The following is a 72,089-nucleotide window of genomic DNA, read 5'->3' as shown; positions in this document are numbered from 1 at the left end:
TTCTGAGTTGGTATCATGGTCTGCTTTCACACTGCAGCTGCAAACTCAAGAATCAGTCTGATACTTTAAATCACCTATTAGTTAAACCAAACCCCAATCAGCAATATTACAATATTACAGAACAGGCCATTCCATTTAGTTAACAGTCGGTCCATTTGTGATTTGCAGCTTGTTAATTTCTGGGATTCAATACTACACAAAATTATTTTGTCTGTCTACCAAACTTTCACAACTGGAAAGACAATAATTTCAGTTTTCAAAATCTTCCAGATTATTGATTTTTGATTCATGTTTTATGAAGTGGTAGTTAAGTTACTATTTGAATGACATTGGATCATGGAAAGACTTGTGTCTAACTGGCGCTGCTCCTTTATAAAGCTGCAGCTGTGTATATAATATATACATACTTGTATATGTGTACATATATACTCACTTAAGCTGAAGGGAGACATATTGGCAGGTAGCGGGATTTAAGGAAGAGAGTGGGGGTAGATATGACTAATATGCATTGTATGCATCTATTCAAGTTTTTAAAGAATAAAAGTTTTTAAAGAATGAAAGAATAGATTACACATCAGATGAGTAAGAGCTCATGAAAAGCAGCTTCTCCATTAAGTACATCCTGGCTGTCTAACGCCAAGGCTTGTTCTTGAGCCAACATCATAGAATGCTGACATTCATGGGTTATTAGTTTCCTTAAGTGAAGTCTCTACTATTAACCTTTCCCAAAAGCTGGCTGGGGAAATCAGATGTTGAGAGGGAGTGACAGATAAGTAAAGTGGCCACATTGAAGCATCCTTAAACTTGAGCATTAAGCAAATCATTGGATATCACATTCGTGGATTTTATTATATGCACCACCCTTGTTTTAGTTTCATTTATAAATTTTAATCTTCCATCTTTGTCTTTCAACACATAATGATATCTGGAAGTCCTTTAAGACAGGACTTTTAAAATGACTTGAAAACATGTCTATGTGGATGCTCCTATTTTCCAATCCAGGTATCATGTGGCAAAGCCTTCCTGTGTAGATGAGTAGCTAGTCATCTCTCTATGAAACTATGCTGATATTAAACTCGATTCTATAAAATCATTTCCTTCTCTCTCAGGAAGTTAAGTATTTAAACAAATTTCAAGATTGCCTTAAACTTTTTGTATTTTTTTAATATTTCCCTATTTCTTTTTTAAAAAAGATTTATTTATTTATTATGTATACAGTGTTGTATCTGCACATATGCCTGCAGGGCAGAAGAGGGCACCAGATCTCATTACAGATGATTGTGAGCCACCATGTGGTTGCTGGGAATTGAACTCAGAACCTTTGGAAGAGCAAGCAGTGCTCTTAACCTCTGAGCCATCTCTCCAGCCCTGTTTCCCTATTTCTTGATTTTCTATTTTTGTGTTTATGCTATTTATTGATTCAGTTGTTAAATTTAGTAATTTATACTTTTAATGGTATTTATTATTCCTTATTTCAACAAATGCTTCTTGAGGCCCTAGGCCTACTCTGTTCTAGACACAGGGCTAGGTTTAGTGAGTGGTGGTGCTTAGAGGATAGAACAAGGTGTCCCTGTGTTTCAGATATGTAGATTTGCAATTGTCTGTTGTGAGTTGTCTCAAAATCTTCTGTTAGGGATTAAAATGTAAGTCTGTACCCACTTTATCTGCTATTACATCACTTCTACTGCTGTAGACATTCCCTTGCTGTATCTCAGAGTCTATAAAGCACATGCAATCCCAGCTGATGTGAGACTTCAGGATGTTTTCTCTGTTGTTTGTCAGAAGTCATTTTGTCTGCCTTCTCTCCATCGGTCAGCTCATCAAAAAGTATGATGATGTTTCCTGTCACAGTTACTGAAGCCATAGAACAGAATTAATGTGAATGGTTTAGTAAGAGAGCATAATTATCTTTCTAAAGCCCTTATTTATTTATTTATTTATTTATTTATTTATTTATTTATTTATTTAGATCAAGTCTTAAAGATACTCATAATTAACTAGTCAAAGTGCTGAGTCTTGTATGTTCAGTCCTAAACAGGCCATCCATATTACTCCCTTCAAGGGTCAGGGAACGTTTCTGTGGAATGATGTATTAATTTTCTATACCTGTGATAAAACACCATGGCCAAAGCAACTTATAGAATAAGTGTTTACCTGGAATCCTGATTCCAGAGGATTAGAGTCCATGTTGGTGGACACATGGCTGCAGAATGTCTCATGTAAGCAACGGCTGAGAACTCACATCTCTAAACACAAGCAGGAGGCAGAGGAACACTGGGGATGGTGGAAGGCTTTTAACATCCCCCCCCACCCAATGATGTGACACCCCTTAATAAGGTCACACCTTTTAATCCTTCCAAAAAATTCTATTATCTGGGGACCACATATTCAAACCTGTAAGCCTATGGGACCATTCTCATTCAAACAACCAGAAGTGGGTAGAAATTCTGTAAGAACTAAGAGATAAGTAGGATTTTTGTAAAATGCTAACCTTTGGACATGATGAAGCTGTTGAGTTTATGAAATCACAGTGGTTATATGCCCAAGACTTTCATAAGATTGGGTCCATCAACATTCCATCATAATGGAGGCCCCACTCCTCCTTTGTAGAGGGCAAAAAGGCCTTGTGAACCCAGATAAGTACTGGACAAGCCAGCAAAGTTAAACTCATAGCTTGCCTGTCCTGTTCCGTGGAATGAGGTGTTTACCTGCTCTTCCTGGAATGCTAGGATTGATCCAGTTTTACAACCTGGTCTGAGGAGACAGGTTCTGCCCATATCTTCCATTATTTACTTATCTCAGACCCTTTCCTTCTAAATCATGAGCATTGCTTTTAGGCTATAAAACTCATCCTTATGAGGGACATCATTTGTACTTTACTATAGTCTAAGTGACTTTTGTGTTATCTTAGGGCCAGGCCATTCCTGACTCCCACAGGCATTATGTTGACCTCAGTCATTCTCCCTGGACCCTTACCTTGAGCATTGTTTCTCAGCTCATAAGAATCCATCTTACAGATGAAGCCACATGTCCTCTGTAAAGAACTTCAACATACATATGTCTTAAATTGCGAGTTAATTGTTACCTGGAACAGGTTTGTCCAAAATTGTGCTGTGCTTAAATACGGCTAAAGTAAAATGATCTGGGCCAGACTCTAGAAGTCCTGGCCCAGTGCTGGTTACAATAAAATCGAGCTGGACTGAGTTTTATTCTTACCTCACCCTGATCGTTTATCCCTGCCTGCTCTAAAGCCTGCAGGGGAATCATCACACTCCTTGAGGAGCTATTGGCAATTAATGGTTTCCAGAGAAGAGGAAGTCAGGTTTTTTTTTTTTTTAAGTGGTGTAGCTGATGGCTAGTTGTTTATGTTCCAGGGAAGAACTTTCTACCCATATCCATGTCAGGAAACTTAGCTAAACATACATACAAAAAAGACATGGAAGTAGAAGAGGAACCTACAGAGAAGTGGTTTAGTGGAAGTGGGAGAGTGGGTAAGGAAAAACAATAGGAAATGAATAGGATCAAAATACATTATATACACACCTCAAGTGTCAAAATAAACGCCAAATTAAAAAGTTTGGAAGCATTATTCCCTCCCTACGTTTTGAAAAATAATTATTGTTTTAAAAATTTAGTTTTTATTCATGAGTTGTTTTTTGCTGAATCTCTGTTATGCTTTCTGGTAATTATCACGACAGCATAAGAAAAGGTATTTAATATGCTCTGCTTCCAATACATGGTCAATAACACGATTAATTACTTGCGCTGATTGAGAAGACTGGTCATGTTAGCATTTTAGTGCAGGGAATTGAGCATTACACCAGGGAAAGGGAGAAAAAAAAATCAGCCAGCATAAGCAATGATGGGAAGGAAGCTGTTTTACAGGAGACAGAAGCATTTCCAACCACTTTTTGGTTATCTTTTTGGTCATTCACTTGGCGCTCCTTTGAGACTTTCTGGAAGCATTCCGCTGAATTATTCATTAATATAATGTCAGAGGTACAACTAGGTTTTGAGTTTTGTAGCCAGATCAGAGTACTATGCTGACAGTTTAGAAGAGAAATAGATTTAGAAGTGTCTGAGATGGGGGATAAATTACCATGAAATATATTTAAGAAATGATTTAGTACAGCATGTAGCTGTCCTCTCCAGAATTCTCAAAGACAGCCTGTATTTGGAAACACGGTGAGGGGTGGGGAAACTTTTCTAAGTCAGGGAAGTAGGGTTATATCCAGTTCATTAGATAAGAAATTTCTTGATAGAAAAGTGAGTGTAGGTAGCAGTTGGGGGATGGAAATTGAATGACTATAGCAGAGGATTGGGGTGGAATTACTGGGCAGTCTGACTTAAGTGTCAAAGTCTCAGGGAGTTTGGCTAAGATGAACACATCCACAGTGGACTGTGAAGGCACAGCTGAGGTAATGGGCCACAGGAATCAGCTGTTCTGTGTAAATACTGACTCACCGAGCCAAACTCCACATAGTCCCAGAGCCAATGACTGAGCAGACAAACTAAGTGTAGAGTAGGGACAGTTGAAACCTGGTGTGCTGACAGGATCTGACTAAAAAGACATTTGAAAACAATACCACTGCTTCACACATACCTTCCAATCATGTATAACCCCGCCCCCTTTGTCAAATATTAACTCAAATATATACACAGGTCTGAGCTCTGGGGAGTGCAGTTCAACGCTTACCCAAGTGGACACAGTAAGGTCCAACAAATCATTTCAGTTCTGAAAGATGTACTCAGGGAGGCTGCACCCAAGGATCATGAGTTTGAGTCAGCCTGGGCTAAGCTACAGTGTGGTTCATGAATTTAAGGTTAACCGGAGCTGTCAAAAAATAAATTTTAAAAGAAAGATAAGCTACTACCTGTCCTCAGAGAGGATGGAGAGTGATGGAAAGGATTTCAGAATCTTTTCTCACTGTAATGGTCACAAGGCCATGACCACATATACTTATTTTTATAGTTGCAATACGCATAATGAACAATTATCCTAGTGCCTATCTTAAGAGTTACTAGATAAACATATGTCAAATAAAAATTGAGTAATTTTTTTAAAAAAAGGTTTATTTTTAATTATGTGTATGTGTGTGTATCTCTGTGCCTGCCACATGTGTGGAGGCAGAAGAGGGTGTGAGATCTCCTGAGGTGGAGTGTCAGGTAGTTATGAGCCACCTATTCTGGTGCTGGCACTGGAACCAGGCCCTCTGGAGCAGCACCAAGTTCTCTTAACCACGGAGCCATCTCCCCAGCCCCATATCGAACAATGTAGAAGTTTACATTTGGCTCTGTGTCTATGCTGGTAGCCACCTCAGCTCTCGGTGTCATTCTTACCCCATGTATCTTCTGTTTTGCATATGGTAGAAAATCCGAAAACCACATTTTTTTTTTTTTTTTTTTTTTTTTTTGGTTTTTCGAGACAGGGTTTCTCTGTGTAGCTTTGCGCCTTTCCGGGGACTCACTTGGTAGCCCAGGCTGGCCTCGAACTCACAGAGATCCGCCTGGCTCTGCCTCCCAAGTGCTGGGATTAAAGGCGTGCGCCACCACTGCCCGGCTTCGAAAACCACATTTTTAAGGGTCCCTTTACTCTGTCAATGGGAGGAGATGCATAAGAGCAAAAGATGGGAACTAAGGAAAAATGTTGCTGAATATTGCTTTACAATGTATAGAGATGTGTCACTGTGATTGGTTTAGTAAAGAGCTGAATGGCCAGTAACTAGGCAGGGAGAGGTTACGTTAGGCAGGACTTCCAGGCAGAGAGAAAAGAAGAGGAGATGAATCTAGGCATGGGAGAGACTCCAGCCAGGGGACACGGAGAGGAAACAGGAAGTGCAAGATGGAAGAGAGGTAAAAAGTCGTGAGGCAAAATGTAGATTAATATGAATGGGTTAAATTAAGTTATAAGAGCTAGTGGGACAAGCCTAAGCTATAGGCCAAACTTTCATATTTAATAATAAGTGTAATAAGTCTCTGTGTTGAAATCTGTCAACAGAAAAACTGTTATTTTCTTCTCTCTTCAGCAGCTACAGGAGCAAATGAGTGTGGGTGCCAGAGATGAAAGAAACTAGAAACAAAATGAGCTTTCACTCTTTTTTTTTTTTTTTTTTTTTTTTTTTTTTGCTTCTTTGAGATTTTTTTTTCCTTAATGGAAAATAGATTCCTTTTTCATACAATACATCCCAATCACAGTGTCCCTTCCCTCCACTCTTCCCAGTCCTCCCCACCTCCCCAAGATCCACTCCCTGTCTGTTTCCTTTCAGAAAGGAACCAGCCTCCAAGAGACAACAACCAAACATGACAAAACAAGATACAATAGGACAAAGCAAAAGCCTTCATATCAAGGCTGGATGAGGTAACCCCCTAGGAGGAAAAGAGTCATAAGAGCAGGCAAAAGAGTCAGAGACACATCTCCCACTGTTAGGAGTCCCACAGAAGCACTGAGCTAACACCACAACATATACACAGCACCCTTGCTGACTCTGGTTTGCTATCAGGAGGTGTGTGGCCCCTCACTTTCCCTCTTAGTATACAGGTCTCATTGGTTCTGCATGACACCATGTTCTTTTCTCTTTCCCCAGCTCTGGGGATGGTAGTGGTTTCTTGTCATTTCTGACCATCTTTTCCCTTTTCTCCAAAAGTGTTCTTAATCTTTTCATAACCCAGTCTTTGTGTTAAATAACCTTCAGTGAAATAATGAGTATCCATGTTATTTCTTTAGCTGGATCCATATTAACACAACCTTCTGCTAGCTTTGGAACATAGAACATCTGGATGAACTTACTTCAACTAGAAAATTGTGATCTCCCACTATTGTAAAGGTGCCCTGAACACTGAAATATTTTACATGTACAAATTATTATTAGATAGCATATAATTTTTCTATAGAGAGGATAGTAAAATCTTTAGTGTGCTTGTCTTATCTGGGTTTATATTCACTTCAGTTATTGACTAGCTGAGAGGTTGGGTAGATTACACATTTCTTGGAGTTCAAGTTTCCTTATATGTAAATAGGGTTATAATAGTATTTATCTCATGAGATAGGAATATTAGGTGAAACATGATGTATAAAGTAATAAAGCTTAGTGTCTGGCATAATGCAATTATTCTGTGCAAGTAAGAAAAGGTATGGGTGGTGAACCATGTGGAGAGTGGGACACAAGTACTATTAGTGAATATGAATGAATGATGTAAATTATACTAGCACACAAATAACTACTTTTGTGATCTAATACATAACACGAGGGAACATAATTACATAGTCTTGAGAAAAGATAAAGGACAAATGACATCTCCAGATCCTGGATTATCAAAACTTTGATTTCTGTTTGCCTTAAAAATATTTATAATCAATTCAACTTTAAAAATGTGTAAGTTAAGGATTATTCTGGTTTAGTAAAGTGGTAGCCATAGTTTCTTCTCCAAGATCTATGATTTCACCAGCTTTAGGTAGTTGGTTAGGTTTCCACTACCAGGTGCGATTTTCATCTTGTTGGTTGGGTCTTATATCCAATTAGGGAGCTGTTGGTTATCACTGAAGCTTGTGGGCTACAATTTCACCCTTAGGGTTATTGTGCCATGCCAATTGTTGATATGGTTCATAAGCATCATAGCTGTGTAGGACTATGGGTTGCTTCCCTCCTTTGGAAGCTTGCATGGTGCCTTCTATACCATGAAAACAAGTCATTGGTCAGGAGATGTTCAGTTAGTTCTATCTCAGGGACCTCCAAGCCCTCTATTTGAAGTGTACGGTGTCTTCAGCAAGAAGGAGTTACCTTCTATCTCTGAGAAGCAACCAAGGACAATAGCAATAGTATGCAAAATTTGGGAGTCTCTTTGACTCTTAAACTAACAATCCAAAAGAGAGCTTCTCATTCACTGTCTTGGGGTTTTTGTTAGTTTTTAAATCCCTAACTATATTCTAAATATTTGTTCTTATACCCACAGATAAATGTAGTCCTCACCCCTCATCAAGGAAACTTGTCTTTGCAACAGACAGAAACCATTACAGAAAATCACAACCAACCAAAATGCAGAGTTGTGGAACCCAGTCTTTATATATCTACAGGACAACTCTTGTACCCAAGGCACAGGGAACATTGCAGAAGACAGGATGAAAAGATTCTAAGATCTAGAGAATTAGGGGGTTTTCTGTGAGACCATGTCTCCTAGTAATTGCAGAAGCTACATCCACAAAGTGTCACCAGCATGACTGCCTAAACATAAACTAAACAAAGAGAACAATGATAGACATGCCAAAGTAGACAAAGGAAAGACCACAAGGCCTCAACTCTGCACAGAGGATTGCAGACAATGAAGGACGACTGAGAGTGTGGCAAATAGTCTTTCTAGGAAGAGTACACCAACTGGTTTTCCAATAACAAATGGTCAGCCCTGAAAACATACATACAAGTAGCATTGTTCAGAGTTAGCAGGGTATATTAAGGAATATTTATGTATCTACATCTACATATATGCATGTAGCAGTGGAAACCAGGTGGAGGTATTGCTACTTTTGTTTCATTGAGTGAGTTTGCATTCTTTGTGTTTCCTGTCTGGACCTACATGCCATTGAGACTACCAGATGGAAAGTGCCTCAGTGTCTGGATCAACATAGGAGGAGAGTTTTTGGGAAATAACAACATAATGCACTAAACTTGCATTAGTGAGAAATATATTTATTTTGTGTTAATACACTGATATTGACATTCTCTTAATCATATATCCAAGTCTACATTGCTTGTCCATTCTTCCTTCCATTCATGACTCTTTTACACAAGTGGATCTTTGTATTTCCTTTATAAATATTCTTTGAGATTTCTATACACATATACGATGAAATATGATCATCTCCATTCCCCCCCATTTTATGTCTTTTTCTTCTTTTTAAATAACTCATTAAGCCCAATTAGTGATGCCTACATGTGCATGGCTGTGGGGGCCTTCCACTGGAGCATGGGCAACCCACCCCCATCCCCAGAGTCTATGAACTGTGAATAGTTCTTCATTTAGGTGTGATACCTTGAGAGTTTCTCCGCCATCTGGGTTTGAATTATGGCTGGGCTTCATCTCGTAAAAGTGACTTCAGCTGCCATGAGTTTGTGAGTGCAATGGCCTTATCACACCCAGAAGACAGCATTTCATAGCACTCCCACCCATCCTTTCACTCTTGCATTCCGTCTGTCTCTTCTTCCCTAAGCCTTGGTGGGAGAAGGGTGGGAGGGACATTCTTCCTGAAATAGATCAAATGTCTCATTGAGGGCTGATTACTCAATCTCTTATTCTCAGCATATTTAGCTCTTATGAGTTTCTGAGTTAACTGTTGCCTAATGCAAAAAGAAGCTTCTTTGATCAAAGTTGAGACCAGGAGAGGTCTACGGGGATTAACATAAACATTTAGAGCTGTTAGAAAAAAAAAATGACCACTTAGCAAAATAACAACAGTAGGTTCTACTCTAGAGCCTGTTAACTTCCCAGGATAATAGGACCAGGAATGAATTACCTCCTGTGGAGCAGTCCTTAGATCCAATCAGAAAGCTCTTGGTTACCCCACAACAGTCATGCCAGGATTGCAGCAGTGTGTGCTTCTTGCCTAGTAGTTCAGTCTTACGGCATGCAGGGTCGATCCAGTACTGGGTAAAGAACATTGATGTCTTTTTTTCCTTTAGCAGTACGCATAGCACTTTCTGGCATTATGAAAGCGAACCATAAAGGAGGAAGCGTCCCAATCCTTCTGAGATCGGTTACGCTAGATCCTGCAGCCAAAGTGTGTAGCATCTTCAGCAATAGGCTATTATTACATTGTTATGGTGGGTAACTGCTTCTCTTTATTAGTTCTTAATCCATAGTTCTTAATGCACAATGCCATGTCCCTAGACAGCACTGAATTAAAGTTAATTAAAAGTAAGTGTGATTCTTGGCCTAAGCTTGAAATGTGTTTATAAACTTTCAAGATAGTATATAGAAAATTAAAAGATTCTTATGGTATAGTGTAAACTGAGTAGAAGAAAATTTTATTATGACTAGAAAAAAGCAATTATAAATTAAGCAAATTTCTATTTCTAGAGGCACCTAAAAGCAGAAAATTGAAAAAGGTGACATTTTTGCTGGGGTAGACTAGGTCTCAAAATTGAGATCACCCCCCCTTTCAACTATCTCTTCCTGACCCATTTATTTAATGCATATCTCCAAAGTTATTATGCTCTTTTAAATATGAGAAGACCAGAGAGCTATCTTCAATTAACCCTAGTGCACTTGACAGCTCTTTTCCTGATGGACTATTCCTACACTTGATGGGTAAACTGTAGTGGTAAATATTTTAGGCCTGGGGAAGTAGCTGCCATGCCGGGCCTAAGGTGAAGATATCTTCTACTTGTCGGGCCTGTTAGCATCTGTCTTATCACTGCAGATGACATCTTCCATATGAATATGCAAAGACTGCACTCCCGGACTAGAAGAGTCTGTCTATCAAGATTATGCCTCAGATTTCAGAACAGAGCTTCCTACGGAATTAATCCCAATATAAAACTGACCTTCAACAACAGCAGAGACTGTCATTCTGTTCCACATTTAAAAAAATTATATCTCATAGCTTTTAGTCCTCATATTTGATATTTGCTTAAAACATTTAATTTTCTGTCTGAAAAAATTCTAAACAGTACAACAAGAGCAGTTAAAAGCACTTGCTGCTCTTGTAGAGGACCTGGAGTTCGTTCCCAGCACCTACATGGCTGCTCACAACCATTTGTAACTTTCGTTCCAGGGGACCTAGTGCCTCTTCTGACCTCCCTGGGTTCTTGCATGCATACAGTACACATGCACGCAGGCATACACATATAAAACAAAGTAAGTAAAGATTAAAAAGTTCTAAGTAGCCTCTCAGTTGGATCAATGACATAGTGTTGCTAGTATAGATTGGGGCGGGGTCTTGGAACCCCACCTCTACCTGAGGAGCTTTGACAGTGGATAGATGTTGGGGTAAGGAGAATCAGTTTGCTTTAAGGAAGTGGCCCCTGTTTGGTTGAGCATGCTCCAGGTGATAGCCCTCCTCCTATGCATATAAGAACAGCACAGATAGGAAGGGACCATGGTGGAGGCAGGCCTGGGAAGAATTGGAAGGTGCACTGATATAATAAAAATATATTGTATACATGTTTGAAATTGTCAAAGAAGGAATTTAAAAAAGAAAAACAAGCGCTTCTAGGAAGTTTCCATTTTCACTTATATGCAGTCATTGTACAAAATGGTAGGTTTCCTTATGGCATTTTCATACTTCGTGGTCATCGTCACCCCTGTGGCCTCTCGCCTCCATCTGGTTGGTTTACTCTTCTCAAATGGTTCTCATTCTGCTTTTATATCTTTTTATTATTATTTTTTTAGATCTAGAGTCAGCGTGAGAAAAGTATTCAATATTTGTATTCTAAATCTGGCTTATTTTATTTAACATGATGATCTCTAGTGCTGCAGGCCACAGACATATGAAGCAGGAATTCAGTTGACTATAGCAAAAGCTAACACCTGGAAGAAGCCAAGGGCCTTTCCAGAGGATAAAGCCAAGTCTTAAGGAGTGTTGGTGATACTGATTTTTGAATATTAACCATTTCCTGCTATGATTTTCTCATGTGATATTGTAGTTTTCCCATTCCTAGAACAGTGTATTTGATCATTCATTGGGCACTATTTTCCCTATACATTTGAGGTATTTAGATACTTCCCCCAGCTGTAACACAGACAGGACTTTCTTTTTCCAGGCTTTTGTTTCCCTTTATTAGCATTAGACTTAGATATCTGCCTTCTGTAATTATTTCCATTAGCAAGTAACTGGTTAGGGCCGTCTCCAGACAAAAGTATTTTATCTGAGATACCTCCTAGACCTTTTTTTTTTTTCTTTTTGGTTTTTCAAGAGAGGGTTTCTCTGTGTACTTTTGGTTCTTGTCCTGGATCTTGCTCTGTAGACCAGGCTGGCCTCGAACTCACAGAGATCTGCCTGGCTCTGCCTCCTGAGTGCCGGGATTAAAGGTGTGTGCCACCACTGCCCAGCCCTCCCAGACTTTCTAAGGACAGACTGCAGATAAGATAAGCATCCAGACCACCTGCTAGTCTCCTGAATTAAGGTAAATATCCATACAGAGACAACCGCCCAGGCCAGGAGGATGTTAGGTACATAGCTTTGTTTCTTCCATAGCTCAAGTGGTATCTCTAGACTTCCCCTTTAGCAATTAACTCAGAACAAAAGGGCCTTCACATACTAGGTGCATCAAGCTATGACAGAGGCTTCCTAGCTACTGTACAGATTTGCCCCACCTGACAAGAAAGTGGTGGAGCCAGAGAATTGGGAATTGTATGTGTATTTAAACTGGATTGGGGAGAGAGGAAGGGAACAAAAATGGAAAGAACTTAGAACAATGAGAGGACAGGAGAGGAAGGGACAGGGAGGAGCTAAGTGTGAGAACAGAACTGAAGCTGTGTAGAGAGTTTTGAACTTAGAAGAATAAAGTGAATGGACTGAGGAGATCAGCGTACTTGGATTAATTTGAGTATCACTCAGATTAATTCTTGCCACTGGTAGCATCTCTTCTGGAATGCTGGGAAGAGGCTATTTAGGGGCTGGACCCCAATAGTCTTTGTTACTCTAGTTCTATCCATTTTTGTGCAAATGGTATAATTTTTGCTTCATTATGGAAATTGAATATTATTCCATTGTGTCTATGTGCAACTTTCTCTTTCCTATTCATCTGTTGATGCACAACTAGGATGATTCCATATCTTTTAATTTTTATTTCATTTGTTTTTATTTTATATGTATTGGTGTTTTGCCTACATGTACATCTGTGCATCATGTGCATGTAGTGCCCAGGAAGGCCATATGAAGGCACTGGATACCCCTGGAATTCAAGTTACAAACAGATGTACACTCCCATATGGGTGATGGGAATCAAACCCAGATTGGCTGAAAGGGCAGCAGTGTTCTTAACTACTGAGCCATCTCTTTAACTCACAAAATTCAGATCCTTTAAAAACAACAACAACAATAACAGGTTCTCACTGTGTAGCCCTGGCTGTCCTGGAACTTGCTCTGTAGCCCAGGCTGGCCTTGAACTCATAGGTATCTGCCTACCTTTGCCTCCCAAGTGCTGGGACTAAAGTCATGTGCCACCATATCCAGCTCCATATCTTGTCTATTATAAATATTGCCACAATAAAGTGAATGTGCAAGTATCTTTATGCCATTCTGACTTAAATTCCTTTAGTATATTCTTAGGAATGGTATAGCTGGATTATATGCCCTTCTCAGTTGTTCTTTTGAGGCCAATGCCGATTTCCACAGTGGCTTCACTAATTTATATCCCCTCAACATATTTATAAGCATTTGTTATTTGTTTTATAATTGTAGGCATTATGACTAGGGAGAGATGGAAAACTATAAAGTTTTGATTCACATTTCTTTTATGGATAAGAGTGCTGAACAATTGTTTCATTCACTTATAGAATGTTTATATTTCTGAGAATTAGCTCTTAAATTCTTTTGTTCATTCATTTACTGGATTATTGGTAAGGCTTCTTTGTGTTTATTTTTTGAGTTATTTATATGTTTTTTCACTGTCTGAGGACTAGCTGTGGTGATATTTTATTTGTGCTGAAATGTGGTGATATTTTATTTGTATGTTAATAAATAAAGTTTGCCTGGAGATCAGAGGTAATAGCAAACCATTAACACAAAAGTCAGGCAGTGGTAGCACACGCCGTTAATCCGATCACTTGGCAGGCAGGGTCTCTGTGTGTTCAAGGACACACTAGGGAACAGCCAAGAGTGGTGACACACGCCTTTAATCCCAGTACCAACCATAGAGACCTGGAGGTCTATACAGACAGGCAGTAACAAGGAAGTGAGGTAGCTGGGCTAAGAGCCAATGAACAAGGGCAGAACAGCAAGGCAATTAAAGCCTGGGTAGACACGATGTAGCTCTCTTGGGAAGCTAGGGTGTCATGGTGAGGCTAGCTGGTAGCTCTCACTATTTCCCTGATCTCTAAGGCTTTCATCCCTATATTTGGCTCTGTTTCTTATTTATTAAGACCATTTAGAAATTTGTCTACAACTAGCTGTCGAAAATTTTCTCTCATTTTGTACAGTGTCTTTACTCTGAAGGAAACCCCTTATTGTACAGAGTTTTTATTTTATGCAATCCAATTAAAATTTGTCCTTTATTTTTGTGTATACAAGGTTTTTGCCTACATGTATGTCTGTGCATCACATGTGTGTAAGTACTTGATTTCCTGGTACTGGAGTTACAGACAGTTGTGAGGCGCCATATGGGCAATGAGAATTGAACCTGGGTCCTCTGGAAGATCTGTAAGTGCTCCATCTCTCTAGTTCACAATCCCAGTTTTAAATTCTTACTATTATTTATTGGGCTACTGGAACCCTTTTCGTAAATTTCATACCTATGCTTATATATTGAAGTGGAAAACATAAAATAAATATCTGTGACTCAATACAATATTTTAACAAGTGATTAACGTGTATATAGCACTAATGAAATTTAGCTTCCAGATGATCTCAGAACTTTTACTGGTCCAGTCAAATTCTACAGAATCAAATATTTGAAATTTTTGATAGCCAATCTTGTATTTCTCTGAAAACTACGTTTTTATTTGTACATTTTTTGCCCTTCTAACAGTATAGCTACAGTGAAGGAAATGTCAAGTGTCATCTCCACTAGAGGTATAGCCTAATGAGCTAGTCAAAAAACACAAAGGCTGGTGTGTGTGTGTGTGTGTGTGTGTGTGTGTGTGTGTGTGTGTGTGTGTGTGTGATGCTGAGCAATTGCATTAAACCAGGAAGGCAGAACTTGAGATAATAAGTCTAAAAGCTTCATAATAATTAAGCTTCTTGAAGCATGGTGGCATGCATATCTTTGTCTTTCCGGTGTCAACCAAGTCTTCTGCAACTCTCATCCCAGGTGCTAAGAAGCAAACCTAGAAGAGAATAATGGTTTGCTACAAATGGCTGTTAGCTAAATAGCTCGTGTTCAAGAATCTTGAATTTAAGTTATTACAGCTTTGTTCTTTGCATATAGTTTTCATTTATTCATTCTTTTGTTATTCTTGTTACTTTGACAAAATATATGGAGGATGCATTCTGTCTGGGAGATATGTGAAATACTGGACACTGCAAGGTGAGTAATTGTTGGTGCTCAGTCAGTATCTAAACAGAGGGACAAGCTTCACACCATGCGATTAAAAAGTGTGTAAAGGCATGCAAATGCACACAGGAGGGAACCTGGCTGTGGGGTCACTGAGGTGGAATAGTCACATAGGTTTTCTTTTATGAAGGATGTTTGGAATGAAACTGGAATGGTGAGTAAGTCTACAAAATGGACAGGTGATAGAGCGCAGGGTGCATGTCTTATTAAAAAGGCTCAGGTGAAAGAACTGAGCATGGCCCATGGAAGGAGGAGGCTATCATATGGAGAAGAGTGGGGACAGAGCCACAGCAGGACCTGCCTTGGAGTTACGGAGGGAAACAGATTGTCAAGTGTATTTTGTGTCATGATAAAAGGACTGAACTTTGGTCTAAAAATCAACGTTGAAATAATTTAAAGATGCATTCAAGTGACACAAAATTTACAAATTACCTAGCCCCGTAAGTCTTTATTTAATCTTCAGAATGTAGAAAGTATTAGTTACTTCTAAGGTTCCTGTCAACATTTGACACAACATTGGTGTACCTTACAACATGTGGCCAAAGGTAAGCTGTTACTATCTACTAGCAGCTCAGGCCGACTACATACTTAATTCTTTAAATACTTTATAGTGAGTCATTAAAAACATCTGGATTTGGTTCAGTTTTTTAAAAATAGAATAATGAAAGTAATATGTGTCACTGTACTTTGCATTTCCTGGTTTCAATTTTTCAGCCATATGTTGAAATTGGATTATCATTATCTTCCTTTTTCATAGTCTGTTGAAGTTTTCCCAGAGATTTCAAGATAACAGAGATAACAATTGCTTGTTTTGCTGCTTTCCTGCATTCAAAAACAGATACCGACTATGCATGCTTTGAAATTTTTCATAAGGTCTTGAAACAGGAGCTGTTTAATGGAGGTTATAAATTTGCATATAACAGTGTAAAACAAACTTTTGACAGAGAGAAATGGACTGCACATGAAAGGCTGGTAAAGGACAGGTTTCTGGCTTCATCTGCTGACTTCACTGAAGAAGAATATTCTCCAAACCATGAATAATCAAGCAGATAATTTATCTCAGTGATGCTATTAAGAAACAAAAGAAAGCAACAAAGCCTTTCAACATCTGACAGGAGTTACTCATCACTATCTGGCATGGATCACCAGGGCAGATGCATATGTCCAGCATACGTCTAAACTTCATCAAAACACAGCAGAATACAGACTTGCTGGCCTTATTAAGAGCTAAATTTTTTGAAGGTTAACAAGCCAGTGATGCTTTATTTTTAAAATATTAACTATAAAGGTATGTGGGTTTTATTCCTAATTTGAGTGTTACCTATAGACAGCAGAGTGTTACACTATTTAATGAATTTTAGAGCAAAAACTGGAAATTTTCCTTCACTGCATACAGGAGTTATGGGAAGGTAAAGTCAGATAATGTCAAGTTCAAAGGCTTAATTTGAATGCATTCATTAATTTAAACATAAAACTTTCATGAATATCTATTAAGTGGTACTGGATATTGTTTAGGCTACAAAAATAAAAATGATAGACATAGAGACCAATGAGACCATAGAGAATAGAGATTCCAGAAGTAAACTCCTATACCAGCAGCCACTTGATCTTTGGCAAAGGTGTTAAGAATATGCGTTAGGAAAACAGAGTCTTGCTGGGAAGTTTGTATAGCTATATACAGTTAATTGGAACCAGACCCTTATCTTTCCCTGTATATAACAATTAACTCAAAAGTGATTGGAGACCTATAGGTAAATCTTGAAACTATTAAATTACAATAAGGAAACATAGAGAAAAGACCCCAGGATGTTAGATAGGAAACACAATAAAAAAAACTAACAAATGTGACTTCATGCAATTAAATAGTTTCTGCACAAAAAGGGAATAATAACAGAGGGGGGAGATAACACATGGGTTAGAAGAATGCACTTTCCAAGGAAATATCTGGCAGGGGCTTCTATTGAGACTATACATAGAACTCAAACAATTCAAGAGGAAAAGATGAAACAATTCAATTAAAATTGGGCACCAGACCAAAACAGGAAAATTTCAAAGGAAGATTATATATGTGGACAACAAGTTCTCAGGACCACTCTTCATCAGGGAAACTAAGATCAAAATCACCTACAATGAGCCATAACTTGACTAGTAAAAACAGCTGCTATCTAAAAGATTAAAGTTAAGAGCATTGGTGAGTATGTGGATAATGTGGAGGATAGAGACTCTTGTGTACATTTGGTGGGAATGTAAATTAGTGTAGCCATAAAGCCAAACAGTGGGGCAATTGCTCAAAAAATTAAAATAGGGGTGCCAATGTCCTAGTAATCCTTCTTCTATACATATCCAAAAGAAAAGAAATCAGTGTTTTGAAGAATCATCTTCATGTTAAGTTTAATGCAGTATAATTCACAATAGCTAAGAATGAAAAGAACCTAAGCATCCGTTAACTGACACATGAGTAAAAAGTACTACCTATATACAAGAGAATGGTGTCCACCAAGGACGTGAGCTTGTCACTGTGACACAATGGCTAGAAGTAGAGGCCACTGTGTTAATCACAAGTACCACATGATAGCACTCAAATGTGGAGTCTAAATATATTGATCTCATAGCAGTTGAGAATGAAATGTGGGTTATCATATCCTAGGGAGAATGTGTAGGTAGAGCAATGAGGAAGGGTTAGTTGGTGAATAACAAGTTATAGTTAGAAGTGAATAACATTCTGGTGTATTGGGGCATAGCAAATTAAATATAGATAATTACAACATACTATCTATTTTTTCCCCCAAAAGCTAGAAGAAAGGATTGTGTGGATTTGACTATACTGAGGTGGTAGATGTTTGAGGATATATATATATAAATATTTTATATAAGATTTTTTTTTTCGAGACAGGGTTTCTCTGTGTAGCTTTGCGCCTTTTCCTGGAACTCACTTGGTAGCCCAGGCTGGCCTCGAACTCACAGAGATCCGCCTGGCTCTGTCTCCCGAGTGCTGGGATTAAAGGCGTGCGCCACCACCGCCCGGCTATATAAGATTTTAATATTGCTAAATATGTATATGAAACAAAATATCATCTTGTAACCAATGATAGATACATTTTAGGTATTATTTAAAGAAATAATGAAAAAAGAAGTAAATATTAATTTAAAACACAGAATGATTTTTGATTTTGGAGCTGGTGGCTGGTTTTATGTTTTGCAGGTGTTGATTGGAAAGGGGTTCTGTGTAAAGAATACAACAAGAATGAAATAAAGTTCATTTCTTGCCAGGCAGTAGTAGAAGTATGAAGTTTATTGGATAATGGCTGACATAAACTCAAATCCTTCTTTTTGTCAGTAAGATAGAAATCATGATCAATATTAGAAAAACTTCTCCCCATAAAATACCAGAACACAACTTTTCCCACCTTCCCCATGGAAGCTATGTCACTTGCTGTCCTATTTTTTTTGCTTACACTTCCTGATCCTTCCTGTAGGAAGCTGACATACTCTTGGTTAAAGATAACTAACCTGAAAATAGGACTTTTAAGCTCATGCTGTTGGGAGATGTGTGCTGGCAGGTCAAGGGTTACAGAAGAAACCTTTGCAGAATTTTGTTTGTGGCTCAGAACTTAAGTTTAGCTTTATGAAGATGAATAAAAACCATTGCAAAATAAGATAAGAAAATAGTTTGATTTAGAATAGGTGAAGAAGAAAGAACCTGGATTAAAAAAATAGAATCTCACCTAGACAGAGGGCAACTGAAGCAGTTTTTCTAATTTATATGAAAATGTGAGGTGTCTTAGTGGCCTCATGGGTTAGCATTCAAATCACTTTTACGCAGTGATAACCCATTCATTTAAATTATGTTCAGAAAGGCAGCCTGATGATAAGAAGTGCTTTGGGATCTGCATAAAGTTTTAGAAAAACTTCAAAATGTCACTTTTGTGCCTGTGGATGTGTTGATGTGGTGTCTGAAATTCAGGGAGGAATCAGGCACATGCCTATCTTCCTGATGTTTGGACTGTTGATTCAATGTCTGGGCTATGAACTGGGTATGTCATAGACTGTGCTAGTCTTTTAAGGCATTTTTATGCAGAACGGTGACATGTCAAGTGGTGCTCTGTAACCCAGCCCAGTTCCTAGTCATGCCTACCTATCATGGCTGATCTGAGATCTGACCATAAGCTGGGAAAGTTCTTCATTTCCCCTCCTGGTGTGCGGTTATACCAGGAGGAACATATTGTGTTGGGCAGTTTATGGAACAATGGAAAAGCCTGGCTGAACACCTTTGTTTATATGAATGAACACCTGTGCTTATGTGACCAACTGAAGCACAGCTCTCATGTCCTCATTCCTAAGGATTATTCTGTTTAACACAGTGATCTCTAATTATATTCATTTTCCTATAAATGCCATGATTTCACTTTTTTCTTTAAGGCTGAATGACATTCCATTGAGTATATGTACCACATTGTCTTTATCCATTTGTCTGCCAATGAACACTGAAGTTCTATTTCCTAGCTGTTGGGAACAATGCAGCTAGACACATGTACGTATAAAAATGTCTTTGCTATGTTGACTTTGATATCTTTGGATATGTACTTGAGTTTCATAGCTGGGAAATACGGTAATTCTAATTTTTACTTTTTAAAGGAAACTGTACACTGATTTCCATAATTTATTTTTCCTCTGGTAATAAATAAAGACTCCTCTTTCCCCATGCCTTTGCCCATGTTTATTGTCTTATAATTCCTTGGTAGCCATTCTGTCTGTGTAGATAGACTCTTAAAGCAAGCTTCATTTGCATTTCTCTAATGACTAAAGATCAACAAATGAATTTTGAGGAGACAAAATTCATCTATGAAAGAGACCCTTATATCAAAATGAGACAAAATGATCACTATTTATTTCATATGGAATTATTCACAGTTTATTTAAAATACCTCATCTTCATGTGTGGTGTATATAAGGCAGCTTGTTATGAGTGTCTGCTCTTAATTACTAATGGCCTTTATCCTTTGTTTAGTAGAAACATATTTTTTAAAACATTTTGCAATGTGCAGCAACCAAGGTCACACATTTTATATTGTGATCTATTACACTGTGATCAATGTGAGCCCATGAGATGGTCTCTCTATCCTTATGATGTATAATGTGCTTTTTAACTTTCCTATTCTAATCTCATCTATTTTGTCAAAAGCATGGTTTGGGCAGATCTTCACCTACATATAGCCCTTCTTCTTCACAGTATCCCTTTGTATCAACTGCCAATACCTGGAGGCACCCCCTCTTTCTGTGGCAATCCACTGGCCATGCTAGCCAGGGAATCAGGTAGATGGTCTTCACTCTCCTTTCCATCATTGTCCTCCATTTCCAATTCCCCAGGCTTATCTTCAACTTAGTAACAGGCCACCTGCTGTGGTCTCTTAGTCTTCTCTTTTCCCTGGGGATCACACAAATCTAGACTTCTTTCCTCCTGTAGATCCTCTCAGCCTTCCCACTCCACCCCATCCCATCCAAATTCCTTCCTGTCAGCTCAAAATACCTAGAAACACTTTCTACCAGAGTCTCCCCTTAACAACACCTGGCAGGGACTCCAAAGCACTCCTTACTGGGAAACCAACAACCACTACATTCCTAAGATTCAGAGAGACCAATAGAAACCAAGGAATGGAAAACCTAGCAAACAAAGATAGACCGGACATTAACACCTAGAATTACAACCATCCCAAACTCAGGCGCATGCATAGACACCAGCATAAAGACACAATCAATAACAGCCAGGACAAAATATGCCTCCAGTAGAGCTCAGCAACCCTACCATAGTAGGCCTGACGAATGCAATATAGCTGAAGCACAAGGCAAGGACTTCAAAATAGCTATTATGAGTTTGTTATAGGACCTCAGAGAGGTTATGAGTAAATACATTTATTGTGGATATCACTCTGTATAAACAAAATGCTGACTGGCCAGTAGCCAGGCAGGAAGTATAGGAGGGACAAGCAGAGAAGAGAATACTGGGAACAGGAAGAGAAGCTCTCCAGCTACAAATGGTGTTAGCAATGGGTTAGCAGGAGTTTCCACCTAAAGCCTGAGAAAAAAGTGTGGGCTGAAGACAGATGCCCCAACTTTACAAAAGAACTTTGGATGACTGTCCAGGCTGCCAGCTATCTCTGTCTGCTCTCGCAAGACTCCTAAAAGTCGCTTATGTCCTTCTCCCATTTCTCAGGTAATATTATATCCTTCTGGGGTGTTTGATGTAGTTGAAGGCTAGATAGTTATAATTTTCTTTAGTTATGATAAAAGATAAGTTAGATATGAAACCTTAGACTCACAAATATAAGATAGATAGGATATCTTCTTTAACATTGTAACTGTAATTCTTGCTTGATAATTGTTTTGTTATATGTAATTTTACTATGTTGAAACATTCCTTTTTGAAAAAAAAAAAGAAAAGGGGAAGTGTGGATATCACTCTGTATAAATAAAATGCTGATTGGCCAGTAGCCAGGCAGGAAGTATAGGAGGAACAAGCAGAGAAGAGAATTCTGGGAACAGGAAGGCTGAGTCAGGGAGCCACTGACAGCCGCTGCCATGAGTACCAACATGTAAGATACTGGTAAGCCACGAGCCATGTGGCAAGGTGTAGATTTATAGAAATGGGTTAATTTAAGATAGAAGAACTAGATAACAAGAAGCCTGCCATGGCCATACAGTTTTTAAGCAATATAAATGTCTGTGTGTTTACTTGGTTGGGTCTGAGCAGCTGTGGGACTGGCGGGTAAGAGAGATTTGTCCTGACTGTTGGCCAGGCGGGAAAACTCTAGCTACATACATTAATGAAATATGTGAAAACATGAATAAACAGTGGAATGAAATAAAGAAAACAGTTCAAGGCATGAGGTGGAAATGGAATCACTAAAGAAAACCCAAACTGAGGAAAAAATTTAGGAACTCAAAATGGAACCTCAGAGGCAAGCTTCCAGAACAGAACAGAAGAGATGGAAGAGAGAATCATCTCAGACACTAAAGACAAGATAAGAAATGGATACCTCAGTCAAAGAAAATTTTAAATTTAAAAACATCCAGCCATAAAACATCTAGGAACTATGGGATACCATGAAAAGACCAAATCTGTGAATAATAGTAATAGAGGAGGGAGAAGAAACCCAGGTCAAAGGAACAGAAAATATTTTCAACAAAATCATAGAAGGAAATTTCCCTAATGATCAACAAATGAAGAATCAGTTTTCTCCAATGGCATTTCAATTTGTATACAACTCACTCTTAAGTCCAGACCACATGCCCAACACTAGATGGCAACACAAAATGAACTCAGTGGCGTTTTTTGGAGGGACTTTGTCTCACAATGCTTTATCGGGGCTTTTCTTTTCTTCTTCTTTTTCTTTTTTAACTTTACAGGTCCTTTGTGTATATATTATGGTCTCTGGTTTTTTATTTTTATAGATTTTTTTGTGTGTAGAGAGGGACAGAAATGAATATAATGATTTAAAAAATGAAACTATTACTAATTTTTCTGAGTTACTTGGAAATTTTTTTTTAATGGAAAGATTTGTTAATTCTTGGAATGGAGAAAGTTTCCCAGTATAAGTTGCAATATTTATATTATAATGGTATAATTATATTTATATTGAATATGGTATAATTTAGTAATTATGAATAAGATGATTTAAGCATATACTCAACCTGTGATAATGAAGTTGAACTTCATTTTGTAATGAAGATGAGTCATCAAAATATTTATATTTCGAAGATGGCGGAGACAAGCAGACGCAGGTAGGCCTGTGGTGGCGGCCTGTGGGGGTGGACAGGCCCAGGGGCAGCTGGCAGAGACATTCAGGCCCAGCGGCGGCCCACAGAGGTGGACAGGCCCTGCGGCAGAGATAAGCAGACGGAGGTGGACAGGCCCAGCGGTGGCGGCCGACAGAGACATTCAGGCCCGGCGGCAGCCCACAGAGGTGGACGGGCCACGCGGCCGAGACAGGCGGACGCAGGTCGGCGACCTGCGGAGGTGGACGGGCCCAGTGGCAGCAGCCGACAGGGACATACAGGCCCAGCGGCAACTGGCAGAGACATACAGGCCTGGTGGCAGCCGGCGGAGACATACAGGCCCGGTGGCGGCCCACAGAGGTGGATGGGCCCCCCGGCAGCAGTGACAAGCAGAGGTAGGTAGGCCCACGGTGGCAGCCAGCAGGGACATACAGGCCCATTGGCGGCCCGCAGAGGCAGACAGACCCAGCGGCAGCTGACAGGGACATACAGGCCCGGCGGTTGAGACAAGTGGACACAGGTGGGCCTGTGGCGGCGGGCCGCAGGAGTGGACAGGCCCGGGGACGGAGAGGGGCGGACGCAGCTTGGAGTGGGGACGCCCCTGGCCCCAACACCTGGGGAAGAGGCTATCTCCGTGGGTCGGAACCAGGGCAAGTCTGGGCACTCTGTCTGGGGACAACCCAGGGCCCAACTGCTGATCCTGTGAAACCCAACAACTTGGAGGTGAGACTACCCTGCTCAGCTGAAACCCATCTGGGAGAGGATTCAGATGCCTACAGTTGGAAGTCTGAAGAAACAAGATCAGCTGAGGAGTTGACAAATGAACAAAACGTGACCTGGGAACACAGAAGAAGGCGCTACCCAGCCACTAAACCAGATCACCAGAATCATAAGTATATAATTCACCGACTGAAATCAGCTGTCCCTGAAGAAACAGCCCAATAGCACCAATTTAACTAAGAACCCCTACTAAACCAAGACTAAAAATTAGAACAAGAGAGGCACTCTCAGACACAGACACCACCTGCACCGCACAGAGGAAAAGATGAGTAGACGCCAGCGCAAAAATACAGGCAATAACATAAAGACCTATATGGCAACATCAGAACCTAGTGATTCTACACCTGCAAGACCTAAACATACCATGACAGAAGAAACAGAAGAAATCAACCCTAAAAATGACTTTAAGAAGATGATAGAGGCCCTTAAAGAAGAAATAAAACATTCCCTCAATGAGGAAATAAAAACTTTCCTTAAAGAGGAAATGAAAAACTACCTTAAAGAGGAAATAAAAACTTTCCTTAAAGAGGAAATGAAAAACTCTCTTAAAGAGGAAATAAAAACTTCCCTTAAAGAGGAAATGAAAAACTCCTTTAAAGAGGAAATAAAAAACTCCCTTAAAGAAATGGAAGAAAAAACGAACAAAAAATGGGAAGAAATCAAATCAAGCCAAGAAAAAGCAATTAAACAGATGAAAGAAACATTCCAAGATCTGAAAAATGGATTTGAGACAATAAAGAAAACACATGCTGAGGGAATGCTGGAAATAGAAATTCTGACAAAACGAACAGGAACTACAGAAACAAGCATAACCAACCGATTGCAAGAGATGGAACAGAGAATCTCTGATACTGAAGACACGATAGAGAAAATAGATTCGTCAATCAAAGAAAACACTAAAGACAAAAAAGTCGTAACACAAAACGTCCAGGAAATTTGGGACACCATGAAAAGACCAAACCTAAGAATAATAGGGATAGAAGAAGGAGAAGAATACCAACTCAAAGGCACAGAAAATATATTCAACAAAATCATAGAAGAAAACTTTCCTAACCTAAAGAAAGAAATACCTATGAAGATACAAGAAGCTTACAGAACACCGAATAGGCTGGATCCAAAAAAAAAGTCCCCTCGCCACATAATAATTAAAACACTAAACACACAGAACAAAGAAAAAATATTAAGAGCCGCAAAGGAAAAAGACCAAGTAACATATAAAGGTAAACCCATCAGAATAACACCAGACTACTCAATAGAAACTATGAAAGCTAGAAGATCATGGACAAATCTCATGCAGACACTAAGAGACCACGGATGCCAACCCAGACTATTATACCCAGCAAAACTCTTAATCACCATAGGCGGAGTAAACAAAATATTCCAGGATAAAACCAGATTTAATCAATACCTGTCTACAAACCCAGCCCTACAGAAAGCACTAGAAGGGAAAATTCAACCCAAAGAAGCTAAACACATCCATGAAAAATCAAGCAATAGATAATCCCACACCAACATACACCACAGAAGGACAACACAACACAACCACAAAAAATAACAGGAATTAACAATCACTGGTCATTAATATCCATCAATATCAATAGTCTCAACTCACCTATAAAAAGACATAGGCTAACAGAATGGATAAGAAAATAGAACCCATCCATCTGCTGCATACAAGAAACACACCTTAACTTCATAGATAGACACTACCTCCGAGTAAAGGGCTGGGAAAAGGCTTTCCAAGCAAATGGACCTAAGAAACAAGCTGGTGTAGCTATCCTAATATCTAGAGAAAAAGGATGTTTCAAAAGAGAAGAAGTCTTGTGGCAATGCCTCAGCGGTCCAGGTAACTACCAGAACTCGGAAATCCGCGACAGAGACTAAGGTAGCAGAGATCTAGAGTGGAGTGCTGAGTTCTGGCAAACAGCTGCATCTTTCTTCCATTAAGTACCTGAACAGGGCTGATGTGAATTATGTAAAGTCCAGATTTTAAGAATCATACTCTCTCAGGGATCTCCACAAACTAGTGGGTATTCTCCCTCACTGCCCCTGTGAGACAGTCTCTGTACGGGAGAGGCCTCACGTGACTTTGTCTCTGGTGTTCCTCTGGGGACATCTGTGTGAGAAACTGTATGCTGCAGAACCAGCTCTCGTGCCCTTTGGCCAATGCCGGAGTGTGAAATAGTCCAACGTGGGAAACAAAAGATGATCCCAATCGGGAATCGTGACATTTTTTTTTTTTTTGGATGATGGTTATGTTCTGTTTTGAAATAACCTCTGTGTATTTCATTTATTGTCTTTTACCTGGCGATCTCTGAGCAGGCTTCAGATTTTGACAGTTGATGAAAGATACGACAAGCATTAATGTGTGGGTGAAAAGCTTGGTGAAATTCTGAGTGAAGTTTTAGTTAAAGTTGGTTGAACTTGGGATTGACTGGGAGGCCAAAGATTTAAAAAGCAGAAGATTCTCTCAAGACACAAGTTGTGTGATAATAGTGTGTTTTGTGTGTGTGAATGAGAATTTGTAAATGTTGAATTCTAGGCTTCGACAATCATTGTCAGTGCAGATCAAGCTGCAAGTATTTTTTCAAATATCTTAAGTTATATTTTCTTTTTCAGAGCTGCTTCTTATTTGGGGCTACTTTTTTTTTTAATTGAGGCGTAATTCATAAAAGGGTATATTGTTTTGATGAGACTTTTTACAACTGTGGCTGGATGTCTTTCTTTAGTCTTCCAAGAAGGGCCATTTTACTTTTTTAGAGTTACTTTTTAAAGTCATGAGGTCAACAACTTGGACTACTATGCATGTAAGTGCTAATACAAATTAAAACCCAAGTTGACCTCCAGCAGCAGTTCATTCTATGTTGACAGTGAGAGAACACTTTGCCTGTTAGGATACTGTTACTCGTGGACTGAAATGCTGAAGAAACCCCTCCCCCTATTTTGTTTTTTGCAAAAATCAAGGTATATTCTAGGGTTTCCTGATTGACCTCAACAGATAAACTGAGATGATAGTCTTTGTTCAGAAATGATCTGAATGTAGATTTACAGTCTACGTGTACAGCTGGCTAAGTGAGATCGCTTTCACAGTTCTGCATGTATCCCATCAGCTCCCCATTAGTCACTGAACTCTTAAAACTGGTATTGTAACATTATCACAATGTTTTGCGCCAATTTTATAAACTTTTCAGTGCAATATGTGTTCCTTTTCTGAGGCAAACCAAAGGTATATTTCTCAAGGTTCTTCTGCTAACAGCAGCGTTGATAGAGGATTTTTTATACATTTGTAATAGATAGAAATAAACCAGAAAGAAAGAAGAAAAAAAAAAGTGGTGGAGGAAAAGGTGAACACTGCAAGAATATTCAAAAGGGCTGAGAGTTGCAAATGCCAAGAATGGCTTTGCATAGTAAATGGAATAGAACAGCTCTGAACTATAGCTTACTTTTCCTGGTTTGGTCTGACAGAATGATTGAATGCTTTTGTACAATAATCAGAGCCTTAAAAACAAGGATTTGGTGAGATTGTAAAATGGTGTGCCACTTTGGCAAAACAGTTTGGTGGTTGATCAAAATGCAAAACACTGTTACTCTGTTACTCAACAATTCTACCCTTAGGAATAAATCCTCAAACTACTGAAAAGTGCACCTATGAAACATGTACATCAAAGTTTACAGCAGTGTGTTGCTAATAGTAAAAAAGTTAAAACAACTCAAATAGCTATCAAATACTGGAGAGAAATAAAATGTGGCTTATTCATACAATAGAATATTATTAAGACAAAAAATGAATGAGAAACTGACAGATAAAATGACTTTGTTGAACCTTCATAATTTCATTTGTAGATCTTTCCATTTCTAATTTATAAATACATTTGGGGTTATAAATTATAAATGTACTGCCTCCTGTCAACATTGTATACTTCTATTTGATGATTTCTGTGTCAAACATTCTATGGAAATGTTTCCAAGTATTTTCTGTATTAACTGTGAATGAATAGAACAAAATAAATTGCCTGTGATGAAAAAAAAATATTTATATTTCAAGAACTATAGTTCAGAGATTTTCTACTTTAACAAAAGTGAGGTCAGTTAGATGTTAAACTAGCATTGTGTTGATTAAAATACTAGCTGAAGAACACAAATCTTAAAAAAAAATTCAGGTAACATATAACTCTTCTTGATTATAAGATACCCAAATATGTATCTTATCCATTGTCTTCATATTTGTAACATTCCTAGAAAATAGAGTTAAAATAATTAAAAAATGTTGAGTCACAGACGTTTAAACAGAACGGCTACTGTCCAATGCTTTTTGAGTATGGGCTGCCTGCTATGATGCTTCATTTCCATATAGGAAGGAGCTGATTGGTATTTTTTATGAAGGGAAGATTTGCTGGGACAAGTCAACAGACTCTGTGGAAACCTGTTATCATGAGAAAACAGTAACTCAGAGTCTGTTCTACTCTTACTGGAAAACGATCCCGGAATACTTTATGAAGAAATACTAAAATCAGCAAATTTATTGTTTTCTTTACACTCAAGTGCAATGTCTGGTTTAACAGAAACATATTTGTGCTTCCTCTACACAAACTTTAATCATCTTTTTTTATTATTAATGGAAGTGGGTGTATGGATTAACTCAGGAAAGGGTTTTGTGGCATTTAAGCTTTTTTTTTTTTTTAAATCAGATATTTATATTTCCTTTGATGGTGGATTTCACAAATTTTTCTCTTGAGTAGCCAAACTTCAAGGTTGTAACACTGTGCCATGTATTCTTAGCTTATCACGTCATAAGTGAGTGTGTCTTCGAAAGTTGCCAGAAACTGTTTTTTCTTTTAGACAGCACAATGAGCTTCATTGGAATCCTGATTCTCAAGTAATTGATTCTGTGGAGGAACAGTATTGGGACCACATCCTCACTTCCAGCTATGGTATCAAGCAGACAAAAAAAATTGTAATTTTGCCAAACTGTTTTGTAAAAATATCACTGTGACTTGGGTCCACCTTTTTAACAGGGACTCAAGAAGAAAGAGCTGCTTGTTTGCAAAGAAGCATCGGTAATGGCTGATCTGGCAGTGATACCAACACCAAGTTCTGACTGTGGCAGTCAGTGCAGAGGACTCTGTGCTGAGTGACACAGAACAGAGAGCTCATGCTAATGTGAGTGCTGGGTGTTTTCACCAGCCCACAGATCTCATTAGGAACAAGTACAAACACGGAAGGTCTCTACTTTATGATTCCCCAAACAGGAAGAAGCCAGCATGATCAACAGCACTGTGCAGTTTATTATCACCTGAGTACAGCAGCATCTGCTAAGAGAGGCACAATTGGGCTTGAAAAATGAACAGATACTTACCATCCAGCAGTTTGAAAGCGGCCACTTCACTTTTCACAAATGTTCTCACTGAGCTGATGCAGTGCTTGTCATTAGCCCAGCACACCGAGGATGAGAGAGGAAAGCAGTTACATTAGAAAGAGCAACGCTTTTGAGAAAGAGCAAAACACTTTCAATTTTTCTCCCTTAGGTCTGAAGACAACACCTTGCAGTCTGAATCTACCTATCTATACTCATACCAGCTTCCAGAATATTTCTCAGGAAAGGAAAAATAAAACGACACTAGCCAGTCTGCTCATAGGATATTTAGGAAGGAAATGGAGAGGACGTTCTCAGACTAAATTAACTTCCTATATTCAGCAGGATCTTGAGATCCTTTGCTCCTCTGTCACATCTTCATTGCCCTATACTTCACCCACAGCACTTCCCCCCTCCACTATCCCCCCCCAACCCATTTATCTCCTTGTTAGTTTCAGTGCCTGGGCCCGTTTCTCTTCAGCCTTTTACCTGAAGGTGGTGGTGTCTGTGGCTGCCTCTCAGTTGTTTGCTGAAGCACTTCTTCCTTGTGCCTTTGTGTCTTGACTCCTTTAAGACCTCCATTTCCTGGGACTCTGGCTCTTTCTTCTACAGCTTCTCATTTCTCTCCAGTCTCCATGCCAAGCTCCTTCTTTGGAAGGCAGAGGAAGCAATCTGGAATGGATTCTTTTGACACTGAACTTGGGAATTAGCATGCCTATCCAGTTCTTTCTGGAAATATTGTGATATGTCATGGTGTATAGAAGACCAAAGATTGACAGTTGGCACCCCACACTCTACTGTGTGGGGAAGCTTGGCCAGTCTAGCTGCCTACTCACTCTCAGCAACAACTATTTTCATAGAGCATAATGTATCTGCCGGTAGTTGTTAACTGAAGAATGAATGAATAAAACATAACTTTAGTAGATAAAACCTAAACCTTAAAATTTTACTCAGAGTTAATCATGGAATCCCATACTTATTTTCAAATCTGATGAAACATTTTTCAAATCTAATGAAATGTAGATTTTTCTTATACTTAACTTTGGAAACATAGCAGTCAAAAACTAATATTCAAAAAAAAAACAAAAAAACTAATATTCATGCTGAAATTTTATCTAGGTTCCTACTTAATGTCTAAACTTTTAAAAAGAGTATATCTATATATCTATATCTATATATCTATGTATATTCATACTCTAAGTGCATTTATGTCCTAATGTCTATTTAGTAGCTGAAGTGTGACAAAAATTGGTATTGGTCTGTACCCAGAAGGTTTTTCTGGTCCTGCTCAGCCTGCAGGTCCTGCAGCCACTTATAAAATAATCATCACTCAGAGGCTTAATATTATTTATAACTGCTTGGCCATTAGCTCAGGCTTATTACTCACTAGCTCTTACACTTAAATTAACCCATAATTCTTGCCTATGTTTAGCCACGTGGCTTGGTACCTTTTCTCAGTTCTGCCTTGTCATCTTGCTGCCTCTGTGTCTGGCTGGAGACTCTTCACTCTGCCCTTCCTCTTCACAGCATTCTCCTAGTCTACTCACCCCACCTATATTTCCTGCCTGGCTACTGGCCAATCGGCATTTTACTAAACCAGTGTATAAGAGCATTATCCCACAGCATTGGTCAAAATTTCAAGGGGGAAATTACCTGTAGTAGAGAATGCTTCTTAATCATTCAACATCGAGTTTGTGTCTTAGCGGGGAGGTAGGCAGTCTAGGACAGATGAACATCAATCTAGAGGACAGCGATGTTTGCTAGAGACTGTGTGAGCCATGCTTAGAAGACCCAGGGAACAGCAAATATGACTCAGGGGCCTGACAAAACAAAACCAGCCTGAGACTCAGGGCTTTCAGGAAGCTGGGGACCAGGCAGGATGAAAGAGGTGAGCAGAAGTGCTGCCATGTGCATCCTGGATGTAGCTAGGGTCATGATGGGCCTTACATGCTACACCGAGAATGTAGATCTTCTTCAACACTTTGATGGGTCTGTGAAATGGCTAAACTGTCTCAAAGGAAGATTTCTTTCCACCTGGAAGGAGTGATGATTATAGCACAGACTCTTACCAATACCTATTATGTGCCAGATGGTGTTATTTTGCATAACTATTAAGACAATATTTGTTGTTTTCCAGTCCAGATCACAGACTCTGAATTAGCTTCCTTGTCTGGGGTGGTGTGTAAATAAATCAGAGTATTCAAACTTGATTGTAGACTCTGATGTCGCTGACTGTAATTTCATCTTTCTAAACCCTGTGCAGTGGCCTTCCATAAATCTGAAGGCATCTAAAATTAAAGACCCAAACAAGTGACTTTATGTCATTTTTAAATACACTTGATTAATTGCATCCAGTAACTCCAGAATACAAGAGGAAATTCAAAATTTATTGTGAAGTAGCATGCAACCGTGATGAGGTAGCTACACAGGAGAGAGTGAAATCTGGTGGGAGAAGAGTGGGAGGACTGTGTGAGGCAGAGTGCTTTTGTTTTCTAGTTGGTGTTCAGAAATAATAGGTATCTTCTACAATTACATAGATTCCAAGAGATGATGCATATAAAAAAACCTATGCCATAGTACTCAGATAGGCTAATTATTACCTGCAATCATGAATGTTAATCTGGAAATGATGGATGCCTTTAGAAAGTACACTGGCAGCTTTGGGGAATCACTTTTATTTGTGATAGCTATATTAAATCTTTCAAGCCCAATGACAATGTATATGCCATCTTCTTACCCAGTGGTACACAAGTTATGGAGACCAAAGTATTACACTTTTTGTTTTAGTATGTATGTGGAAATTAAGGTATTTATTAATCATTTTTGAATCCCCAGGGGAAGCCTCATGAGAGGTTATCCAGAAGAATGGAAAATGATGTAAAGAGATCATTCCATATTAAGTAATTATTATTTTAAAATTAGTAGAGCCACTTGGAAGAATGATGAGTACCTTAAAAAGTTGACAAATGTAATAGAAGTCGTGGAAAGAACTTGAGAACGTGGTCTCATACTCCCTGCAATCAATGCACAGTGCCTATATGTGTACAGATCTTTAATTTTCTTGCAAAGGGTATTGGTTAAAAGTGCAATCCATAAACCAGGTCTAGATAAAGGTCATTCTAGGCATTAACTCCTTTGGGTTCTTCTTTTGTATAGGAACATTTTGTTTCACTGCTTTAACTAAAATTGCTTGTGGTACCAGAGATCATAATTATCACATTTAGTTCAGTCAATGTGCTTTGTCCCAAGCTCTATGCTGCAGTTCCTTTGTGAGGAATCAAAGGGACCCATGTGTAAAGAAGTGGTTGGGTGAGGTACTCTTTGTGCAGTCTGAGTGAGGCCCTTGCCCTACCTGACCAGGAAGGCAGGCTGAAGTTGAGGTCCTCGCCCAGACTGCGGCTGCACAGTCCACTCAGTTATTGTGAACCACAAGTGGTATATTACAATCAGCTGATGGTCCTTAGAACCAGAGATTAATACGTCATTTGTAGGTTTTTCTTTCTTTCTCTTTCTTTCTTTCTTTTTTAAAAAAAACATTGACTATTGCTTTTTGATATCAAGATGGCAAATTGAAAGTCTGTTTTATCTACAAGTCTCAGATTTTGTATTTTAAAATTTTACTCTTTTTTTTTTTTTGGTTTTTCGAGACAGGGTTTCTCTGTGTAGCTTTGCGCCTTTCCTGGAGTTCACTTGGTAGCCCAGGCTGGCCTCGAACTCACAGAGATCCACCTGGCTCTGCCTCCCGAATGCTGGGATTAAAGGCGTGCACCACCAACGCCCGGCTAATTTTACTCTTTTTAAAATCAACATTCGTACATATTTTTGGAGTGGATTATGATAGTTTGAGACATATAAATCATGTTTAATGATCAGATCAAGATTATGAGGATTTCCACTTTAAACCCTGACCATGTCTATGTATTGAAATCTTTGAATTACTTTGTTGACATCATGAATTGTTGTTACTGTAGTTACCCTATGGTGCTGTAGAACATCATAGTTAATTCTTTCATTTAAATGTGTTGGTATCAGATAATAACATTTATCTCTTTCCTCTTTCTCACTCCTGATATCCACTAACCACCATTAATCCTCTTTTTCTAGAACAGAATTTTTAAAGTTTCTCAAAATAAGCGAGAACTTGCAATATTTGTCACTCTGTGCTTAGTTTATTTCCCTCAAAATGGTATTTTCTGCTTCAATCCTTGTTGCTATAAAAAAACTCCAGCCCCTTGTTTTTATGGTGGAAGAACATTTCATTATATTTATGTATCACCTTTTCCTTATTCGTTTACCCATTGATGGACACCTTGCTTAATACGAGATCTTACTGTTTTGATAGTATAACAATGGGTATGGGAGTGAAGTCATCTGCTGTATATTATATCTGTATATTTTGAACATATGTCTAGTACTATTTCTGGATCAAAACGTATTTCTATTCTTAATTTTTTTTGAGTAACCTCCATTCTGTTTTCTATATTGGATGTACAAACATATTCCACACAGCAGTTGTCTGGGAATTCCCCTTTCTTCTCATTTCAATAGTTTTTTTGTCTTTATTATATTGTTTTATAACAATGTAAACATGTTGTTATAACCATGTTGAATGATATTTTACTGTGGTTTGATGTGTTTTTCCTGATGATTGGCTATATTATGCATATACGTATACATGTTGGTCATTTGTATTATGTCTCTTTTTCAAAAATGTCTATTCAGATCATGTGTCTATTTTAAAATGATATCCTTGCTGTTGACCTTTCAGAGTTCTTTGAATTTTCTAGCTATTAATCCCTAGTCAGATGGCTAGTTTATGAATATTGTTTTTGTATCTTCACTTTCTTGACTATTTCCTTATGTGGTGCTTCTTAGTTTGATCTTGTACTATTTATCTGCTTTTGCATATTCCCTGTGCTTTGGAGGCTCTGCTCTTCAAATCTCTGCATATTTATTGTCATAAGGTATTGGTGTTTTCTCCAGAGTGTATGAGGGTCTCAGGGTTTATGTACAGGAAACCCTTCTCTTATCTGTGTAGAGTTGGTTGCTTTAATAGTAAAAGGGAGTTTAATTTTTTAGCAGCATTGTTTACTGAAGATACTATTCTTCAGTGTGTGTTCTTGCATATGCCAGTCCATGAATGAAGTACCCTGTTCCTACTTTTCTTAATCTATTCCAAATACAGGTGCCATTTAATTCAGACAGGTGGCAGGTTATTAATTTGTAGCTCATCTCATGCTTAATCACTCATTTCTAGTTTATGAAACATTGATGGACTATTATGTTTGCTTTTCTTACGATGCTAAACACCATGAATTTCCAGGACAAAAAGCAGCTCATAGAGTCAAGGCATATAGTAATTTATCTTTTAAATTAAGAAGAAATTCAATCCTAAAAATAAAATTTGATTTTGTAGTTTGGCAAATAAAAAACATGTATATTTTGGTATTCTGAAATACATATGTGCAGTGATGAAATTGAGCTAATTCATATGTACATTACTTACTATGAATTCTCTTCTTTCTTTCTTTTTTCCTTTCTTCTTTTCTTTTTTGAGTAGAGAACACTTAAATTAAAATCTTAAGTCCCTTAAAATTTGTTGCAAAGAGTAGGCAGTGCTGATCAACCAAGATGTGGTCGATCTGTGTCAATGTCCTCTTCTAACCAATATCAGTGGTCAGAACTATTGGCAAGTGTTTTTCAAGAACATATGTATTATTACTAACTATAGTCACTAATTTGTATGGTATGGGCTTGTAATTATTGAGAATTGTTGATATTAATAATGAACAATTCAAAAAATTTCAAACAAATCAAATTCCAAATCATTAAATACTCCGTATAATGCTCCATGTAAATTCTGACTTGTGTTCTTTAAGGGGATATGAGAGTTCAACACTCATTTATCATCATCATAAACAAAAAGTTACTTGCAGAGTTCTATCATAATAAATTGTTTTAAAACAGCATTTTTGCTCTTTGCATTGCCAGAAGGATCATGCAAACCCTTAATGGGCTTTGTTTCTTTTATAATCAATTCTAGTTCAGTGTCTTTAGTGGTTGAATAAGTTTTTAATCTTTTTAATTGAAATAATTTAAACCAGCATTTGGATCAGCACTATATAATTTGTAGTAGGAGCTGGAGTGAGGATGGATTTCTAAAAATTTATCTTGAATGACAGAAACCCAGTGCCATAGACTGACAGCATTTTTACTGTTTTAATAGGTCATTTCTGCTTTTCTGTAGGGCTAGCATTTGTGGTTTGTCCCGCAGCAGTGCCCAGTTATCAGTAGCTCTTACTATCCATACTCGATAGAGGAGAGCAGAGAGCATCGATACACAATCTGATCTACCACCTCTTGGTTAATCAGCACTGCCTCGTCATTGCAACAGCTTCTTGCGCCTCATCTATTTTTCTTCCAGCATACACACAGGAGAGGATCTTGGAAGAGTTAAGTGACAGAAAAGAATATAATAAAAAATGTACTATCTGAAATTATCAAGGAAAAATACATTAAAAAAAGAGAACAAAACAAAAACTAAAACAAAACACAGCTCCCTGTCTTGACTACTTGAAAAAATAAGAAACAAATGCATTCTTCACAAGTCAGCTGGCCTTTCTAAGGAGTTCAGAATGACACAGGTGTTTTATTTTTCTTCTGTCTTGAACAAGCACAGTCCAAGCTTCTCCCCTGGGCTCAGCTCTCGCTCTGAGTTACTGAACTACTTCCATGTTCAAGCAACCTGTTCCATGTTGCAACACTTTAGGTGCTCTGCTTCTGGATCCTGCAGCACTTCCTCTTCTCTTCCCACTGAATTTATTCCAAGACACTGCTTAAATGTGTAGGTTGAATGCCAAGCAGTCTGTGCTTAAATAAAAATGCTGCCCAGTTCTCTGAAGCCTTTCTGACATCCAAAGACAAATGCCATCTCCCTCTTCTTTTAAAACTCACTGTCAGGGCCTGGGGAGATATCTCAGCTGGTGAATTGTCCATTAGCCAAGCACGAGGACTTGAGGTGGGACACCCAGGACACATATAAAGAAGCGTGGCACAGAAGTGTGTAGTTCTAGGTCTAGGGGAGCAGAGATCAATCTAAATCTCATTGATCTCAACCAGCCTAGACAAATGGGTGGGCTTTGGGCTCACTGAAAGGTCCTCTCTAAAAAACTGGAGAAAGATCAAGGAAGACACTTGACTTTTGGCTTTCATTTGCACATGAACATGTGTGCATGCACACCCGCAGACAGATCTGAGATGGGATACTCAAAACACACATAGAAAAACATAAAATTACAATTGCATATATTTACCGTGTAGGAATTTATCACACACACACACACACACACACACACACACACACACACACACTCCAAGACAATAGCAGGTGAGACACAAGCTTCTGGTTCAGGAAAAGTAATGGAAGGATACTGATCTCCCTCATAACACCATATAATGAATACTTGTTTAAATTTCTAGCTACCATGTATTTTGTTGGAGAAATCACTATGTTCACACTAAGCTTTGTGTGTTACTCTAGGCAAATGCTATTTGCAGCCTAAACATATGTTTGAAGAACACAAAGTGGGCTATCGTCATTCATTATTTGCTAGCTTCATTCAGAAACAGTTTTCAAAGAATAATTATCCTTCATGAATATTTTAATAAGCCATAAATCATAATTTAAATGATAAGAATACTAATTGACTTTTCCCCTCTCCTACCACAAAACTTTAGGGATAGCATTGAGGAAAGCTGTCAATTACTGTCATGATCATTTGCTATGTGAAAATGAAATGAGATTTACTGTAAACCACCCAGTGTTATAGTATTTCTTCCCCTCAAGTTTATTGTCTTTTACACACCTTGAAATTGTACAACTATATCAGTGTTAACATTGCATCTATATTCAGCTACATGCTATGCGAAGATACTATTCCATTCGTATAATAAATGATTCATTGACTATGCTTTTCCAATGAATTTTACATGAAGTAAATAAGGAGTGATGTTGGAAGAGGAATGGTCATGCTAGCTTTATAATGGACACCAAAGGTGTAATTTTTACAGCGACTTTCTGTGGTCAGCTTATTTTCTGCTCCAATCAGTTAGGGGTCTTCTCTTTCCAATCCCAACAGTTTTTAGAATAGTATTTTAATATTATATCATAACTCCTCTCCCAACTGTTCCGTACCTATCCTCTCTACCATCACCTGCCCACCCAACTTTCATGTTTCTGCTTTTTCCCAATCAAATCCAGTTTGTATTGTTCAAATACTCAAGAGTAAGACCTGCCCCGGAATGTGGTCAACCTATCTCTATTCAAGAGAGTGGAGATAGAACACAGTGGTTAAAGGGGGGAAAATGGGACAGAAAGGGTTATATGAAGTGGGGGAATGGGAGGGCAGTGTAAAGAAGGGATATGAGCCAACTCCACAGCCTTCAAATCTCCCCTTTTGAATTATTTTGTTTCTGTTTTATTACATTGGTTTATCATTTTCAATTACTGCATTTAAGATTATTCATTTTCAGACAGCGTAGGTGGTGTACATCTTTAATTCCAGCACTAGGGAGACAGAGGAAGGCAGATCTCTGAGTTCGAGGCCAGCCTGGTCTATATAATGAGTTCCAGGACAGCCAGGGCTACACAGAGAAACCCTGTTTCAACCCCCCCCCCACCCTGCGCAAAAGATTATTAATTTTCCAACCTTTTGATAGTAGAATGTTAGTATCCTTAAATAAATAAATAAATCTTCAGTACCATAAAATGTCTCTTTTATCTATTTTTTTCACACAATATATTTTGATCAGCATTTCTAATCTCAGCACTGGTGAACCAGAGAAGTGAGGGGTCCTGGAGTCTGCTGTCCAGGTAGTCTGGCTGAAGTGATGCACTTAGGATTCAATAATAGACCATGTCTCAAACAATAAGGTAGAGTGTCACTGAGGAAAACATTCAACACCAGTTTCTGACCTCCATATAAACCTACACACGTGTGCCTTCCCATATACATGTACATGTACACATGCATGAAGAACTTTTGAAACTAACATATATTGGATGTTATTTATATTTTGTATTTTAAATTTTGTACTTTCTTTATACATTTCATGTAAGTACCCAAATATTCTGGTAAATATAAAGAAAGAAGAAGTCAAGGTTTTCACCTTGAATTTTGAAATTGCATTTGTTTCTTAATCTTCAAATACATTATATTTCTGTTATAACACCTACCTGGACATTTTTTTACTTTTTAAAAATGAGTGTTCTTTTTAATCTCATTTTTTATTTTTTTTACACTTTCAAATCATTTAGGGTAATTTTAGATGTATAAGAAAGTAGTAAGAGACTACAGAATCAACATCCATTGCACACCTGATGTCCCTCATTGGGAAATTCTTTTAGTGTAGTTCTCTTAGTGTAGTACAGTTTTTTTTCTAATTGATGAATCAATATTGTATTATTACTGTCTATCATTGTTTGTATTGATTTACATTTTCTTATTTTTTAATGTTATTTTTATATACCAGGATTTCATGCAGTATTCTCTATTACATTTAGATATATGTATCCTTGGGTACATCTTGGTTTCCATGTATTCTAAGGTGTTTTTTTTTTAATGAACTTAATGGTTTTGAGAAGTACTGTTATTATTTGATTATTAACAACATGGCTTATTAGAGATAAGGAACACAAACACTGTTGGGACTTCACATTAAAGGCCTTAGTTCTTCCAGAACTATGTAATATGTGTAACTTAATGGGTGTGTATGTGTAAAAACTATCACCATAATAAATGCCACAGGCTTTTCCATCACCCACAAAAGTTTCCTCACTCCCACCTTACCTTTCTTCCTGTTTGCTCATTATTTATTTATTTATCTTTTGTTCTTCTCTCATACATTACTTCTAGACCACAGTTTCCCCTCCTTCTACTCTTCCTTGTCCTCCCCACTAGCTCCTCCTTTTCCCCAGATCCACTCCTCCTCTGTTTCCCTTTAAAAAAAGGAGCAGGCCTCCTAGCGATATCAACTTAACCTCTTGTAATAAGTTACAATATGAGTAGGCACAAATCCTCATATCAAGGCTGGTCAAGGCAACCCAGTAGGAGGAAAAAGGGTCCGAAGAACAGACAAAAGAGTCAGAGATACACCCCTGCTCCCACTGTTAGGGGTCCCACAAGAACACCAAGCTACACAACCATAATGTATATGCAGAGGACCTAGCTCAGACCCAAACAGGCTCTTGTGATTGTCCTTTCGTCTGTGATCCCCTATGAGCCCAGCTTAGTTGGTTCTGTGAGCTGTACTCTTGTGGTATCCTTGACCCCTCTGACTTTTGCAATGCCCTCCCCCCAAGTCTTCTCTGGGGTTCCCCTGGCTCTGCCTAGTGTTTGGCTGTGGTTCTATATATCGGCTCCCATCAGATGCTGGATGATGCCTTTCTAATGACAAATAGGCTAGGCATTGATCATTAGTATAGCAGAATATCATTAGTAATCATTTCATTGATTTTTTTTTCTACCAGTCGTTTGGTTCTACCCTTGGTCTCTGGGCTATCCAGCCTCTGGTTCTCAGCCATCCAGGCGAGTGTCAGGCATCTGCTCCCTCTCATGGTGTAGGCCTCAAGTTGGACCAGGCATCGTTCAGCCATTCCCATAAGTACTGTACTGCCATTACCTCAGTACATCTTTCAGGCAGGACAGATTGTAGGTGGAAAGATTTGTTGCTAGGTTGGTGTCCCAGTCCCACTGCTGGAATTGGGGGGCATTTGTAGTGGTGGTGGTGGGGGAGAGGCGATGTAGAAACCTAGTGCAGTGGAAGCTCCCTGGAATCTTTGAGAGTGACCCTAGCAAAGATTCCTAGTAATGAGGGGTATGAAGCCTGAACCAGCCATCTTCTATGGCTTCTAAAACCAGGCAACCAGGTAATAAGCCTTTTTTTTTTTTTTAAGTAGATAGTTATACTCATCCTGTTCTAGTCTCCCATAGAGGGGCATTACAGGTATGCTCCACCACATTTCCCCTTCCACATGACATGGTTTTCATCAGTTTTTACCTGATATGTTTCTCATCATTAGATTGATTATGAATTTTTATGAGGAAAATACTAGAGATAAAGTATTGATACAGATCACGGTATGAATGTGTACCACCCACATGACAAATGATTGATGATGTTAGTCTGAGTGAGTGACCAAGGCAGGGTTTCTCGTTGTTATCCAGAGTAGTTAGTTACTCTGCTTCCTCCTTTCCATGTGTACTCCTTGTAAGCATGCAGGAGTCGGTGTGCAGGACTCACACTTAGAGAGGGAGGGCCTGTACTTCATCTCCTCGAAAGAGGAGACTTCACATCAATTATTTAAAGTTCTTCACAGGATGTTTATCCCTTTCATTCTATTGATTTGTTTATTGCATAACTTATCTCAGCACCGGCTTACATTTACACTTTGTAATCCACTGCTACTTTGTGTATGTTGTTTGTTAGATTGATGCAGCTTTGGGCTGTGTGAGTTCTTTTATTTCTTATTAAAGAAACTCCATGTGTATGCTCATGTTTTCAAAAATTTATTTCTTTATGTTACTTACTTATATTTATGTATTAAGCCAAGCGTGAGTTCACATTGATGTTCCCAATTCTACTCATCACCACATGGATCATTTTAGTTTTTCTTGTGCTTGTTTGTAATAAAAAAAATCATTTCCATTTAATACTCTTATTTAGAAATGGATTATTTATCTTTATGTGTGTGAATGTTTTGCCTGCGTATATACCAGTGCCCACAGAGTTCAGAAGAGGATATTGGATCCCTGGAACTGGAGTTGTAGACAGTTGTGAGTTGCCATGTGGGTGCCAAGAACCAAGCCTGGTCATCGGGAAAGACAGCCAGTGTTCATAACCGCTGAACCATCTCTTCAGCCTCATTGTAGTTTTTGATTCCAACAGTGAGAAACCTGCCCCCACCATCCACCATCCATTTATGTGAATGTTAGTTCCCGCATGAAGGTCCTTTATCCCTTGCCTCAAATTTAGATTGAAGACTTTATAAGAAGTTTCTATCAAATTTTCATGGCACATTGATTTTTCATATTTTTGGAAGTTATTTCAGAAAGTAGAAAAAAGCAAGAGCCACCCATCTTATTTTATGATACTATCATAATCTTGTTAGTAAAACCATGGGCAACATGATTAACTTTCATGTTGACTTTTATGAAGATATAGTTTCAAAAATCTTAACTGAAATGTTCTCCAACCAAATTTCATGGTGCATTAAAAAGGTAGTACATCAAATTAAGTTCTGCTCATCCCACAGGGGCTAGGATGCCTTCATACAAGAAATCCATCAATACAACTTACATTTATTGAACTGAAAAGAAAAAAAACATAGGTTTATCACAATTGCTCCACAAAAATCATTAAACTTTATCATCTATTTATAATAAAAACTCTTAGTACATGAAGACTAGTAAGGATCTTTGCCTAGAAAAGCCAACTGTATCAGTCCATTTTTAGTTACCATGATAAAATACCTAAATTAATTGATGAACTTTATAAAGTAAAGAATTTATTCTGGTTCATGGTTCTGATCTGACCCAAGCAGTCATATGTGGTGATAACTTGGCTGGTAGAATCCTGAGGTGATGTTGAACATTTCATAGTAGAAGACAGGGAGTGGACCCTTATATCTTCTGAGCTCTGGTTTTTTATGTAGTACGTAATGTTGAGCTATGGGTGCTACACTTAGGGAGCATCTCTCATCCTAACCATCTCTCAGATATCCCACCTCTGAACACCATTGTTCGGTTATGCTTTACCCTTTCCTTCTCTCACAGTGGACTTTAAACTCCGGTGTGTGAACCTTTGTCTGGGAGTCTGGGAAGGTGCTTTCCTAATATTTACATGTGAGGTTCAGCTTTGCTGGGCAGAATTTCCTGGCTGCAGTCTTTTGCTCTTAAATGCCTTTGCCACTGTGAAAATTTCAGGTCACTTTCTCCAGGGTAGAAAGTTCCTGCTGAGGTTTTCCATCAGATGAACCCGGACAGCCTTAAATGTTATCTGTTTCTTCTCTCCTGCTGCTTTGTTTCTTCTCTCCTGCTGCTTTGAGACTCCTCTTTGTGTTTAACCTCTGAGACCTTGACTCTAATTAGTCCTGGATTAGTCTTGGTTGAGTTTAAAATTGACTAGGTTTCTCTTCCCGTGTACTTGAACACCTGTGTCTTTCTCTGTGGTTTGATAAGTTCCACTATCATCTCTTGGAATTAGCTCTCTGTCCTTTAACACTCTCTGTGATCCAGGGAATCCTTTATTTACTGTTTTCTTCAATGCACTATTTTCTTACTGTAATGCTAAACGAAGGTACTACTGTCTCTCACTTCTGTAACACTCGGGAAGTTATTTCCGTGCGCAAATAACTGTTCAAATTGATGTTTCACACTTTTGATTTCATGTTTGCCTTTTATTGAAAATAGATTATTTTCTTATACAATTTCTCCTGATTATGATTATAGTTTCCCCTCCCTCTACTCCCCTCAGTTCCTGCTCATCTTCTCTCCCCCCGCCATTCCCTTTATTTTTTTTTCTTTTTGGTTTTTTCAAGATAGGTTTTCTCTGTGTAGTTTTGGTGCCTGTCCTGGATCTTGCTCTGTAGACCAGGTTGGCTTTGAACTCACAGAGCTATGCCTGGCTCTGCCTTCTGAGTGTTGGGATTAAAGGCATGTGCCACAACCACCCACCTCTACCCCCTTTCTATTTCTCATTAGAAAAGAATAGGCTTCTAAAAGATAACAACCAAACCTGACAAAATAAAATATAGTAAGATAAAATAACAACCATCACATCAAAACTAGACAAGGCAATCCAACAGAAGGATAAGAGCCCCAAGAGAAGTCACAAAAATCAGAGGCCTGTTTGTTCATGCATTCAGGAGTCCATAAAAATACTACGCTGAAAATTATAATATATATGCAGAGGACCTGGTGTAGACCTGTATAGGGTTTATGTTTGCTCCTTTAGTCTCTGTGAATTTATATGTGCCTTTTCAGTTGATTCAGAGGGACTTGTTCTCCTGGTGTCCTCCATCCCCTTGGGCTCTTACACTCTCCTCCCTTTTCTTCCTCAGGGTTCCCTCGGCTCTGAGGGGAGGTATTTGAAGGAGACATTCCATTTAGTGATGTATGTTTCAAGGACTTTCTCTGCATAGTGTCTGGCTGTGGGTCTCTGCATTTGTTCCCATCTGTTGCAGGAGGAAGCTTCTCTGATAATGACTGGATAAGGCACTGATCTATAAATATAGCAGAATATCATTAGGAGTCATTTTATTGGTACTTTTTTTTTTCAGACCAGTAGTGTTTGGTTTTACTCTAGGTCTCTGGGCTATCTAGTCTCTGGTTCTTGGTCACTCAAGCAGTATTGCATATGAGTTCCATCTTGTGGAGTAGGACTTATATTAAATCAGATATTGATTGGCTACTCCTATAAGTTCTATGCCGCTATTGCCCTAGCACATCTTGGAAGCAGGATGGATTATAGGTCAAAGGTTTTGTGGCTGGGTTGGTGTTTATGCTTCTCTTTTGGTAGGTTACAGAATGCCTTCCCAGACCAAAGATACTAGAATGTGGGTATAAAGGCTCCATATAGGTACTAGCTTGACTTCTTTATGTTCAATGAGTTGTGTGGGTGTTGTCCTGGGCTGCTGTGGGATGGTCTGTATGTCAAATTGCTCTAATTGGTCAATAAATAAAACACTGATTGTCCAGTGGCCAGGCAGGAAGTAGGTGGGACAAGGAGAGAGGAGAGTTCTGGGAAGCAGAAGGCTGAGGCAGAGAGACACTGCCAGCCGCCGCCATGACCAGCAGCATGTGAAGACGCTGGTAAGCCACCAGCCACGTGGCAAGGTATAGATTTATGGAAATGGATTAATTTAAGCTATAAGAACAGTTAGCAAGAAGCCTGCCACGGCCATACAGTTTGTATGCAATATAAGTCTCTGTATTTACTTGGTTGGGTCTGAGCGGCTGTGGGACTGGCGGGTGACAAAGATTTGTCCTGACTTTGGGCAAGGCAGGAAAACTCTAGCTACACTGGGCAATGGGACTCTGTTGTCATTTGTAGGGAGCAATCGCTGTCTTAGCAACAGCCTTGCTTTTTGTGGATTTCCATGGGACCCCCTTGGCTAACAACTCAATCGAATGCAACCTAGTCCTGGTACGGGCAGCCTTGTTTGGTGACAAGAGATGGCCATTTGGGACTCCATATCCCCCATTAAGATCATCTTCTTATATTTTAGGAAGTTTTCACTTTACTAGATTTCCATATCATCCTTTAAATGCCTCTCAATCCCAGCTGTCTCTCCCCTGATTATCTTCCTCAATCCTATTTCTCCCTTTCTTCTACATATGATCCTCCCATTCCTGTCCCAACCTGGCCCCAGTCTACCCATAAAATCTCTTCTCTTTCCCTCTCTCAGGGAGATCCATGTGTTTCCCCAGTCCCTTCCTCTATAACTAACCTCTCTGGGTCTACCGATTGCAGCTTGGTTATCATTTATTTAATGACTAATATACACATATAACTGAATACATATCATATTTATCTTTGTGGTTCTAGGTTACCTCACTCAGAATGATTTTTTTTTAGTTCCATCTATTTACCTGCAAATTTCATGATGCCACTTTTTCTTTAATGGCTGAGTAATACTCCATTGTGTAAATGTACCACATTTTCTTTATCCATTCTTCTGGTGAAGGACACCTTGGTTGTTTCCATACTTTTTAATCCCTTTCAAACAGTTTATCAATTGGGGAATAAACATGCAAATACATGAGCCTATAGGAGCCATCTTCATTCAACTCATCATAGTTCCCATAATTTCTTCTCCCCTTAGTCTCATTGCTTTTGTTAGAGTTGTAGATCTTTTATTTATTACTGGTTTTTACATTCTTTTCATATATCATTCATTTCTATTCTGGTTTCCACCCAAGGTTTTGCACTTCTGCTCAGTGACTGGATTTACTTTAACAGCCCAAGTCAATGGTCTTAAGAGGAGAGTGAACTCCCTTCCCTTCTGTGTCTCCAACATGAATCTTACAGCATGCATTTTTCTGTGGACTTGCTACAGGAGCATTTGATCCAGGCCTGCTGGCCCCAAGGTAGACAATGATGGCTAAGTCAGCATGGCAGCATTTGCTATGAGCTCCAGGGGACAGGAAAACACACAGTTTGATGTTTCCCAAAGCAGTGTGTGTACACAGCCTTCTCATTACAACACTACCCTTTAAGTCAAGATAGGGAAAATATACCCCAAGCACCAGCTCTGATGCAGCTTCCAGATTAGCTAAATTCAGAATGGTTTCCTTTTCTGTACCTGTCTTTAAGCTATTTTGTCCATTATATCTTCTACCTTTGTTGCAGGATATTTGATCACAGTGTGCATACTGAGATTGTGTTATTTACTGGAAAAATCTATTTCTAGCTGTGGTGTGGCTCATCCCTAGCACTTACCTTTAACCTAAGAGCATTCTACTTGAATATTGTAAATAGGATTAAATAAAGTCAGCCATAGGTTAAGAGGAGGAACAAACAATCAGTTGACAGGAAGTGAACAAAAAACCATAGAGAGCAAGAGGAAGTCAGGAGGACAGAGAGATGCACAGGAAGTAGAAGGGAGGGACATTCAGTTTGAGGAGTTTTGTTTGAGATGGCATAGGGGAACGCTCTTTCTGGAACATCTGTGGAGGAGGAAGGTCAGCCAGGTGCTTTCTCTGCCTCTCTGAGCTAGCAGGTTTTCACCCCAGCATCTGGCTCTGCCATCCTTGTTGGTAAAACGGAGATTTAGTTGAAAACAACACACTTTTCTCCTACTGTTCAATTTCCCTTTCACCAGGGAGAAGCAAGGAAGTGCTGGTTGCTTTAAGTTGTCACTTCAGCACTCAAATTTCTTTTTAAATTAAGATTTTGGAAATACGTTATAAAATTTGATTTATTAAAGTACAAGTCTGACATATTTACAAGAGAGAAGTTGTAAGACAATCATATTTTCAAATGTTAGGTCTGTCTTTTGGTGTTTTAACATATTTGAGAAAGTCAAGTATATTGAGTAATTGTGATTTGAATGTCTAAAGGAATATGATTAATTATGTGTGTAAGTGGTATTAAATGCTTTACAAAGATTTTATCTCTTAAATTTAGTAATTGTTGTACAATATTCAAAGAATAAGTGATTGTGAAACTTCTATTTTAGGCAAAAACTCAGGAATAAAATAAAATTTCTCAAGGGATCTACTTTTAAGCAAATCTTTTAAAATATATAAGTTTGATATAGAAACATAAAAGTAACAAAGAATATCTTTCCATTTATGAAAACCTATGTTTTCATATTCACACATTTAAAAACATCAAAATACCTTTTTATTACAGATGGCATTCAGTATTGCATTGCAATAATTTGGAGTTAAAACTATAAAAATTGAATAAGATAAAGAAAATCATGTTGAGAACACTTTATCTTTGTAGAAATAAAAGATAAGGGAAAACTTATTAAAATAGATGGCAAAAACTAAGACAGGCAGACTAGTTCTGAGAGTCAGCAGCCCATGGGTAAAATGAAGCTGGAATGGACTTGAGTGCCAGCAGGTATCAGGGAGAGATGAAGAAACAGTAGAGTAGCCAGTCTCACATTGCAGGCAGGGTGCAGGGGCATGAGAGCTTTTGTGGGTGACCCCAAGGTTTCTGGCCTAAGAAATTGGATAATAGGAATGGTAATGACATTTGCTGAAACTAGAAAGGCTGTGGATGAATTGATTGTGGGTGAGAGCTGGCCATTGAAAGCTTTATTGCGGACATAGGTTTTTGAGGTTACCTGTTAGGCATCTAAATGGAAATGTCAAGCAGGGCAGTATACATATAGGGTCTTGGCTGGCTATGGATGACACTTCCAGTCTTGTGAGGAGGGACTTTGTGAGTTCCACCAGGGAAAGAAAAAACAAAACAAAACAAAACAAAACACCCCAGATAAAAACAGTGAGAAGAATGGGAAACATCTATGCGGCTTATTAGAGCCACAATAAGTTGATTTATAGTCTGTATGACCTCCAAGTATTTCATCTTGCTGGATGGATTGGAATTGTAACTTAATTTTTTGAGACAAACAGATTATTTTGATGTGTTGGAAAGTCTCTTTATCTAGAGACTGTTGAGCCATTTGTGGCTGTGGCCTTGTGCTTCTGTAAGTTAACTTCAGCAGGTGCAGCTTTTATTATCTTCTGTTAGAATTGGAACAGCACAGGCAGACCTCAACGCCCTTGACTCTTGCCTGAGTCTTGGAAAAACATTTGTGACAAGTGGCTGTCAACCTCTTGCTTGAGCAGCTGCGGTGCTCATCGTTAGAAACTCCACACAAGTGTTTATGGCTTTTATTATCCTCAGGTTTCCCTTCTACTGAGCCAGGCTGTAGCCGAATTTCTAAACGGTTTTATTAAATAAGAAACACAGAGGCAAATGTATAGGTAAAAGCCTTAGAGATGAGGGAAATAGTGAGAGCCACCAACCACCCTACCTCACCAGCTCTGTCGCCTCCAAAATGTGACTCCTTACTGTCTAACCTGCTTCTTTATTGCCTTGCTTTTCTGCTCTCTCATTGGCTCTTAGCCCAGCTACCTCACTTCCTTGTCACTGCCTGTCTGCACAGACCTCCAGGTCTCTATGGTTGGTACTGGGATTAAGGGCATGTGTCACCATGCTTGACTGTTCCCTAGTGTGTCCTTGAATGCACAGAGACCCTGCCTGCCATGTGATCGGATTAAGGGCGTGTCCTACTGCCTGACTTTTGTTTATGGCTTGCTATTTCTTCTGATCTCCAGGCAAACTTTATTTATTAACATACAAATAAAATGTCACCACATCAGCACAAATAAAATATCACCACACCAGGCATTTTCTTTCTTTCTTTCTTTCTTTCTTTCTTTCTTTCTTTCTTTCTTTCTTTCTTTCTTTCTTTCTTTCTTTCTTTCTTTCTTTCTTTCTTTCTTTCTTTCTTTTTTAATCTCCAGCAGTAATTCCTGTTTTACTTTAAGCACTGCTCAGAATAGAATCAATCTGTTGAGCACTTCAGGACCATTAGCCCAAGTTTCCTGATATGTGAATTTCAGTGTTCAGTGTGATAGGCTTCAGAGGTCTAACCAGTGCTCTGCTTCCTTGGCACCATTTCCTCCAAACTATACAACTCCCCGAGTGAACCCCAGAACTCTAGATGTGGTCTTAATAGTGAGTGTATTTAGTCTCACTATAATCCATTTTGTTTAGACAACACATTTGCATGACTACAGCATCAGAGTTTTTAAAACTCTATTTTGAATTGAAATGGGATAACATCGTTTTATCCCCTCCATTTCCTCTGTCCAGCCCCTCTCAGGTGTCATTCCTTCAGTCCTTTCCATGTTTCCTTCCCTTTCAATTTATTAGCCTCTTTTCCTCTGATTGTTATTGTTACATACATGTGTGCATGTGTATGAACGGATGTATAAATACAACCTGCTGAGTCTGTTTTTCTTGTTGGTGTGTATAAGGTTTCAGGGCTGATTTATCTATTAAAATCATTTCATGTATAAGATGCTAATCATACTGTCCACTCCAGAACAGTGCATTTGATTTTTAAATGTAATAATAGGGTCTTGCTTTAATCCTGCGAAGTTTAAACTTATTAGCTCAGCCAAACCTGTCATCTGGCAAATAATTTTTACAGCTTGGCTATGTCTTATTGCATAGACAAGCTGGTACTTCTTGACACCCTGAAGACACAGCTGATGTCATGGTGAAGGCATTGTCACACATGTCTGTCATTTAGCACTTACCACACCAGGGCAGCCTTTATGACAGGCCTTTGCTTCCCTGAAGGCAGTGTGGCACATGGGCAGGAATGTGGAATTTGAATTCTTGTTCAACCACACTATCTGTGTAGGCTTGACCAGTTCTCTGCCTTTCTATTTTGTTTTCTTTACCTGGTAAGCAGGGATAGTGAGAAATGCCTTATAGATTTGTCAAGGGGAACAGTGGAACATGTACCATAAACCAGTCAGCATAGTGCCTGAGCAGGGCTTGAGTAAGTGTTAAGGTTTCAGTAATTCCTTTCTCTTGAGTAAGCTGAGACCTGGGAGGTTTAATTCACTTTCCCAGGGTCACAGGTGGTCAGAAAATTCAGGGTTCAGTGCTTTTTCTCCATTAGCATGAAATTTAGTTGACAGCCAGGAATGAATTCCACTCTTGACATCATCCCGTTGGATGATGAGACAGTTATTTAAGACAACTTCACTTCAGTTTTTTTTTCATTTATGAAAAGGAGAATTTTGTATCTTCATTTAAAAATCATTATAAAATGTATATTTTTGTGTAAAACTGTCATTTCTAATTCTATAATGAAAAATTTCTTTCCTTTGCCTGCTCTTTTCTTTCTTGGCCTACCTCCTCCCCAACTAAAGAAATTGATTTTAAATGAAGTAATATATATTAAGCATCTAGTTGTTTTATTTTGCAACCTATGGCTTTTGAGAGGAAATTACATAGAAATTATTCCCTATGTAATGTAACTCTAGTAAAACATATATATGTATATATGTATACATATACATATAAAGAGCATACATAAAATGTATGAGTGTGTCTCTGTAATAGGAAAGAGTCCTTTGGGTACATGTCTAGATATGATATAGCTAGATCATATGGTAGATCTATTTTTATATATTTTTTTATGAACCATTGTGCTGGTTTCCACAGTGGCTACACAGATTTGCAATCTGCATTCCCATCAACAGTCCATGAGGGTTCTCTGTTCACCCCATCCTTGCCAGGATTTGTTGTCTTTTGTTATTTTAATCTTATCCATTCTGATTGGGGTAAGATGATAAAGAAATGTATATATATATATATATATATATATTTCATATGTACACATTATACATGTATGCATATTCTACTGTGAGATACTACATACAAACTTATTGAAGTGGATACTATGGAATGACTAAGTACAACAAATGCTGAAGAGAAAGTAGAGGAATTAGAACACCCATTCACTGTCTGTAAGAAAATAAGTGGTGTGGTATAGGAACTTTTGAAAATAGTTTGGTAGTTCCCTAAGTTATGATATTACAGATCATGTTATAAATCCATTCAATTTTAAATGAAAAAATATGTTAAGCATCTAGTTATTTTATTTTGTAACCTATGGCTTCTGGGAAGAACTTACATAGGAATTATTCCCTATGTGATGTATGTATATCTAAAAGGTACTAAAATACATATTCATACAGCTAATTTCAGTGCCTTCATTATTAGTAGGTTTCTATATGGCTAAAAACTTTAAGCAACTGAAATGTTCATCAAAAAGTGAATGAGTGAATTTATACACTTTGCTATGTTCCTACATAGCCAATGCTATGAGCAATGAAAAAGAACAGATTTTGGAATATATTTATCCATATAGGATTTGAAAATATGATGAGTTAAATAAGACAGAAAAAGGACATGTATTACATAATACCATTGAGTTATAAATCTAGAGCATCGGTCCTCAATTTATGGGTCATGACCCCTTTGGAGTTTATTATAGGGATTGCCTAAGACCATCAAAAAACATAGATATTTACGTTATTATTCACAATAGTAGCAAAATTACAATTATGAAGTAGCAACAAAAATAATTTCATGGTGGGGGTCACCACAACACGAGGAACTTCCCTAAAGGGTTGCAGCATTAGGAAGGTTGAGAGCCACGGCTCTAGAGAACACACACTAATTGTACTGAGAGCTGCTGAGCAGTGGCTGAAGGCAGGAGTGGTGTCAGGACAGGAGGTCGTAGAGGGCGGGGTTGCCAATCTAAGGGATGAAGTTAATAACCTCATCGTGTTGATGGCCTCAGAGATGTATACAATTGTGAAAGACTGACAGATGGCATACTTCTAATATGTTTAGTGTATTGTGCATTAACTATGTATCAGTCCAATAGCTAAAGTAAAATTAAAATAAATCCTTTAAGATTAAAATGGAGAAGACAAAAGAGGATCTGTTAGTGGAGTCTTAAACGCTTAAGTCACTGGTGTACAGGAAGTTCATCACAGTACAATAATGGTTGAACACAGAAAGTGAAAACAGGGAGAGGACTTGCCTGGGACCTCCTAGAAGCATGGATACATTGGTAAAGGTACCATAGACTTATTTATGACAGCCATGGCCAGAGAACCTGAAAGCTAACTAACTGTAGGTAGTCAGGAGAATTAGGTGATATAAAATTAAAGTGTGTTGCTGACATTGCACTGCACTATATATAGTATGTACTCATAAAATTATTTCCTAATTGACACAGTTCCATAGCTGTTTAAATTGTTTATGTATTCCATCAACTTAATATGAATACAATGATCACATCACTTTATAATTTGAAAGAGGCTGTGTTTGTACTAGAAGTAGTGAAACATGGAAAGAGGTAAATAATCACCAAGTCCCATGTCATAGCTCTCTGGCCATAAATAAATTCTGTTTTGTTTTTCAGTTTAATGAGTAAAGTATCTGGCTATTTATTAAAAATAAACTTCTCTCCTAAACAGTCTTGTTCTATCTATTTGGCTCTAAGTATTACTCAAATTTACCATTATGGGTGAAGTAAGTAGGCAGTGAGCAGTGAGATAAAAGAAGTAAACATTCTTGGAGGATGTAGATAATGCTAGCTGCTATTGATGATGATCACACAGTTACTAAGATGTGAGCGTCTAGGGGATAGCAATTAATACAGAAACTAGCAATTGGTCAAAGTGCAGAGAACAAGTGACTGACTTGCTCAGCCCTAAATGAGACATCTACATCAAACCTCACTCCCAAGGCTCAGGTAGTATTTTAGAAGAGTGGGTAGAGAGATTGGAAGAGACAGAGATAATGGCAGATTGCTACAAAATAATGCCTCCTGGACATGATATGGCTGTTGCATTCAGGAGCTCATAATTTCTGTGATTGTCTGTACAAGATCAAGCCTGTCAGCACCCCAGCATAGAGACAGAACTGCCTCATAAGGGCCCATCTGTAACTGAAGAGCTATTGACAGTTGATAACATCTTGGGGATGGAGAGTTAGTTTTCTGCAGCAGTGTGGCCCATGATAGCTTGCCTATGCTCAAGCAGATGGCCCTATATTCATGTGTATATAGGTATCAATAATTGAACTCAGTGTATTATAAAAACAGAAAGGAGAAAGGATGAATGAAGTTGAGATGGTGTGGGAGAAGTTTGGGGGGGCGGGAGAGGATATGATATGAACACTTTGTATTAATATATGTAATTACTAAAAAAAACAACTTTAAAAGTAAAAAAACAAAACAAACAAACAAAAACCTCAAAACATTAGCATCAGAGAATCTACGCTTTTTGACAGGCTGTTCAGAATGGCAGAAACAACAGGACACTAGCTAGCTTTTTTTTTTTTTAGCATAGTTTGTGACTTCTAACAAAAAATGTATGTATGTATGTATGTATTTATTTATTTATTTATTTTATATTCTGACCACAGTTTTCCCTCCTTCTCCTCCTCCCATTTTTTACTCCTCCTTCTTTCTTCCCCTTCACCCCAATATACTCCTTCTCTGTTTCTGTTCAGAAAGGGGCAGGCCTCCCATGGTTATCAACAAAGCATGACATATCAAGTCGCTGTAAGACTAAGCACCTCCCCTTGTATTAAGGCTGGGCAAGGCAATTCAGTATGAAGAATAGGTTCCCAAGAGTCAGCCAAAGCATTAGGGACAGCCCTGCTCCCGTTGTTAGGAGTCCCACAAGTAGACCAAGCTACACAACTGTCACATATATATGGAGAGGGCTTAGGTAGGTCCCATGCAGGCTCCCTGGTTGTTGGTTCAGACTCTGTGAGTTCCTATAAACCAGGTTAGTTGATTCTGTGAGTTTTCTTGTGATGTCCTTGACCCCTCTGGCTCCTCCAATCCTTTCTCCCTTTCTTCAGCAGGATTCCCTGAGCTCAGCCTAATGTTTGGCTGTGGGTCTCTACATCTGTTTCCATCAGTTACTGGATGAAGGCTCTCTGATGACAATTGGGGTAGTCACCAATCTGATCACAGGAGATAGCCAGTCCAGGCTACATATCCATTATTGCTGGGAGTCTTTGTTGGGGGTCATTGTTTTAGATTCATGGGAGTTTCCCTTGCAACAAGTTTCTACCTGACCCTGAAATGCCACCCTCACCTGAAGGGGATGTCATTCTGTATGTTACAAATATGTGTTTGTAAAGCTGTTTGGCCAATGGTGAGACAGAATAAGGTTAGGCAGGACGAGAGAGAGAGAGAGAGAGAGAGAGAGAGAGAGAGAGAGAGAGAGAGAGAGAGAGAGAGAGAGAGAGAGAGAGAGAGAGAGAGAAAGGAAGGAAGGAAGGAAGGAAAAAGACAGAGCAGGGGAGATGCTACTAGCTGCTGCCAGAAGAGGCAAGATGTAAAGGTACCAGTAAGCCATGAGCCACATGGCAAAGTATAGATTTATAGAAATGGGTTAATTTAAGATAGAAGAACTAGATAACAAGAAGCCTGCCATGGCCATAGTTTAAAAATAATATTAGCCTGTGTGTGTTCATTTGGGTCCAAGCGGCTGTGGGACAGGCGGGTGAAAGAGATTTGCCTTGACTGGGTGTCAGGCAGGGATACAGGAAAACTTTCAGCTACATCCACCCTCTTCTTTTCAGTCATCTCTTTCAGATTCATTTTACAAGTATGTGTGTGTGTGTGTGTGTGTGTGTGTGTGTGTGTGTGTGTGTGTGTGTGTGTGTGTGTGTTATGTGCTTTTGTATGCAGGTTTCAACAAAAGTGAGCATTGATTGGCTCACTTTGGAGCTGTAGTTTCTAGATTTGGGGTTGTGAGCTGTCTGATGTCAGTGCTGGGACTTGAGCTCAGGCCTTCTGTTCCAGCACTGTGTACTCTTAACTGCAGAACCATTTCTCCAGCCCCATCCTTGTGACTTCCAAGGAACTAATCCTCAGTATTGGAAAAATGTAAATTTCATACATGAGAAAAACAGCATTAGTCAATTCTGCATTACATTTACAAATTAAACAAATGTCAGTTTTGTTTTAAAGTGCTTTTGTTTACCTGTCACCTCCCTTGTATAGATCACTACCTAAATTAAAGGACTTGGGTTACTGTTAAGTAAAGTGAAATCAGAATACAATAAATCCTTACTGAGACAATTTAAAAATATTGAGACGTTCTAATTACACTATATGAATAATTTAAGTGTAGATATAGTTCTTTAAACCTTATGCATTTGGCCAGAGGCATAAGTATCTTATGACATAAGTGGGTCTTGTATAATAGATGAATACTATAAGTTCAAAAAATACAACTGAAGAATGTGGATCCCTCCCCATCACCTCCAATCTACTTCCTTTCACTGCTGGAAGAGTCCTGGTGTAATGAAAAAATATTGTAATCATAATATTGAGCTATTATTGTATAAATTCCAAACAGGAATAAATGTACTCTCTCTAGTGTGCATTTTAATTTATATTTTACTATATCACAAGGAGAAATAAATTCTTTTGGATAGAATTTAAAAAGAAATGACAGAAATTTATGTACCTAAAATTCAAGAAAATCTTTTTTAAAGACAAAATATACTTCAAAATAAGAACTTCTCATGTAATCCTCACATTTTAGCATAGTGTGTCTAGGAAGGTTTTGCATGAACACTAATTACAGGTTTGTAGGAATCTCTTTTGGCAGTAAAGTATTACATTTTCAAAAATAGACCACACTCAGTCATATTACCCAAAAAGACCCTTAGTCTGATTATAATTAGAAGTAAAAATGTTTAAAGTAAGTCTCAACATGACATTTCTTTAGTCAGGAAAAGTCTAGGCCTTATAAATATGTATGTATATGTATATATATATATATTCAGATTATATGTACAAAATTAAAATGACTATGTAATAGCATTGTTCAAGGATCAAATAGAATCATTAGTTTTTCTTCCAGCTAAGATTGCTGACATAAGTACACCTGGCTAGCTCTCTGTATGCCTCGAATTTCCTCCTTTGAGAGCAACCCAAACTGCCTTAAACCCATCTTTCCATGACCTCTTCCCCGTTTCCTACTAATGTTTTCTTAACTCTGCTGATTGCTCTGATATCCTGCAGATAACTACTTCTGCTGACTGAATTTTCTCTCTCCAGATCTGTTCTTCCCTTTCCTCACATCAAAGTCAAATTACTTTTGAAAAGTGGTTTTATGATTTTTTTCTTGACCTGATGATACATATTACTTATATTATGATCATAATGTATAAATAGTTTTCAGTCGGCAGAATCCTAGTATACAAGCCATTGTGCATGGTAGCATTTTAACCACATATAGAAAAATGCATTAAGAAGGACCTTTAAGAAAGGATTATGACTGATTTGTTTGTATGCACATATGTAAGATATTTAGTAATATATGTGGATATAGTCTCCTACAACACACACATACACACATTCAGAGGAGAATATGAGACTCCACAAACTCTAAGTACTAAATTGTGTTATTTTATAGTAGTATTTAAAAAATTTTAATGTAAAAGTAAAATGCTTTTTGATGAACTTTCGAGGCAGTAGGTTGATATTTTCCATGAAATCATCTATGGTTGTAAAAATGGGAAGCATAATTTCTGTAAATTATGCATCGACCATCCCAACTACTTTAAATAGACAAACATATTTATGAAATCTGTGACTAGTTGAGTAGAAGGTAAGCTCCTTTGCAGGAACTTCAAGAAAACAGAAACCTAAAATCCTAGCCTCTGCCAGCTTTTCCCTGATGTGAAGCAGGGGGCAAGGAGGGTCTTCATCAGACAATATTAATAATCGTTGAGCATGGAAAGGCCCCTCTGAAGGAGAGTAGGAGAGAGATTCTAAATTGTTCTTTATATGAATGGAGATCCTGGAAGGGAATCTAGAAGCCAGAGGAGCTGGTGGTGTAAGGAAGATTCTAGAGGCTTTTGCTTCAGTACACAAATACCTAGTAATCCTTTAAAATGGGCAAAGCATGGTTCTAGGTACCCAAAATGCTTTGGTAAACAGATACGATTTCTGTTTTTTGTTTTGTTTTGTTTTGTTTTTTTCTCTTGTGTGGTATTCCAGAAGACAGGTGGCTGGAGAGAATGACATTTTAAGCATCTCAGGGGTGCTAAACGTCTTTTAAGAAGTGAACTGTTCAATATTAGCTTCATTGCTATCATGTAAACTATCATGTTGCCCTGGAACTTGCAGAAAAGTACAATGTTACACATATTTCAGAAGGTACTTAGGGCACTGAGAGAGGAGGCATATCCTTAAAGAGACAGTGTAATGCTCTCACTCCAGTATTTCAGTAAGGTCTCCCTTTTCACAAGCTTCTTAATCCAAAATAAACCAAAAGAGCAGAGCAGCGAGGGGCTCAAACCAGACACAAAGCTAAAGGGTGAGCTGATGTTAGTAAATAGAATGAGCCATTCCTTCCTGGATTGAAACTATCAGGAACTGAAAGGAGAAATTCTCTTTTCTCCCTGGAACATGGCTAACAAAATATAAAAATAAATATGTTTGGCTATCTCCTATTTCAAACACCCATCATGAGTTTTGGGCCCTATAGAACTTTAACTGAGTACAAGCTAAAACAACAGTAATGGAAGGCTGTGAATTAATTCTTCCTTGATTGGCTGGGGGAGGAGCAGTTTTTGCCCTCAAGGCTCATGCCATCTTGGTCAAAAGGTAATTTTCATGCTCATTGCAACAAAAGCTTCAACAGACAAACAGACCTGAGGTGTCTGGTTCTCCACTCGTTTCCCAGTTCACCTGCCTAGCCCTCTGTTAGACTGTCTGCTGGTTTCACTAAATGCTTCCTCAGCCTTTCTCACTTCTCGTCTCCATTTGGTACCTTGGAAGAAGTCCTGGATGAGGCATCTGTAACCTTAGGTTGCCTCAGTCAAGGACTGAAGCTATTTGCCAGCTCCCTGGTAACAATATTTGCCATTACATTTTGGTTGAGACAAACCAGAGGGGAAATTGAAGAGAAAAAACCCCCAGAGCAGGTAGCTCAGCCAACATCTCCACAGCCTCTACCTCCAACACCTCTTCAGTCTTCTGGTTTGCACTGACTGGCATCAGTACCCTCTACCCCGCTCTATAATTTCTTGCTACAGTTCTGACCCAAAACTGTGTACATATGGACCTCAGAAGCAAGGGAAGAGACAACATTGATTTTCTTTTCATGTTCTATTCTGTCGGAGAGTTTTCCCCATGCTACCTTATGGATGCAATGGTGTGTTTACAGGCTTTACCACAAAACATGTTTCATTGAAGTTTATGGTCACTGTCATTATAACCACCCTGCTTAAAACTCTTTCTGTTGTCTTTATGAAACAGGCCTCAATACTCTCAAAAAATGTAAGAGCGACATACCCTAGTGTCCAGCAGCCAGTACTTTGTCCTACTGGAACTGAGAGTCTCTAATGGATCCTCTGGGACTCTGTACAGTGGGATCTCTGTGTTACTAACCCTAAGTCCTTCTTGGTTAAATAGCATTTTGTTTCATGCCTGGATGATATCACTCTGACTTCCCTTGTGATATGTCTCTTAGTCCATTTGTGCTGCTTTCACGAAGTTGACTTGGTAGTTTATAAATAGAACTTTATGTCTCAAAGTTCTAGAGGGCTCAGAAGACCTGAATCAAGGTGTTGTCAGATTTGGTGTCTTTTGGGGGCTCCCTTCCTGCCTCAAAGACCTTGTCTAGTTGCTATGTCTTCACATTGAGGAAAGAACAGGAGACTACCACAAAGCCTCTTTTATATGCATATGTATTCCATTCATGAGAAGTCCTCATAATCTAATCACTCCCATCTCTAACACTGCTATCAGATTTCAACATATGAAGCTGAAGAACTTGACATTGAGCATATGGTGGCCTCCTGTTACACACTCATGGCATACTTGGCAGTTCCTCCCTTGATGTAATGCTTACCTCTGTGACAGATAGTTTTGATAGTTGAGTGATTGTTCTTCTCTTGCTCCCTTAGGCATCATCAGAGAGAATTCTAGTGGTTAGTAGGGACTTAAAAGTGCAGACATCAGATTCTAGGACCCTTTAGATTGAGTGAAGAGGCAGTCTCCAGTTGTTTTGTGCACCTGCCTCCTTTTCCATGTTCAAGGAGCTCTGTATCTTGGCAAATTTTTCTTCTCTGGAGTTGTAGGTACTCCTAGGAGGTCACTAGATCTCTATCTGGTTTGTTTGGATTTAGAATGTGAGCTCTTGAGTGTTGCACCTCTGTAAACATTCGGAGCCCCTGAGTGAAAGAAGACAAATGAATGACAAATCACAACATAAAAGGATACTCCACACACTATGTCACCAGGGAACGGAAAATAAGAAGAACAATGAGATGCTAGGAGGACCTGTTAGCCAGCCAAATACACAGCACGTAAGGATCCCAAATGCTGGTGAAGATATGGAACAAGAGAACTCCTATCCACTGTGGGTCAGAATGCAAACTTGGCAGAACTACATTCGAAGGCACTTTGTCAGTTTCTTACAAAATGGAGCAAACTTGTGGTGCATGATCCAACAATCATGGTCCTTGGTGTTTACCCAACGAAACTGAAAATGACGTTCATGCAAAAAAATGCACACAGCTGCATACGGCTTTTCGTGATTGTCAACACTTGGAATCAAAGAACATGAGCTCAGAACTCGAATGAACAAGTAAATTGTGATACATCCAGACAACGTAAGATCCAGAACTAAGAAAGAATTTATCCTATAAGCTATGGAAAGGCAAGAGAGAAATGTAAGAGGGATACTGATAAATGGAAGAAGTCACTTGGAAAAAGCTGCATGATCCCAATTTCATGGAATTCTAGAAAAGCCAATGGCTGCCAGGGATGAGAGGTTTCCAGGGATACATAGGAAGGACATTGTGGCTTTTTAGGACACTGAAGATTTTCTTTATGATACTAGAATGGCAGACACATTCATTATTCATTTGTCCAAGTCTGTGAAATGTGCCATATGAAAACTATTCTAATGTAAACTGAACTTGGAGGAGAATGATGGGTCAATGCAGGTCCATGTGACAAGTGTGCTTCTAAGGTAGGGGTATTGGCAGTGGAAGACTGCATATGTGTTAGGGAATAGGATGAGTTGAATGCTCTGGTTTCTGCTTCATTTGTCTGTGCTCATAAAATTGCCTCCAAAATACAAGTTAGTTAACTACACAGCTTTTCAGTAGTCAAAGGTATCTGTACAATAGCTGGCTTTTTCAGAGAAGGAAAACCATTTTTTTTTTTTCTTATCGATGCTAAGGATTTAGCCCAGAGCTCACACATGCTAAGCACATACTGTACCACCGAGCTTCATCTTCACCTCCTGGGATGGCAACTGCTACTTTGGTTTTGGGATTTGGTATTTTTAATATACAACTAAAATTACTTATATTTTGTTAAGGCGTTGAGCTGTGTAACCTCTGCAGTTTTCTTCAGTTACCACATTTCTGCCAGATTCTGTTGCTTAGTCTGATATGTGCTGTTCTTTTATTCTTTACAGAGCCAACTGCAAGTTTGGCAAACACTGCCTCTCCCAGTTCGTACTGGTTTCTCCACTTGCCTGTCATTTCTGCCTCTGCCATAGTTTGGCTACGCACATCTGCTTCTTTTATCTGTATTTCACATTCTCAGCATTCCACATTCCTAAAGACAGCTAGTTGTCATTTCTATCAAGGCTCTGGCCTTGACTTTTTTGTTGCTGTTGTTGTTCTGTTTCTCATCAAAGGCTGTGGAATCCTTTGGGATCTGAGAGGCAGCATGGGTAGAAACCAACTGCAGGGTAAGCTGCCCCAGACCCACAGTGGGGGAATTGTCTCTGAGTTCCAGGAGCCCACTGTGTCAGTACACACTGACTCCCACGTTGGGCTCTAATTTCAGTGCAATAGGTGCTGTCAGATAGCACAGCATGTACACTTGGACACTGCCAATCATTCTTATGGCCACACAAATTTGGACCAAGTGTAGGCCCTGGTTGCCAGAGTTGATTTGTTTTTAATAAACACATCCATTGTTACACTACTTTTTACTATTTGGGCCATGCTCAAGAGGACAACTGAATGTATGAAAACTGAATTTGACCTGACTTACTTTGTACAGAGTCTTTCCTGGAGCAATTAACATAAGAGAGAAAACTATCTAGAAAGCCACACGCTTCTTTCTCTCCTTTTCTGAAATGGATTATGAAACCTAATTTGAAAAACAACTTGAAGGAATTACGCGCCACGTCTGCTTGCACTTACACAAAAGCTTTGTCTCTCTCCTTGTTGGCCACCTCTGTTGTCATGACAACAGTCCTTCTTTCACAGGTGCCATAGTGTATTTGCTGAGCAAAGATAGAGCCACGGTTTATGAAAATGGTTATTTAAGAACAGGTGTCACTAACATAGGACTCACTGTCACACATTAATAAAAGAGCAAAATGGAATATTGCTTCAAATAATATTAGGAAAATGTTAGAAGAGTGATAGCATAAGGTATTTGGGCATACTGAGCTTTTCATGGGTTAGTTGAGTATAAACATCGCAATTACAGGGCATCATTGAAACTTATGCCTGTAATAGACCTTAGAAGACTCTAGTGTAAACTCTCAGATTTTTGTAATGGCAAAAATCCCACCCCATTCTTCATGAAGGTACAGGTATAATTTCTTGCAGAAAAATCAGTGAATACTAGAAATTTATGTTGCCGACCTGAGAAATGGAGCTCTAACCTATGTGGACATCATATCCTTTCTGATTTACAACCTTGTTAATGAAATAAATATATTTTTTCATAATAAGTTTCTGTTGGACTATATGATTTTTATGACAGTGCACCATTATATCTAGGGAGTTCATCTCAGTTGAGCAAAGTAATTGAGTTTCCAATGCAGTCATATACTTGCCTATGTAAGATAACTAATTATTTACCAATGAAGATGAAAGCAAAGTTGAATTAAATAGTGCTGGTCCTGAAGGTGTAAAGGGCTCCGAGCTGAAGAGGACTTACTGATGCTTCTCCAAGCTCTCTTATTCACCCTTAAAAACCTCAATACAGTTCTCCTTTTGGAATTACTTGAAAATAAATAGCCAGAGTAGGGGCCTTGCAGTTTCAAGAGAACTCAGTCATTTATGCGAAGTGCTAATGAATAATTTGTGAGCCAGCCGCGGTGAGTCTGCCCACAGCTGTAATAATGCCCTGTACTCCCATGGCTCCTCTCTTCTCACAGTGTGATTATTGTAAGGCCGGACTTTCTAGCACTTCCCAGGGGCGAAGCTCTTCCTTCCCTCGCGTTTTTGTAAGGCATTTCTCAACTTCCCAGTCACTATTAGAGTTGTCAGTTTCAGTAAGAACTCGACAATGTTCTGTCAATTGCGCTTGTTGAATCCTATCAGCTGTGTCTTGCCATTATTTCCAAGAATGTTCTTTTCTTCCAAAATGTGGATAGCCGGGTGATGGCACACGCCTTTAATCCTAGCTGAGGCAGGTGGCTCTTTGTGAGTTTGAGGCCAGATTTACAAAGTAAGGACCAGGACAGCCAGGGCTGTTACACAGAGAAACCCTATCTTGAAATACAAACCAAAACAAAACGAAAAAACTGTAGGCTTTCATTGACTGACATTTTATACATGAACTGTAGGATCAGATTAGTTATCTCATACTAAAGAATAAGGCCCGTTTTTCAAATGTAGAAATGGATAGAAAAGTATAGTTTCTGGATTAGGAAAATTTGGATCAATGGCAATAATTTAAAACAAATTTATTTAGTATAAAAAAACCCACTGCATTAACTGAAAATTTACTATGAATGGTGGGGTTGATGCAAGAGGTAGAAAATATTGGATTATAATATCGTGATGGTTGGCTTTTGTCATTTTGGCACAAAACTAGGCATATCTGGGAAAAGGGGACATTAGTTGAAGAATTGCTTCCATCAAATTGGCCTGTAGGCAAGACTGTGGGACATTTTTTTCTTGATAATTATTGATGTGGGAGTGCCAAGCTCACAGTAGGGTGTCACTCCTGAACAGCTGGTCTTGGGTTGTATAAGAAAGCAAACTGAACAAGCAATGGGAAACAAGCCAGTCTGCAGCATTCCTTGACCATCTCTGCTTCAGCTCTTACCTCCAGGTTACTGCCCTGAGCTTCTTCAGTGGTGAGCCTGGAGGTGTAAGCAAAATAAGCCTGTTCTTCCCTGAGTTACTTTTGATGGTCATGGCTTTTATTACAGCAATAGTAATCTATCTATCTATCTATCTATCTATCTATCTATCTATCTATCTATCTATCTATCTATCTATCTATCCATCCATCCACCCACCCACCCATCCAACCATCCATCCATCTATCTATGCAATTTTATGTTAAATATCTAGTTGATAGTTGAATTATAATTCACAACTCAATTTTGCAGATACTCTAAAAATGTCATCAGCATCTATAACCTGTGGCTATGTATCTGCTGTGGCCACATCAGTAGTTATCATACTTAGCTTAGTAAACTATTCTGGGATTTTAAGATGGTGACAAGAAATAAGTGGACATGAATGTATGCATGGGAGCCATGTAAAATCTAGTACTCCAAACAAGAGTTAGATGTAGGGCTATAATCCCAGCTGGAATTCTTGTCTGCTCTGAAACATGAGGTTATTTAAATAAATTCTCTGTATCTCACTTTTGGTTGTTGTTAGATTCTTTCTAATGCAAAGAGCATAATATCAATGTGGTTAAAGTATCTTGCATATAGTGGAAATTAAAGAACACTGTGATAGTAGTTTGATAAGTTTAATGAATCTGTGTGGTGAAGGTAAAATTTCATCACTAATTTTGATTTTATTTATTCAAATAATTTATTTTTTTTGAGACAAGGTCTCATATAACCTAAGCCAGATCATTAGATTTCTACAAAAGATACTATAACATAAAATATGCATATTATATTATTTATTATCCAATGAAATTTAGGATGCCAGATGTAAATGAAGTCATCAGTTACTAAAGTATTTCAGATGAGGTCAACAGACTGGCCTAGAATTAGGTGGAGTGTTACAGGGTAGTATGGACAAAATACCTCAGTGATAATGGATGATACCACTTTGGGGATGTTGCTGTTATTCTATAGTAGAAGCTCTCTTTTCATTGCTTCATATACACTTGTAACAGGTGGTGATATACTGTCAAACTAAGAAGTCGCAACAAAAGAGAACATTTTTATTGTGTAAATGCTCATATCATTGCTGGCATTAGCTATAATTGAACACGCACCATCTTGCTAATCCCAGTTACAGATCTCACATTGACCTCCTGAGAAGTTCTGTTCTTATCTGCCATCATCAAATTGTTATCCCACCTTGTCTGCTAGATAGGAGAGACAGACTTAATGTGCTATATGTGTTTCAATTTGAAAAGTAAATTTAATCTTTATTTTCAAGTTTAAGGGCCATGAAAAGAATTAATAAAATTTCTTCTAATGAAATGTGTGGGCAAATGGCTGGCATAAACTAGATGAACCCACAGTAAAGAAAAGGCCAATAGATTATATTTTTAATATAAATGGTCATTTGCAGTTATGAAAACTCAAAAGGTAGAGACAGCATTATAAATAGGTTTTCTTTTCCCTGTGCGTGCTTTTGATTTTGAAGAGGAAGCAATTTATTTGTATAGACTATCTCTATATACACATAATATTTATCTATCATCTACCTGTCTGTCATCTATTTGTATCTATCTCTGTCTCTATGATGACCTTAATAATAACTGTATTAACTACGAAGGCATAACTTAGCAATTAGATATATTTGGGATTATTAAACTTATAATATCATTGAATAATTTTAGTGTATTACATAATTTTTGGTTAAAATATTATAATTGATGCTATTTTGAGGAACAAATTAGTTCTAAATTGCATATATCTGATGAAAAAGAATGTTCATTTTAAAGAGATGAAATGGAAATGATTGAACCTTTTATTGTAGTTGAATATTCCTCTTGTCTCTTTTTAGCAATAACATTAGGTTACAGAAATAATTTATTTTACACTTTGTGGTTTTATTAAATCTTATATTCTAAGCAGAGCACTTAAAACCTCCAGTTTCTTTAAAATCTTAGAATAGATTTCTATTTTTAATCATATTTCTTTAAAATATATAAATTACTATTATTTTATTTTATATGTATGGGCGTTTTGTCTGAATGTGTGTCTATAGACTACATGCCAGCCTGGTGTCCACAATGGCCAGAAGATGTTAGACGCCCTGGAACTGGAATTACAGACACAATATTAGCCACAATGTGGATGTTGAGAATGGAACCCAGGTCTCTTAAACTGCTGAACCATTTCTCCAGCCCTAGAATGACTTTCAGAGACATTTTTCTTTCCCTTGATGACATAGTTGGATGATAGGAATGTGAATTTGAGTTGCTGTTAAAGATAAATAACAGTCCATACTTGATATCTAGGCACAGAATGAGGAGTTATTTTAGTCACTGTTCATGAACTTGTATTATATACATTTTGGATGGGGATTTGATGGTGGGGACACTGAAAGTGCTTGGTGTTTGCCCTGCCTCTGGAAGTCCTGAGCTAAATAAGACTGACATGTCCACAGATGCATGGCTGTTGACGTGTGATCTCCCAATCAGTTGGAGAACTTTACCCTAGCCCAGAGCATCCTTTCTCTTATAATGTTAGCAGTGACACTGGATTGGTGATTGATAGTTGAATATGTTGAATATGTTGAAAAGTCTTTAGGAAGAAGGAAAAAAAAAAGACCTCCTTGTCTAGGCATTTGTCCCAGGGACGGAAAGGAAAAACAGAGATGATAAAAACTGCACCAGTGTGCAAGGGGTGCTTCCTACATTAGCATCCTTATCTTTACAGCAATGCAAAGAGCCTACAGCTCTAAAGGAGGTTAAGAGAATGTTAGAAATATAAAGCATCAATCAGCCAGAACAGTGTTAAGACTTCAACATGGAATTCAGGTTAACTTCCCCTGGGAAAGAGCAGTTTCTACAAGCTGATGCAGGTCTCAGTGTGAGCTGAGGAAACAAAGCATTGCAAAAACGCTCGCAGGGGAGAGGGTGATGGATTTAGTCTGGCAGTTAACAGCTAGGGTAGATGAGCTTCCTCTGTGGCAAGAGGCTGTGCTGTGGGAAGCAAAGGTAGATTTTCTGAAAATAGAGATGAGGAGGATTCTAGAAAACAAAAAAGAAAGAAAAGTTAGGGCATTCTTAATTTGGGTTTTGGGAGCCTAGATGTATGTTAGTCCTGCAGATGGAGGCTTACTTAGGTCACAGTAAAGGAAAACAGAACCAAACTGGAAGTGAAATCAGTAGACATTGCACAACCACTGAAGTTTTCTTCCTTATGGCATCATTCTTTGGCTTGTGGATTTTCACTCATGTTTTGCCAAGAGTATGGCTATGTATGGATTACAATGTAGCATCACAGTCCAGACCCTCACACATTAGAAGAATTTTAAGATGAGATAGGTTGCTTTCCCAAATACATCCCAGATTTCAACTCAGATGTGATAATGCACGAAGCTAAGCAAACAAACCAAAACAGCAGCAGCAGCAGCAACAATAACAACAACAACAACAACAACCACACCCCCCTGCTCCCCAAACATAACCTTATGTCCTTAAGTCTCTGTGCAGGGCTTAAGGGACTCAGCATAGGCTTGCCAGGTTAGTAACTGTAATGTTTTCAAGACCACTGCTGTGATCTAGGGAGAGGAACTAACATTACCCATTACTGTGTACTTATTAGAATGTATATACAATGTAAACACCACACCGAGTAACACTATAAATGAGGACTGCAAAATCACAGTTAGAGAGAGTAGAAATTAATGCTAGAGAAAAGAAATAGGACACACACCTTGCACTTTTAATAACAGCAAATCCAAATGGTGCAACTGCAAATGTCACTGCTGTCCACTAGAGATGCTGCAGGTGTGACTTAATGGGAGTGACAAGGCTCTCTGAAACACTATTTCATTAGGTTCTTATGGTGAGTCTAGGGCGTAGACATTGATAATTTCATCTTATTTTGTGTATGTATGTATGCATGCACACACATGGGTGTACAAGGCTTTTTCTTTTGGGTCACCAACCAACTCCCAAATCATGTCACAGAGACTTAATATTAGTTATGAATGCCCAACTTCAGCTCATGTTCATTTCTGGCTAGCTTTTTTCTTTAACTTAAATTAACCTGTTTCTCTTCATCTACATTTTGATAAAGGGCTTTACATTCTTTCTGTATGTCCTACTCTGTGTTTGCTGGCTAGTGGCTGCCTGGCTGGCAGCAGCCACTTCTCTTTCTCCCTCATTCCCTTCTTTCTTCTTCCCTTATTTCATTTTTTTTATTTATTCTCTGTCCATTAGCCCTGGCTATCCCTCTCCTCCCTAGCTATTGGCCATTTGTGTTTTTGTTAGACCAATCAGGTGCCTCGGGCAGGCAAGGTGAAACAAATGCAACACATCATTATATAAGTGGACAAATGCAGCATAAAGAAATGTAACACACCTTTACACAATTAAAGTAGTATTCTGCACCATAAACAAATATGACACATCTTTGCCTAGTTAAAATATTATCCACTAACACATAGGTGGATGTATATGTGTATGTGGTATATGAGTGTGTATATATTTGTGTGTGTGTGTGTGTGTGTGTGTGTGTGTGCACATGCATGGCCTTTTACACACACATATTATACATAATTTGAGGACATGATAAAATAATATGATTCCTTGAGGCTGGTATTATTTGCCCCTCCCCCTCCTCCTTCTGCTTCTGTATTGACCTCTCTCCACCCTCCTCGGTTGGAGCCCGCTCCTCATTCTTTTGTTTTCCCTTTTATATCACCTTGTTTGTTTGTTTTTAGCACAGCATTCCATTTTTCTTTGCAATATTTTGGCTTTAGGGCTATTATTTATGCTTGCATATGTTGCTTCTTAGCTTCTCAATTCACAGTGCATGAACTTGAAACCTGACAAGGGCTATGGCTACTCCAGATCTTCCAAATGTCACAAGTATCCCAATGCTGACTCATGACTGGTCTCTCGCCATCTCTAAAGTGCTGTTGTTACTCTGGCCTACTAGTTCATGTTGAATGAACATGAATGTCTACCAGTTGTCAGGGAGAAAACTGCTATGTCTTGAATGTGATCCCCCAAAGCACAGGTGCTAATAGCATGGTGGCCTTAAGAAGAAGATCAGGTCCTGAGGCTGCTGCCTCCTGAGGGAGACTGGCACCTTGCTGAGGGGCTCAATAGAGGTGTTCATTTGTTCTGCCTTTCCTCCTTCTACCATGTGAGGACACGACACTCCTCTCTCCTAAAGGATGCAGCCTTCACTCAGCATCCATATTTCCTGGTGCTTTGGCCTTGAATTCCCAGTTGGCAGAATTTTTTTTTTCAACAGAGGTTTTCTTCTCCCGGACGACTCTAGCTCTGCCAAGCTGAAAAAACGTGAGCAAGCACAAGTCGACCATCATTCTCCTCTGTCCTTAGCTACTGCTTTTCTTCAGTTGCTGTTACTCATGGTTAATATTACCTTTAAAAAAAAAAATCTCTTCCTCTATCTCCCTTTATCCGTTTCTAAAGTTTGCTTTTGAGGACTTTTCTTTTGTTTAAAATAGTCTCAGGGTGCCATCTCCCAGACATGATTTTAAAAAACTTCTCTTTAAAGTTCAAAGTCCTAGCAAGGTTAAATCTTGGAGTCATCCATTGCCGAAGACTCAGAATTGCTCTTTCCTGGTTATGGAATGTGTTGATCCCATCCAAGAGATAGGCAGGAACCCCAAGTCCAAAGCCAGGGAGGATGCAAGGCGTCATCCTCACAATTTTCCTTTTAACTATTTTTATAAGGCCCTATTTTAGTCATATTCCTCCACCAAATAATACACCACAACAGGGTAAATGCTGAAGACCGTACACCTTCTGTTAGGCTGGGCATGAGAATCAAATTAGAACACTATTTTTACATATGTGTCTCTGTTTTAGAGAAATACATATCTATTATTGTTTAAACAAAGTAACAATGTTATTTTATATAATATACAATTGTATTAAACATAATTTAAAAAATTCTATTAAAAACTGTGTATATGTATGTGCCTCTATGTAGGTATGTGTACGTGCATGCTGTGCCTGTAGAGGCCAGGAGAGGGCACTGGATCCCTTGGAGATGGTGTTATAGGCATCTGTGTGCAGCCCAATGTGGTACCAGTAAACAAACTTAGGTCTTAACCAGTGAACCACCTCTCCAGCCCTTCAAACAGAAATTTAATAAAAAATATTAAATTAAGCATTTAAAAGTCTCAATTTTTACTTTCTCATAAGATAGACGTTGAAAGGCAGAGTTCTTATAAACAAAACCCCTTTAGGATCTTTGAAAATATTTATGGTTATTGTTTGTATGGTGTGTACCCATGGGCACGGTGCACATGTGGATGTCAGAAGGCAACTTTATAGAGTTGTTTCTCTCCCTCTCCCTTTAATATAGGTTCCGGGATCAGAATCAGTTTGTCAGGCTTGAACAGTAAGTCCTTCTTACCTGCTGAGCTGTCTCATCACACATACCCCATTTTTAAAGACAAGATTCATCTAGTCCAGACTGCCCTGAACTTACTATTGTCTAAAACTCCTGACCCTCCTATGTCCACCATCCAAGTATCAGGTAATAGACATACATCACTGTATCTGGTTTATGTGGTGCCGGGGCTTTGAACATGCCAGGCAATTTTACTTTTCATTTATTCATTTGTGTGTCTGTGTATGCATGTGTGCATCTGTACCCCAGTGTGTGTGGAGGTTAGAGGACAGTTTTCAGGAAGTCTTTTTTCCTTTGACTGTGTAGATCCTGAGGACCCTGCTCAGGTTGGGAGTCTTGGCAGTCATTTCCTTTATACATTGAGCAGTCTTGTTAGTTCTCAAAGTTTTATCACATTTATTTATTTTTTTGTTTGTTTAATGTAGTGTGTATGTGTTGGGAAGTACATGTGGAGGTCAGAAGATGGCCTGGAAGGAGTTCTCTCCTTCCACCACGTGGATCCTAGGGATCAAACTAACGTTGGAGAGCTCCTCTACCAGCCAGGTCTCCGTCATCTTGCCAGCCTGGGGTCCTCAATATTAAAAAGTTTTAAGAGTTCTTATGAGCAAACATGGGAAAAGCTCTGACATTGAGTTTTTGCTGCCAGCTGACGAGGACACATACCAGACACAGTTGATGAGATAAAACAGGTTTTGCAGCAACTGTTACAGTTTGGAGTTTCATCAATGATTTAAAACCCAATTTCATTTCCATCAGTGACTCATATGGTCTAATTTTTGTCCCATTTATTAGACTTCCAAATCCTCCAAAGATAAAAATAACCAGTCAAGAAATTTCAGAAATCTCAAATTCCCCAACTAATCTAATCAAATAAATTCTACCACCAAAAGTAATCAGGGAAAAAACGCGAGGTGTTAATTTTAGCTGTTTAATTTGGGCAATTTCTTTAAGTATGTGTAACCTTCATGTTATTACTTTGGTCTCTATAAATTAGGTCACAGATCTCATTTGAAATCAAGTCTAAAATTCATTATCTATGTATGACTTTAATATTCTTGATCTATCCCCGTTCTTGTTGAATAGAGTATACATAACTGTTATTCCAGTTAGTAATTAATACCTCTATAATTAAGTTCACAAATTCATTACAAAGTTGTAGAATAGCTTATGAAGAGAGTCTGTGATAAATTTTTGGCATTGTCTCTTTATATGATTTGCTGCAGACCTGGTTTAATGTTCACAGATTATACATGGAATAAACAACCATATTCATATCACTCACTTTATATCCTATGATGTTGTATAGGTGGAGCACCAGATAATGGTGAAGAAAAAGAATATAAATTCTAATATAATAAGCAAATGGACACAAAAATATTAAAGCAATACTATAGATGCTAATCATGACTGAGCCTCTGTCCAACAAGAGATAACATATATTATACTCCATTGTAGCTGTCAATGCTCACATAACTAGGCTGTTACCAGTGAAGTATGAATTAAAGTCATAAAAATAATCAATGAAGGTGAGTGGCCACCCAGTATGCTGGGCTGAAGTAGCTATATATAGTTGTATTTGTTCTCAATTACTACACAAAGAAGAAATAAGCTCCCAGGTTGGTTAGACCATTGCATTTGGGTCATCCTTTGATGTAGTGGCTTATCCTTTATCCCAACTGTCCTAGTCTATTGTGATTTGAATGACAATGGCCCCCATTGGTTCTTATATTTGAATACTTGGTCCCCAGTTGGTGGAGCTGTTTGAGAAGGATTAAAAGGTATGGCTTTGTTAAAGGAGGTGTGCCATTCTCAGTTAGTTCAGTCTGCCTTGTGTTTGTGGATCAAGATGTAAGCTCTCAACTACTGCTCAGTGCCATGCCTGCCTGCTGCTGCCATACTATCCTCCCTGATGATCATGGATTAACCCTCTGAAACTCTAAGACTCCACTAAATGCTCTTTTCTGTAGACTGCTTTGGTCATGGTGTGTTATCACAGCAATAGAGAAGTGATGAAGATAAACTTCAATGTAAAAATATTAGATTTCAATGTAAAAATTCTAGGCTAAAAATAGTCACTTAAAATTGTGTTAAAATTATAACCAATAGGCTTAGTTATATCACTTTTATTAAAATATTTAAAATATTCTTCATTAAATTTGTTCTTTGATAATTTCATGTATGTTTATGATGCATTCTAATCACTTTCACCTCCTACCTTCCCTTTTCTCCTCCCATCCTTGAAAGGCTCTTTCTAACCTACAAATCCCTTTCCCATATTCATGTCTTTGTTTTTGTGACCCCCCCCCCCCACTGTTTTAAACAAGGTTGTCTTCTATAACTATGAGTTTGAAGCTATCCATAGAACCAGGTGTGATTACCTCTGGGTCACAACTAGAGAAAATGAATGTCTTACACCAATAATCCACCAGCAGTCAATAGTTCAGCAAGGTAGTGTCCAGGTCCAAGGAGCTCCTTCTTAATCCATAGCTGATTCTTGATAAGTGTAATCTTTTGTGGGCCCAGTTAAAGAAACCTTGCTGACACGGTGAAATCATCTCTGCAATGGCTGTGGCATGCTCTGAAGATAGCATTTCACAGCCTTCTCTTTACCCTCTGGTTCCTGCATTTTTTTCTACTCCCTCTTCTGCAGTGTTCTTTGAGGCTTAGAGTGGGTGACAGAAATGTTTTGTTTATGGCTGAGCACTCAGCCATCACTTATTCTCTCTACCTTGAGCAACCATGACTCTGCATTCAGCATTGTCCTCTGTAAAGAAATGTTTTTCTGAGCTTGGAGAAGCACTTATCTGTGGCATAAAGATAACTCTTTAGAAGATAGTTTGGTACTATATCAGTTTATCTAAAAGCAGCAGTAAGTTCTTCACTAGGGCCCATGACCTCCCCAGTATGGGTTTTTGACTGAGTTTACAGTACATTATGGAGTGGGTCTGAAATCCAAGCCCAGAATGACTAGTTACTCCTACAATACCAGTGGACACATGTAGCCTATCAAGTTGACATTATAGTTCATAGGGTTCACAGCTGGATAAGATGACTGATGTCTTTTTTTCTACAGAAGCCTATGTAGCTACTTCTGCCACCATGAAAGATAGCTAACTGGAGTGGACAAGCTTAAGCAAGGGTGGCATGGGGGCATGGAGGAAGTGTTAACCAAAGTGTAAGGTAAATGAAAAAGACATAGAAAAATCTACTACATTGTGAACCAGGTAAAAATATAAGTTAATGACCTCACTAGCCCTGGGCAGTTGGGTAGATTTCCAGCGTCAGGCATGAGTTCTCTACTGTTGAGTGGGTCTTAAGCCTAGTTAGGTAGCTGTTGGTTAC

This window comes from Peromyscus maniculatus, chromosome 7 (genome assembly GCF_049852395.1).
Source record: "Peromyscus maniculatus bairdii isolate BWxNUB_F1_BW_parent chromosome 7, HU_Pman_BW_mat_3.1, whole genome shotgun sequence".
Lineage (NCBI taxonomy): Eukaryota > Metazoa > Chordata > Mammalia > Rodentia > Cricetidae > Peromyscus > Peromyscus maniculatus.
This window is presented reverse-complemented; position numbering follows the sequence as displayed.